The sequence below is a fragment of the Sarcophilus harrisii genome, chromosome 4, assembly GCF_902635505.1.
Source record: "Sarcophilus harrisii chromosome 4, mSarHar1.11, whole genome shotgun sequence".
Classification (NCBI taxonomy): Eukaryota; Metazoa; Chordata; class Mammalia; order Dasyuromorphia; family Dasyuridae; genus Sarcophilus; species Sarcophilus harrisii.
In genome coordinates, this window is record NC_045429.1 from 289766231 (window position 1) to 289838319 (window position 72089).

Sequence of the window (72089 nt, forward strand, 5' to 3'; positions counted from 1 at the left end):
ACTATGAATATAATACTTGAAGTGAATTGAAGCTTACTCCACTGTTAAATCAGATTGTGAGGTGATCACAAGGAAACTACTGAAAGTCAAGTTCTTCAATATTGAGTTTATGCAGCCTACTGGAAAGGCACTGACACCTAAACCAGTTTGAACAAAGTAATTTTGCTGGTAATCTCTCTCCTGTCCAAAAAAAAAAAAAAAAAAGTACATGTTCCCCTTTAGAGCAAAAAGGCTGTATTTGTTTACTACATCCAGGACAAAAAGACAAGCATGTACATGAATCCTTATGTAGGCTAGTTCTGATAAATAAATGTCTTTCTGGAGGGACCTGGAAAAATCTTGGCTGGGACTAAGATGTATTGTTACCTAAGCTCTGGAACAGCTTGCTTTCAATATGCTTATATACCTTCACTTGCCAGTCAGCCAGTCAGACAATAAACTTTTAGTAAGTGCTTACCTCATTGGAAACAAAGGTGTTCTTTTAGAAGGGAATTGATAGGAATACATATAGTACACAAAATGCTAGTAAGGGCTTATGTACAAGGTGTTACCACTGATGATACAGATGTGTGATAGTACATACACATTGTAACATTGATTAAAAAAATGCCTTAAAGAAAAATAGGATGGACAGAAAGAGGGAAGATGAAGGAGTTCAAAAGGAAAGGCAGGTCAAATAAGGGAATAGTAATAAGCAAAACTCCATTGTTATTAGGGGGATCAAAAGAAAGGTAAGAAAGTATAAAAACCTAGGATGGGGCATGTCAAAGAGAAGAGGGACAATAGACTTCAAACAGTCATTTCATTTATCCATCACAACTGTTAGGTAAACTCCCACTCCTTTACTACTACTCTTAAAAAGGGAATGGAAGAGAAGAAAACGTATAAGAGGAAATGATGAAAGGAAAAACATAATTAACAGTCATAACCCTGAAGGTGAATAGGATGAATTTTCAACCATAATACAAAAGATGATAACAGAATTGATTAGGAAAAAAGTATCTAACAAAATGTTTACAAGACCCATATGTGAAAATGTAAAAAATTTACATAGGATTAAAGTGAGGAACTAGAGCAAAACCTGTGGGGTTTCAAGTGAACTCAAAAAAGGAAAGGGGTGGAATCATGATCTCAGATAAAGCTATAATAAGCTTAGGCATAATAAAAAAACAAGCAGAGAAATTACAATATGGTTAGAGGCACTATAGAAAATGAATATCAGTAGTTAATACAGATGCATCAAATAATATGTTATCAAAATATTTGAGGGAAAAATTAATCATATTGAAGGGAGAAATAGTCAAATGATAATAGAAGAAGACTTCATTGTATCATTTTCAGAACCAGAGAAATATAACCAAAAAACTTAGGATATGTACAATTTTATAACCTTTTGGGCACAGTTTCAAATTGCTCTTCAGGATGGTTAAATCATTTCACAACAATGCATTAGTGTCCTGGTTTTCCCACATTCCCTTCAACATTTATCATTGCCTTTTCCTGATATCTTAGTTAATCTGAGAGGTGTGAGTTGTTTCCTCAAAGTTGTCTTAATTAGCTTTTTTCTAATAATAGTGATTTTAAATGTTTTTTTCATATGACTAGAAATGTTTGTCTCTTCATATCTTTATCATTTATCAATTGGGGAATGACTTGAATTTTTTTTTTTAATTCTAGTTTTTTATATACAAAACAAATGCATGGGTAATTTTTCAACATTGACCCTTGCAAATACTTGTTTTTCAACTTTTTCCCTCCTTTCCTCCACCCCCTCCTCTAGATAGCAGGTAGTTCCATAGATGTTAAATATGTTAAAGTATATGTTAAATACCATATATGTATACCTATTTATACAGTTTTCTTGCTGCACAAGAAAGATCTGATTTAGAAAGAAGGTAAAAATAACCTGAGAAGAAAAAATAAAAATGCAAGCAAATAATGACAGAAAGAGTGGAAATGTTATGTTATAGTCCATACTTATTTCCCAGTGTTCTTTCTCTGGGTATAGCTGGTTGTGTTCATTACAGATCAATTGGAACTGATTTGGATCATGTCATTGTTGAAGAGAGCCACATGACTTGAATTCTTATAAATTTGAGTCAATTCTCCATATATTTTAGAAATGAGGTCTTTATCAGACACACTGGCTGTAAAAATTGTTTTCCAGTTTTCTGTTTCCCTTTTAATCTTGGCTGCATTGGTTTTACTTTTATAAAACCTTTTTAATTTAATGTACTCTAAGTTGTCCATTTTTTCTTTCAAAATGTTCTCTAGTTTTTGGTCATAATTCCTCCCTTCTTTAAAGGTGATAGTTAAATTATTCCTTGCTCTTCTAATTTGTTTATGGTAACAAATTGGTATGGTATGGTTGTTATGCTTAAATTATATATCCATTTTGACCTTATTTTGTATAAGTAAGTTTATGCCAAGTTTCTGACATATTATTTTCCAATTTCCTAAGCAATTTTTGGTAAATACTGAGTTCTTTTCCCAGAAGCTGGAGTCTTTGGGTTTATTTAACACTAGATTACTAGATTACTAGTCACTGAATAGTCATTGACTTGTGTTTTGCATTTCTAACCTATACCACTGATCCACTACTCTATTTCTTAACCAGAACCAAATGGTTTTGATGACTGCTGCTTTATATTATAGTTTTAGATCTGTTATAGCTGGGCCACCTTCCTTTACAGTTTTTCATTAATTCCCTTGATATTCCTGATCTTTTGTTTTTCCAGATGAATTTTGTTATTCTTTTTTTTCCTAATTCTATTAAGTGGTTTTGTGGCATTTTGATTGGTGTGGCACTGAATAAATAGATTAATTTAGGTAGAATTGTCATGTTTATTATGTTAGCTCAGCCTACCTGTGAGCAATTGATATTTTCTCAATTGTTTAGATCTAACTTTGTGTGAAAAGTGTTTTGTAATTGTATTCATATAATTCCTGGCTTTCTCTTGGTAGGTATTTTATATTGTACAGACTGATTTTTCTTGTGCAATATGACAAATATGGAAATATATTTAAAAAGATGCTTGTGTCTTGGGTAGGGGTGGGAAAAATTTGAAACACAAAGTCTTACAAAAATGACTGTTGAAAACTATCTTTACATGTATTTGGAAAAATAAAATACTATTGAGAAAAGAAAAAGAAAAAAAAACAGGTACAAACCAGCATCTCTCATGATATATAATCCATGTTATAGACATAAAAAGTGACATCATAAGCAAATAAGAAGAACAAAGAAGATATTGCTTTTCAGATGTAAGACCAAGGGAAGAGTTCAAAACCAAACAAGGGACAGAGGATCACAGAAGTTCATCATTTTGATTATATAAAATTTAAAAGTTTTTGCACAAACAAAACCAATTCAGTTAAAATGAGAAGGAAAATAATTAACTGGGGACAATCTTTACGGCAAGTTTATCTGATCAAGATCTCATATTTGTATTATTGTTGCATAAAAAATGATGAGCAGGATACTATGAGAAAAACTTGGAAAGTCTTCCATGAGCTCAAGCAAAGGGAAATGTACTATGTACATAGTAATATACCAAAATTGTGATATGATCATCTGTGAATGACTTTGCTATTCTCAGCAATACAGTGATCCAAGACAACTCTGAAGTACTTAATGATGAAAAATGCTATCCATACTCAGAGAAAGAACTGATTGTGTCTGAATACAATCTAAAGCATACTTAAATTTTTTTTTCTTGAGGTTTTTTTTTTTTTTGTGGGGATGAGATCTGTGCAACATGACTTATGGAAATGTTTTACATAACTTTATATGGGCCTTCTCAATGGGGGAGAGAAGGCAGGGGAAGAATCTGGAACTCAAAAATTTTAAAACAAATGTAAAAAATTATTTTACATGTAACTGGGGAAAATAAAAATATTAAAAAATTTAAAAAAGATCTCATATTCAAGATATGTGGGGAACAATTCAAATTTAAAAGACCAAGAGCCTTTTCCCAATATATAAATGGTCAAGGGATACTAATATGAAGTTATAAAAGGAAGAAATCTAAAGCATCAAAAAATTATATGAAAAATGTTCTAATTTCTCAATATGGGGAGGGAGGAGATGGGAAGGGGAAAAGTAAACTTTTGATGATTGAAAAAAAAATTTAATACATGAAAAAATTATTTAAACTATTAACAACCAACAAGCATTTATTAAACATTTACTATGTATCAGACACTGCTAAGTGCAGGGGATAGAAAGAAAAGTAAATGATAATGCCAGCAGTCCAACAGGAGAGACAACATGAAATCAACTAGGTACAAAAAAGTTATATACAGAAAAAATTGGAGATAATCAATAAAGGGAAGGCATTAAAAATCAAAAAAGGTGGGGCCCTAGTAAGTAGGATTTTTACTGGGGTCTTGAGGGAAACCAGGAGGTAGAGTTAAGGAGGGAGAGCTTCTAGGGATGAGGGATAACCTAGGAGGTTATGATGGAGTAACTTTTTTTTTTCCTGTTAAATATGTGCAATCTTCTATATATATTTCCACAAATATCATGCTTCACAAGAAAAATCAGGTAAAAAGTGGAAAAATGAGAAAGAAAACAAAATGCAAGGAAACAACAACAAAAAGAGTGAAAATACTATACTGTGATCCACACTCAGTTCTCACAGTCCTCTCTCTGGATGTAGATGGCTCATTTCATCACAAGATCTTTGGAACTCGCCTGAATCGTCTCATTATTGAAGAGAGCCATGTCCATCAGAATTGATCATTATATAATCTTGCTGTTGACATATATAATGATCTCCTGATTCTGCTCATTTCACTTAGCATCAGTTCATTATGTCTCTTCAGGCCTCTTGAAATCATCCTGCTGATCATTTCTTATAGAACAATAATATTCTATAATATTCATATACCACAATTTATTCAGCCATTCTCCAACTGATGGGCATCCATTCAGTTTCCAGTTTCTTGCCACTACAAAAAGGCCTGCCACAAACATTTTTGTACATGTGCCCTTTCCTTTCTTTAAGATCTCTTTGGTATATAAGCCCACTAGAAAAACTTCTGGATCAAAGGATATGCACATTTTGATAGCCTTTGGACATTGTTCCAAATTGCTCTCCAGAATGGTCGAATCAGTTCACAACTCCACCGACAATGTATTAGTGTCCCATTTTTTTCCCACATCCCCTCCAACATTGGTCATTATTTTTTTCCTATCATTTTAGCCAATCTGAGAAATGTGTAGTTTTCCTCAGAGTTGTCTTAATTTGCATTTCTCTGATTAATAGTGATCTAGAGCATATTTTTATATGACTAGAAAGGGTTTTAATTTCTTCATCTGAAAATTGTTCATATTCTTTGACCATTTATCACTTGGAGAATGGCTTGAATTCTTACAAATTTGGGAAAATTCTCTATATATTTTAGAAAAGAGGCCTTTATCAGAACTCTTGAATATAAATTCTTCCCCACCCCAGTTTATTGCTTCCCTTCTAATCCTGTTTGCATTGGTTTTGTTTGCATAAAACCTTTTTAACTTAATATAATCAAAATTATCTATTTTGTATTCAGTAATGTACTCCAGTTCTTCTTTGGCCACAAATTCCTTCCTTCTTCACAGATCTGAAAGATAAGCTTTGATGGAGTACCTTTTTAAAGGTAGAGCACAGAATATGTGAGGGCAAATAATCTGTAACAATATAGAAAGATAGGAGGATATCAAGTTGTGAATGGCTTTGATTTACAAACAGAGAATTTTATATTTGATCCTGGAAGTTATAGGGAGGTATATCATATAATCTTGTTGCCATGAATAATGATCTCCTGGTTCTGCTCATTTCACTTAGCATCAGTTTATGTAAGTCTCTCCAGGCCTCTCTGAAATCATCCTGTTGATAATTTCTTATAGCACAATAATATTACATAACATTCATATACTATAACTTATTCAGCCATTCTCCAACTGATGGGCATCTGCTTGGTTTCCAGTTTCTTGCCACTACAAAAAGTATTGCCACAAACATTTTTGCACATGTGGGTCCCTTTCCTCCTTTAAGATTTCTGTTAAGACAAACTCAAGAACTATATGAACACAATTACAAAACACTTCTCACATAAATAAAGTCAGACTTAAACAATTGGAAAAATCTCAAATGCTCGTGGACAGGTCAAGCTAATATAATAAAAATCACAATTCCACCTAAGTTGGTTTACTTTTTCAGTACTATACCAATCAAACTATCAAAAATTATTTTATAGAACTAGAAAAAATAATAACAGGATTCATCTAGAAGAAGAAAATTATCAAGGCAGTTATTGAAAAAAATACAAAGGATAGCAGCTTAACAGTACCAAACGTAAAACTATATTATAAAGCAGCAGTCATCAAAACCATTTAGTACTGGCTCAGAAATAGAGTGGTGGATCAGTGGAATAGATTAGATACATAAGACACCATAATTAAGACCTATAGTAATCTTATATTGATGATTGATGAATCCCTAAACTCCAGCTTCAGGATAAGAACTCACTATTTGACAAAAATTGCTGGGAAAACTGAAAAATAATGTTAGAAATTCAGCATAGACCAGCATCTTCCATACCAAAAGAAGGTCAAAATGAGTACATGATTTGAACATAAAGGATGATACCATAAACAAATTAGAAGAGCAAGGGATAATTTAACTATCAGATCTTTGGAGAAGGGAGGAATTTATGACCAAAGAAGAACTAGAGAACATTATGAAAATAAAGTGGACAACTCTGATTACATTAAATTAAAAAGGGTTTGCACAAACAAAACCAACAGAAACAAAATTAAAAAGGAAGTTCAAAGCTGGAAAAATTTTTTTACAACCAGTGTGTCTGATAAAGATCTCATTTCTAAAATGTATAAAAAATGGTGTCAAATTTATAAGAATACAAGTTATTCCCCAAATGATAAATGGTCAAAGGATAGATGGTCAAACAGATAATTTTCAGATGATGAAATTAAAGCCAGCTATAGTCATATGAAAAAAATGTTCTAAATCATTATTGATTAGAGAAATATAAATTAAAACATCATAACATTTTTGTTTCTGTCACAGATTCTCTGAATTGAAGTGGTGTCTAGTTGGTAGACATTTCTCATCTTCTCCTTTAACTGAGAGATGTACCATGTGAGTAGTTGCATCACCTTTTCATTTGATGTACCAAAACACAAGTCAATAGGCAGATGTGGTTCTTGCCCAAACATGAACAATTCCTTTATGGAATTATATGCATATACTAGAAATGAGACATGTTGATTTCACTGAACATTTTGTTCTGATTTCAAAATTTGTAACATGTTCAAAAGTGTATGGTTAAAGTTTTCTGGCTATTTATGCCTCCTTGAGGTTGGTAGTCTTAGACTTCTTGATATCTTCTAAGGACAATATTTCCTTGAGGCGCTTGCTTTCAAAGTCTCTATCTTGTTCAGAGTGAATCCTGGCAGAAAGCCCATAAACTCAAAAATACCTATGGGATCTCTTTAGTTACAGTAGGTTTTTTTTTTTTTTTTTTTTTTTTTTTGGTTTCTCATGGAATATGTTTGTGCATACCTGTAAAATGATCACTCACCACTAAGATGTGACTCATAGTTTTACTATATCGTTCCAGGGATAGGAAATTAATACAGACACATTCCAAGGACTTACTGATACTTAAGTGCTCCTACATGCAGAATGAATTGATAATGTTTTCCTTTGTATATATGGCACAAGTTTGACACTCCTGGATAACATCTACAGGTGTATTTGGTCAATAAAACTAGTTTCCTAGGAGCTCTAAGGTCTTTTTTACCCTTATGTTTAAAGTCATCATATAAAGTTTTCATGACTATTTAGTGTTTTGTATTACATTTTGAGTAGCACCAACTGCTTCTTTATTTAACATATATGAATACAGTGTGAAACAACACTCCTTTGCACAACTCCAACGTCTGTACTGATTCAGGTAATATACCTTCTGCTGTCAGCTACCCTGATTTTTGATTTGTTTAATTCTTTGCTTTTGTTCTCATCTCCCAACATCTGCTGATAACTATAGCCAGGAGTATCAGTTCAGTGTCCCAAAATTTACTTGTACACAGCATGCTGATTGATGGAAATCCCTTCTCTCAGCTACCTCCATCTAGTTGTGGTCCAGTGCCTTGAGTGTCACAAATTGCTCTCATACTTTCTTCTATCATCACCACAACTCTAGTATTCTATGGCATTCTGGACAAAGCATCTACATTCACATTATGTGTGCTGAAATCAAAACTTGCCAGTACTGTTAGCTGCCTGTCGCAAACAGCATCCAGCTTGGCACTGATCAAGATAGTATATGTCAGCAGATTTTATCAGTCCATTCTTGGAGTTTTACTCCATATAGAAAGTTTTTAAACTTTTAAATAAGGGCATACTTCAAAGCCAAGAATTCAAGCTAATGGATGGGATATTGAGACCTAGTCAGAACTCTGCTGGTGAATGTAACCACTTTCTTGGCATAGGATAACTTCTAAACTTTTTGGGCCATCATTTGTGTGGAGGACAAAAAGTTTATATAAGATCTGCATAAACCAATACCAGTACATGGGTAAGAAAATTGATTAAGCCACTGAAGACTTTTTCACATTTTGTCTGTCTATTTATCTCCAAAAACTTTGTAGGTTTTTAAGACCATTTTGCTTTCTTGCCTTTTTGGTTCTGGGTTTCTTAATCACACATTCATGAGGAGAGGTTATTTAATGGTTTAACAATAACAAACTTCTTTTTTTAAAAGGCATTTTTATTTAAAGTTTTGAGCTCCAAATTCTCTTTCCTTTCATCTTCTCCTCCTTCCATAAAATGGCAAGCAATCAGATATAAGTTATACATGTGCAATCATGTAAAACATTTTCATGTTGGTAATTTTATATAAAAAGATTCAAATAAAAGAAAAAATGAAAGAAAAAAGTAAAAAAAAATTAGCATGCTTCAATATGTATTCAATTGATATCATTTCTTTCTTTGGAGGTAGATAATATGCTTCATCATTAGTCCTTTGGAATTATCTTAGATCATTGTATTGCTGAGAATAGCTAAGTCATTCATAGTTCTTCATCAGACAATATTGCTGTTACTATGTACAATGTTTTCCTGATTCTGTTCACTTCATTATGTATCAGTTATGTAAATCTTTCCAGATTTTTCTGAAATTTTATGAAATGCTTGTCATTTCTCACAGCACAACAATCTTCCATTCTAATTATATACAACAGCTTGTTTAGCCATTCGCCATTTGAAGGGCATCTCTTTGATTTCCAATTCTTAGCCACCATAACAAGTTGCTAGAAATATTTTTGTACAAGTAAGTCATTTCCTCCTTCCCTCCCTTTTTAAAGATCTCTTTGGATTATAGACTTAGTAGTGGTATTCGTAGACCAGTATGATCTAGAAACAGTATGCAGTGTTTTATACCTCTTTAGTTATCATTAGTTATAGCCCATAGGTCCAAATTGCTTTCCAGAATGGTTGGATCAGTACACAACTCTACCAACAATGAATTTGTGTCCCAGTTACTCACATTCCCTCCATCCTTTCCTTTTTTGGGTCATTGTGAGGTATACCTCAGAGTTGTTTTAATTTGCATTTCTTTGATCAGTAGTAATTTAAAGCATTTTTTTTTTCATATGACTATAGATATTTTTGATTTCTTTGATAACTGCCTGTTTATATCTTTTGACCATTTCTCAATTGGAGAATGACTTGAATTTTTATAAATCTGACTCAGTCCTCTATATATTTGAGAAATAAGAACTTGGTCAGATACTTGTTGCAAAAATTTCCCCCTAGTTTTCTTATGATTGTGGTTGCCTTGGTTTTAAGTAAAAACTTTTAAATTTCATATAATCAAAATGATTTATTTTATATTTCACAATGTATTCTATTTTCTTTGGTCCTGATTTCTTCCCTTATTCATAAATCTGATAAACTATTTCATGCTACCTTAATTTGTTTATGGTTATCACCTTTTATGTGTAAATCATATACTCATTTTTACCTTATCTTGGTCTGTACCTAATTTCTGCTATACTGCTTTCTAGTTTTTCTAGCAGTTTTTGTCAAATACTGAGTTTTTGTTTCAAAAGTTTAGATCTTTGGATTTATCATATACTAGATTAGATTACTATGGCCATTTACTATAATGTAATTTATACTTAATCTATTCTTCTAATCCTCCAGTCTAAAGTGCCCAGATGAGAGAAAATACAGGACAGTCAAAATAATGTAAATTTTAGCGTTTATTGCTAGCTAGCGAATGAATCCCACCAGAACAGGGGAGTCAGTGCTAAGTGCTTCAGAGACACATATTTATATGAAAATCCACAAAGAAATTCCTTTCCTAGACAGGCAGTAAGATAATATTTCTTTAAGTTTTATATTTGTTAACTTGTCAAGGTCTTAAGGCAGCATATTTGGAGGCTGTGTGTGCCTGCAACTGGAAACAGAAAATACCACCTGTGTTAGGAAGTGAAGAGTTGGCAACACAGTTCTGACTGCAGACAGAGCTGAAACCGAAATAATGTTCTCATGGTCTCAGGAGTGTACGATAGATGAGGGACAGCTTCCATTTCAAGTCTATTTCTTTTTTTAAACATTTTATCAAAACTTTTTATTTTCAAAACATATGCATAGATAATTTTTTTTTATCATTGACACTTGCAAAACCTTGCATTCCAAATTTTTCACTCTCTTCCCTTCACCTCCTCCCCTAGGTTGCAAGTAATCCAATATATGTTAAACATGTGCAATTCTTCTATACATATTTCTACAATTATTGTTCTGCAAAAGAAAAATCAGATAAAAAAGGAAAAGAGAAAGAAAACAAAATGGAAGCAAACAACAACAAATAGAGTGAAAATGCTATATTGTAATCCACACTCAGTTCCCACAGTGCTCTTTTCACCAGTCTATTTCAGGTAGACTTCCAAATATTTTATATTATCCATAGTTATTTTAAATGGAATTTCTCTTTTTATCTCTTGCTGCTGGACTTTGTTGATAATATGTGGAAATGCCAATGTTTAAACAGCCAATGATTTAAATAATTCTTTTTAAAAAATATGATAATCACCACAAAATCCCAGAAAAATTAAGTCTCTAAGATCTTATGGGCATAGCCACTTAAGAAATGCTTCTACCTTTTCTAGATCAGCGATCACACCTTGGTGGGAAGCAATATGGCCATAAACATATTTTGCTTTGTAAAGTTTTGTAAAAATTGGTATTTATCAATTGACAGTTTCAAACCAGCCAATTTAACACTTTCATCAGTCTTTCCTCATGTTTCTCCAATGTCTCTGAATGGTTGGGCATCAGAGAGCTAGATTCCGTGGGTTAACTTTTATTGACATCATACCTGCCACTCATGCAATGAGAACATATCTGACCTCTTGCCAAGTTTCAGTATCAACCAACCTATCCTTCTATTCTTGTGGTTCCAGGGAAAGTCCCCAAAGCCAAATACCTCATATCCAACTCAGAATTAAGGCTTTTATGATATTCACTGGAACCTCTTGCCTTTATCTTCTTGTGTTAAGCCTTTAAGGTAAGCCTTTGCACTTTGCATGAATAGTCAAAGTATGCTGCTGTTGGGTCACAAGGAGTTTAGTTGCAAAAGAGAGAAAAGATGTAATCGTTAGTAGAGATGGAAGGACGAGGAAAGGGATTTTTAGGATGGAGGCAGACATCAGCAGGTCTGTAGGTACCAAGGAAGCAGCTGGTAGATTGAAGATAAGTGGGAATGGGGGAATGGCAACAATCTGTTGGAGAAGATGGGATGGAATGGAATTATTTATACATGTTGAAGGATTTGCCTTGCTAAGGAGAAGAGACATTTCTTCATGTGAGGGAGGGGTGAAAGGAGACATTGACAAGAAGGCAACTGAGTGAGGTAAAATAAGGAGGAAAGGAGAAACAGATGTTCTCAGCAAATGGTATTAATTTTTTCTGTAAAACATGATGCAAGGTTCTCAGCCAAGAGAGGTGGGAGAGGAAGAGCGATGGGAGACTTGGAGGAGGGATGAAAAAGTCTGCAAGTATCTTTGTGGTGAATGGGATAGGGAATCATTTAAGGAAATGTAAAAAATTGCCTTCCCCTAGTGAGAGCCTAATTGAAGTTATGTAACATAAATATATAGTGGACTCAGTTGGCATGGATTTGTAATTTTCTCCAGCTTCGTTCAGTGGCATATGTGTAGGAACAAAAGCAGTGGATCACAGGAGTGATCCAAAGCTGCGGTTTGAGCAAAATTGGCTATAGGATGAGAGGAGACTCAAAGAGTTGAGGAGAGTATAGAGCTCAACTAGAGTTCAGAGATACTAGTTTAACACAAGATCAAAATGGAGAAAGCAAAGTAGGGGATGAAGGATTGAAGATTATGGAGAGGAAGAAGAACAAAATTTGGGATTTCAAAGCATAGGAAGAGATAGAATGACTATGGATTGTGATCAGATAAAGAAATTTCACACTAATGAGCAGGACCAGGAGATCATTATATACTTCAACAACAATACTAGATGATGACCAGTTCTGATGGATCAGGCCATCCTCAGCAACGAGATCAACCAAATCATTTCTAATGGAGCAGTAATGAACTGAACTAGCTATACCCAGAAAAAGAACTCTGGGAGATGACTAAAAACCATTACATTGAATTCCCAATCCCTATATTTAAGCACACCTGCATTTTTGATTTCCTTCACAAGCTAATTGTACAATAATTCAGAGTCTGATTCTTTTTGTACAGCAAAATAATGTTTTGGTCATGTATACTTATTGTGTATCTAAGTTATATTTTAATATATTTAACATCTACTGGTCATCCTGCCATTTAGGGGGAGGGGGTGGGGGGGGTAAGAGGTGAAAAATTGGAACAAGAGGTTTGGCAATTGTTAATGCTGTAAAGTTACCCATGTATATATCCTGTAAATAAAAGGCTATTAAATTTAAAAAAATAAAAAATTAAAAAAAAATTAAAAAAAAATGAAAAAATGAAAAAAAAAAAAAGAAATTTCACACTTCATGAACATGGAAATAGTGTATTTATCATTGATATCAACAATTAGAGAAAAGCAAATTAAATAATAGTAAGGTTCCATTTCATATCAATAATATTGGCAAAAATGACATCTTTTGGAGGGAGTTTTTTGAAAAGACAGAAAGCAATTTGTAGCTATTCCTCTAGCTAAAAAAATGAAAACTCTGGGAGTATCCATCTATTGGAGAATAGCTAAACAATGTCATAAGAAATGATTAAATGGATAATTTCATAGGAAACTGACTATACTTCTGTGATTTGATGTAGAGTGAAATGAGCAGAAGTAGACAATGATAATGTTATAAAGAAAAATACCTTTAGAGACTTTATTTAGAACTCTGGTTGATGAAATGACATACCATATTTCCAGAAGACCTATGATGAAGCAAGCTTCTCACTTCCTGCTTGATAGACATGATACAGACATGATAGACTTTGATTTATTTTTTCTTTTTTAATTAAAGCCTTTTATTTATAAAACATATATATGGGTAATTTTTCAATATTGACACTTGCAAAACCTTTTGTTCTAAATTTTCTTCTCCTTCCCCCCATACCCTCCCCTAGATGGCAGGTAATCCAATACAAGTTATGTATGTTAAAATATGTTAAATCTAATATATGTATACATATTTATACAGTTATCTTTCTGCACAAGAAAATTCGGATCAAGAAGGAAAAAAAAAACTGAGAAAGAAAATAAAATGCAAACAAACAAAAAGAAAGTAAAAATGCTATGTTGTGGTCCACACTCAGTTTCCACAGTCCTCTCTCTGGGTGTAGATGGCTCTCTTCATCACAAGATTATTGGAACTGATCTGAATCATCTCATTGTTGGAAAGAGCCACATCCACATGATAGACATTGAATTTAGAGTGAGATACATTTTTTGGACATGACCAATAAGAGAACTTGTTTTGCTTAATTATGCATATCTGTTATGATGTTTGAGAGGAAGCAGGAGGAAGAAAAACATGTTTGTTAAAAATGAGATAAAATAAATCTTAAAAGAAAAAAAAATTATGCAGGAGTCATGGCAATTGGGGAGGGCTTTAATTGCCCAACATGTAATTTTCTATTTCATCTTAAAAGTAATATGGAGGCCCTGAAACTGTCTATTCAAGAGAAATGGTTAGGTCTGTACTTTAATAGTATCACTCCATAAGTTGTGTGGATGATGGGTCCAGAGAGAAAAGAGCCTAGATTCAGGGAAGCCAATTAGGAGGCTATTGATGAACTAAGCAAGAGGTGATGATAAAGTGAATAACAGTAGTTGTGGTAAGTGAAGAGAGGGAAATGGATATGAGATATTGTGGAGTTAGGATTGAAAAAACTTGTGAGAGTGCAGTCAACTCTAGTTTACAACTAAATTGTAAATCCACTAGTTACCTCAAAAGAAATTAGGAGGGTTTAAGAGGAAAGAAAGATGATTTCAGCTTTAGATTTTTTATTTGAAATGCTTTTAGTTTATTTAGGTGGAAATGTTTAAAAGGTAGAGATGGAAGCCTGGGATTTAGAAGATAGATAGATGGGGTTTGAATATGTGGATTTTATAGTCATCTGTATAGAAAAGATAGTTGAATCCAAAACCAAGAGAGAATACAGAGAAAGAAGGACCAGGGAAGAGCTCTGATATATATCCATATATGAACAGTGAAACGTGAATATTGATCATATAAAGGAAACTGAGAAAGGAGGAAAGATCATCTAAAAGAAGGAACTGATCAACAGTGTGAAATACTGTGAGATCAAGAAGAATGAGGATTAAGAAATTAAATTTTGGGGTAGCTAGGTGGCACAGTGGATAGAGCCCTGAAGTCAGGAGGACCTGAGTTCAAATCTAGATCAAACACTTAACACTTCCTGTGTTAAGTGTGTTGTGGTGTGACCCTGAGCAAGTCACTTAATCCCAATTGCCTCAGCCAAAAAAAAAAAAAAAAAAAAAAAAAAAAAAAAAAAAAAAAAAAAAAAAAAAAAAAAAAAGAAAGAAAAAAAGAAAGAAAGAAAGAAGAAGAAGAAATTAAATTTCGAAAGACTGATCTTGGAGAGAGCATTTCCAGTTAAGTTCAGAAGTCAGATGATAAAAGGGTTGAAAAAAGAAGCTATAACAGCTTTTTTCTGGGATTGGATTCTTAACCTTTTGGGGATCATGGATCCCTTCTCAAAATAGTGTTTTTAAGTGCATAAAGTATATAGGACTACAATTATGTTGAAATATGGTTACCAAAATATTACCAAAAAAACCATACACCTGTCACCCCTACCCTTTTTTATAGGAGCTTTACTTTCAAGGAAAAGAAAAATATAGGGTTATATTTTGAGGAGATTGATGGGATCAAGTAAATGCTTCTTAAAGATAGGGGAGATTTGGACATGTTTATAGATAGGTATCAACCAGACCAGGATTCTCTGAATGGCCAGAGCTGTTCAGAGCCTAGAGAGCCAGGAGCCAAATAGAAGTTTAATTAATTTCAGAGTGAAGAAAACACTTGCCGGCAGAAATCCTCCTAAGTAGGACAGCTTAACATGCTGGGGCAAAGGCAGTGCTTTATATATGTAAAAAATCTACAAGTGCTGAACTGTGACATAATAATTCTTAGGTCTTTTGCAAGATCATGCATGGACAATGCAGACATTCATGGGTCCTATGAGACTCGTCTTCAAGATGATTATCTCACAGCAGGCTACAGAAACAGTTAGCCTGATGGGAAAAGGAGTGTTGTACCTAGTTTGGTTCACTTAGCAGGTACAAGAAACAGGAATTGTGAGCATTTCAAGAGGATTATTGAATGGCTCTCAGATCCCTGTGAAACAGGGGGAGTCAACAAATCTAAACATATTGATTAATATGAAAATCATAAACCCCTCAGTCTGGTCAAAGAAATACATTTTGCCAGATGGTGAGATTACCTGAAACACAAAAAATTGTTGTTATGCTAAACTCAGGGCACAACCTACTTGCTGATTTTTAACTCTGGGAAACGGTGTCTCCAAAATATTTTGACATAGGGAAGAAGCCAGTGGATAAAGAGAAATTGAATCTCTAAAGAAGAGAACCTTACCCTGCTAGGAGCTTTACATTTACTTTTGATTTATCCTTTTCCATCTCTTTCTATAACTTGACACTTCAATCATTCTCCCTTCCAACCTCATAATCTTGAGTTATCAGGTGTTAATACTTTCAGTTCTCATTGCCTACAAACATGTACAGGTCTCTCTTATCATTAAAAAACAACAAATAATCCTTCACTTGATCCTATCATTATTATTTTTCCACTATCTCCTTCCTTTCACAGAGTCCTAGAAAAATTTTTCTACATTTACTTTTCCCACTCCCTTTTTTCTTTACTTTTAAATCTGGATTTTGACCCTACTACTCAATTAAAATTCTCTTTCCAAGGTAATTATCAACACTGATAAAATCCCATGACTTTTTTTTAGTTCTTATCCTACTGACCCTTTCTACAATTTCTGACACTGTGTATCACAATACCCTCCAGAGTCTTACCCTTTCTATGACTCTCCTAGGGTTCCTACCTCTAATTGCTTCCTCTGTCTCCTCCTTTGCAAGATTATGATTGAAAAAAAGGCCCTGGGAAAGGTCCTGTCATTTTAGAATTTGCTATCAACAAATTGCATTTATCATTGATAGGAAGCACACTGAATATGAGGAAGATTTTAATCTTTGGGAATAGGAAAGGCATTTGATCCTGAAAGATCCTGAAAGAAGCTGAGGAAAGAGGAGTACAATTCCAGCCCTGGAATATTTGCAGGTTTCCGAAAGGAATAATATGAATCAAGGTTATGATCCAGATTATGGAAGACTTTAAATTTGCATTCTATACTAGAAACTATTGGCAGTCACTAGACTCAAGTCTCCATTCTGGGCCCTCTGAGTCTCTTTCTGTCTACACTTGATGATTGTTTTTTTTCTTAGAGGTTCAATGATCAAAATTTCTACACAGTTGATTTCCAAGACTATATGAGTGTATGTGTATATACATCTAAGTATTCATACACACATGCATTAGAGTAGCCCAAATCACTCAGATTTACATTCATTCTTGACAATTCTTCATTCTTACTGCTCCAGTCTCATATTCAACAAATTACTAAGTCCTGATATTTCTAATTCTACAATATTTCTCCTTTCTCCATTGAAATAATTTACCATTTGGTGTCCCCATTCCATTCCATTCTCCACACAGCTGTCATAATAATCTCGTCATTCTCTTGAATACAAACTTTCCAGTGACTCCTCAATGTCTCTAGAGTCAAGTGCAAGCTTCAGTCTTAACATTTGATATCCTCCATGACCTATCTGCTTTTTCCAAACAAATCATAATAATAATAGCTAGCTTTTATAGAGTGCTCAACTCATTTGAATTTCGCAACAACCTTGTGATGGGCACTATTTTTGTCTTCACTTTCTAGATAAGGAAACTGAGGCACAGAGGTTGAGTGGCTTGCCCAGTGTCTGACGTACGATTCAAGGTATTAATTGTATTAATTCCCTTTTTGATTGTCTCTTCTTCACATTCACTATTCCGTCCCTTGCCCTATTGCATTTATACACAGCGCACCTATCATGCCTGGAACTGGCTCCTCAACTCTAATTCCAGAAATTGGAAACTGGCCATTTTTTGAGAATTTTAGCGCTACAGTGATGCAAGTAGTTTAAGGGTGTAGTCAGGGCATCCTCTGGAGGTGAGATGCGGGAAAGGGCATCAGAGTATCAGGGAAAGGAAGCTGCGGAAGGGAGAGAGCGCCTGCTCTGATGTAGCTAGGAACTACAACTCCCAGAAAGCAGCAGGGTGACAGGAGAGAGAAAGGGTTAAGGTAGAAGGGAGACCTGGGAGATTTATGGGGATTGTAGTCCAGATATAGCTTCTATCCGTCTCACCGCCGGTTCAACTAAAGACCAATCCGGAAGCCGGAAGAAATCTCGCAAGAAAGAGGCAGCGTGCCTTTTACGAGCCCAAGCTGCTCTCCGAGAGCTGGCCGGCGGCAGATCGGCGTTAGATGCGCGCAGGGGCCGGAACCTATCCGCCTTGGCAGCCCTTGGAGAGGGAGGTGTCCCGCCCCCTGCCGGTCCCTCGCGTCCTCCTGCCCGCTCGGAGACCAGCGTGGTACAAAGGGGAAAAGCTCCCCCCTGGTCGCCGTTACTTGTGTGACCTTAGGCAAGTCACTTCCCTCAGCGGGATGCGCTTTTGATCTCCACTCCGGTCCTTTCGCTGTTGGCGGTGCATCTCTTCCCTTGCCTCGGACGTGTGTGTGTGTGTGTGTGTGTGGTGCTGTACGCGAACGTTTAAGCCACTGTCTGCTCCAGGGCCTCCTGAGCTCCCCCCCCCCCCGGCCCCCCGCCCCCCGCCCACTTTCCCGTGTTTTTGCTACATTTTCAGGGCCTAATAACCATAACCACGGAGCCAGCACTCACGTCTTCTTGCAGCGATGAGCCCTCCCATGCTGCCCCCGCGCCCGCGGAGCCCCCGACCCCTTCTGTGGAGCCGGGGGGAGAGAAAGGCCCCGGGACCCCCGCTCCTCCGGAACAAGATAGAGAAACCCTTGTGGAGGCGGTGGTCACTGGAGAGCCAGGGCAAGAGCTCGCCCACACGGAAAGCTTCCCCGAGGTAGAGGGAGCGGTCCCCGAATTTGCATCGGGGGAACCCATGGAGGAAGGCTTGGAGCCCGCCCCAGAATGTGAGGGATACTAGTAAGTGACTTGGACAGGTAACCAGAGGGCCACTCCTTTTGGGGAAGGCATTTAAAAGGCCTGTTTTTTGCCTCCCACCCCCATTTCCTTAAGTACCTAAGTAGCTGCCCCTAGCCCTCAGTCCTGCCTCTCTCCTCAACCCTCCAAAGCTCCCATTTCCCTCAGGGTCCCAAGCATCTAGTCTTCATCTCCCTTTCAGTTCCTGGAGCTACAATTTCTCTCAGCCACCTCGCCTTCTCAGCGACTCCTGGTCCGAGTTCAACTTTCAACATGAAAACTTCTTAAAAGGCTGTAAATGGTAATGGAGAGGAGAGGGAAGGAAGATTCTGGATGAATTCGATGGGGCGGGAGGATATTGGATGAGAAAGGAAAAGATTATGTTGGCAGGGAAATTTTGGATCTGGGCTAAGAGGGATAGTGTTCTTGGAATTAAGTTGAACTGGGTCTTTATTGCTCAGTTCTCTCCCAGAACCAGTGCCTGACATTTCCATCAGGGACTCGGGAGTTCCTATTTCCCCACTCACTCAACTACACTCAACTACTAGGCAGCCAGCCTAAATTTCCTCTGCCTCCAGGGCCCCAGATGGCTCCTGCATCTTGACCAACAGTGCGGACAACATCTTGAGGATTTATAATCTACCCCCAGAGCTGTATAATGAGGAGGAAGAGGTCAAGAATACAGAAATGGTAAGTACCTGCACTTTTCTGTCTGTTAATATTATAAAAGGTTACTCCATATTTCTTTTCTTTCTAGTTGCGAATAATAGGCTCTTCAAATGAATCTAAGCCACATTACATCCTTGCCCAGAAACATTCATCAGATGACCTGTTGCTTCTAGGATAAAATGCAAATGTAGAACTTTATTCTATCTGGCCATAATTTATCTTTACAGTCTTATTTCATATTATTCCTTTTCTTACTACCTTAGCTTCTGTCAAGATCTGCTCAGGTTCTCTAACTCTTTCCTGATCCAACTGTTAAACATCTTCCTCATATTATTATTTTGTATTATTTTCCTATGTCCCATGTCCTTTTCTCCAGAATAATTAAAACTTCTTGAGGATGAGAGAATTTTTTTTCTTTATATTCATCCAGTGTGTCAGAGTACCAGAATAATGACAACAAACAACAACAAACTGAGTCTTTTCTTCACAAGGACCATTTTCTTCTCTTAGGGGAAGTAAGACACACATAGGAAATATACATGCACAAATGTACATATAGGCACATATATATATATAAACTAAGGCTTCCATTGAAGGAGGTAGAATTTAAGCTGATCTTTGAAAGGACCAGGAATTTATTTCCATTGATATTACAACTGTCTTCCTAGTTACCCAAGGTTCAAAATTTCAGAATCATTAAGCTCCTCCCTTACTCCTAGTGTCTTTTCTAAGCAAAGATGCTTTATCTGGGTTTTTAAGAGTCTGTCCTTTTCTGGAACTGGAACTTGACTTTAGGTTGCCAGAACTAGCTAGCTGGTTTTTCTCTTTTGATTTGAGACCTGGGTCAGTCATGCTTTAGTCATAAAGTTAATCCTAGGTATTGAGTGATCACTTTTCTGAATCAGTGACTGGAGTCTGTTGCCATCTCAACTCTGTTTCTGATTCTCTAGAACTGATTTTCCATCTAATGTCTCTCTGGACAAATAATTCTACTGCTATGGCCTGTTGAGGTAAAGGAGAGAAAAAGTCCCTTCTCCTAAGAGGTAAACATTTAGGTTCTTCCTTGATTCCTGATTTCTGGTTTTGACTGCTGAACTCTTAAGCTACTGGTTGTCTCCTGGGTTTAACTATATAAAAACCCTAGGGGTATGGCCACTTTTTAGCTTAGTCAGTAGTTATCCCTTCTGATTTAGAGAGAGTTTCCTATTACATAGAGGAATTATTCCCACATCATTGTTTCCACATCTGCAAACTATATTAATTAAGCTAGAGAGAAGGGGAACAAATCTCCCTTCCTATCCACTTACATGCAATTAATTACCAATTATTATTGATTTTACTTTCCTCATATCTTTTTTTCTTTCTATTTTTATTCTGCTTCAGGCCTTGATCAACTATACCTTGAATTAATGTAATAGTCCCATCACTGTCTCCTTCTGTTCTTTTAATCAATTAATCTTTCACCTAGTTGCTAGCAATCTTGTGGGTGTGGGATTGTGATTGCAGTGCTTTTCAAGTGCACATGAGGACAACCATGTAAACTAACCTCCACTCCTTCTGCTATTGAATCCTCATCTTCAGAAGCAATTTAATAGATGTGCTGTGGTATATTTTCATTAAATAATCGAAATTACACAACTTTTCTTTAATTGGTTTAAAGAATAAAACCAGAGAAATCTCTTCTGCCATGGAATAATTTCCTGTATCTCAGTCTTGAACTGAGAACTTAGAAGCTTAGAAAAAATCATTAATAGCCATGTGATTTATTACCTATATCAAATAACTTAAAATTGCAGATAAGCATTCAGACACATCATTCCTTTCTTATTTCCTATAGCCTCCTCTTAAATGGTCCCATAGCCCTCTCTTGGATGGTCTTGTGGAAGATTTTTGAAAAAAGGGATTGAGATTTAAACTCTGAGTAGAAATTTCCTAAGTACTGTGCACTGGAAATAGGCCAGGGGTGGGAGTGGGAGGCAGAAAGAAGGGTGAAGAATCTAGTTTAGTTTAATTTGGTCTCATCTCAAGTCCACTCTTTCCAGGTGACCAGCTTCTTGCTTTCTAGTCTACGTGTTCATTCACCTGTGTACCACTCTTGTCTCTTTGCTTTCTATTTGGCATCCCAGAAGTTAGTCAGAAATTCTTTCCTTAAGCCATTACATCAATCTCTTCCCTCCAAATGATAGAATTCTACTGAATGGTTGCAAATAGATTGACCCATGGATTCTGTCATCTTGAGTATATCCTCCAACATGTTTGTGATCCTGTGTCTTGGTCACATATGCATATATCTTCAGGTAATCCTTGATTGGCTCCCCATTGTCTATAAGTTAAATACTGGTCTACTAGTCGAGTTACTACCTATATTTCCCCTATTATTTTATACTCCTGTCTTTAACAAATGTTTTGGACAGATTGCAGATTGAACTACTTGCAGTTTTCTTGTTTTCATCCTATCAATCTCTCATACTCATGAGTTCATGTGTGCCCTTATGCCTAGAGCCAGCCCTCCACATTCACCAAAAAAGGAGAAAATGAGAAAGGGTATTTTAGATATGTGTTTTTTTTTTTTTCTCTTCATCCAATATCAATTATAGTGATTTTCCTTCTCACAGTTCTTACAACTTTGTTTTGCTCTCTTCTTTGCTTTTATCATATTTAAGAAATTCCTTTTCTGTTTGAAGAAGGTAAGTTCCTATGGGACAAGAACCATATTGGTTTTCACCTTGAGAAATCCTCTAAGATGGAGGTGTCCAGTGCTCAAAACTTGGGTGTTCCATTCTTTCTTGCCCAGGTCCCAGTTCTGCGCATGGTGGAAGGTGACACTATTTATGATTACTGTTGGTATTCTCTGATGAATTCAGGCCAGCCAGACACCTGCTTGTAAGTATTGACATTTGATCATCTTTTATCTAATGGGAATAGACTCAATGTCTCTTGATATTTCAAGAGAATATCTTGGGGGAGTAGGGGAAAGGTGGAGTGCTGTCAGAGAAGCTGTGTAGAAGAGGAAGGTCCTTTCCATCATCTAAAGGGGAATTGAGAGGCCTAGTTTGTTTCCTCTATGTACTTTCTTTAATAATTGCTTCTCACTGTCTCTATTTTCTTAACAGTGTGGCCAGTAGCAGTCGTGAAAATCCTATCCATATTTGGGATGCCTTCACTGGGCAGCTCCGGGCTTCCTTTCGGGCTTATAACCACCTGGTATGAACATCTCTTTCTTTTCCTTCTGAGCTCTTTCCCTGCCCTTGGGGTTCTGAGTATTTGGCATTTCAGATTTCAGTGATCATTTCTTTCTTCTTTCTCTACTTCAGGATGAATTGACTGCTGCCCATTCTCTCTGCTTCTCTCCGGATGGCTCACAACTCTTCTGTGGCTTCAACAGAACTGTACGAATCTTCTGCACATCCCGACCTGGGAGACAGTTTGAAACAAGATCCACATTTGGTGAGAATCAAGACAGCTTAGCTGTCAGTGCCCAACCCCCTAATTCCCAACCCAAAGAGGATTTTCCCCAAATACTTTCTCCCAAAGCTCAGAGTTCCTTTTCCCATGGGAAATCTTGCTCTGTATCTAAGGAATAATGGAACTGAGGATTATGTACCAGGGTCCTTCAAGGAGAAATTGGGAAAAGCAGGATGGACAGACTTATTGATTAAGTTCCCTGTAAAATTTGTTGTCTTTTCTCAGTTGGGTCTTTACAAAGTCCTTTCCATTCACATCCTCCCTAATTGATTCTCTGTCCCTTTACAAATACACTGGCATCTCCCTCACTGTAGGATATCACTAGATACCATCACTGATAAATATCATACAAATCTCTTTCCCTTCTTAAATCTGTTCTCTTTTTCTAAACCCTCTGCTGCCTGGCTTCTGGTCTCATCAGTAATGTGATGAATGACATTAGGTAGCAGTAGGCACGATGCTGGGCCTAGAACCAGGAACATCTGTGTTTGCATCCTTCCCTACACTTAGCTGTCTGTCCCTAGGCAAGTCACTTAACCTCGGCCTCAGTTTCCTTATCTACTAATTGGGAATAATAGCACCTATTTCATAGGGCTGTAGTATCAAACTGTAGAACACAAGTACTTTGCAAAAGTTAGCAATAGTCTTTTAGCTGCCAAATCTAATGGCTTTTTCTTAATCCTCCAGATTCAAATGTAAACTCCTGTCCGGCATTTAAAGCTCTTCACAACCTGGACCCTTTCCAGTCTTCTCCCATATTTTTTCTCTACATTTTGCTCTATGGTCTAGAGATTTGCTTAGATGCTGTTCCTCGCCCATGATGCTCCATCTCCCACCTTTGTGCCTTTAAAGGTACTGGCTGTCTTCCCTGCCTGGAATGTTTTCCTCCCTTCTGCTTTCTGGAATCCCTGGCTTCTTTTAAAACCCATCCCTAGTGCTACTTTCTTCAGGAGGCTTTCCTCCTTCCCTCCTTTCTCTGCTATTGCTTTCCCCTTCAAGGCTGCCCTAATAGCCTACTTATGTCATATATATACACCTATTTAACACACACATATATGTATACACACACACACACACACACACATACATACACACACACACACACACACAGAATTATATCTCTTAGAATATAAGTACCTTGAGGACAGGGACTATTTCGCTTTGTAATTTATATTTCCAATGCCTGATTAACTTAATGCCTAGAAAATAGTGGGCACTTATTAATGATTCATAGATACTTGGGTTCTCTGAAGAGAAACTGGGGGTTGGGGAGAACCCTAGTTCTTGAATAATCTTAGAAGGAAGTTAGAGAATTTAAATGGTGGCCATGCCTTTGTCTTCATCTTACCTTCCTTCACTCTTTCCCACACTAGCCAAAAAACAAGGCCAGAGTGGGATCATTTCATGCATCGCATTCAGCCCAACCCAACCTCTCTATGCCTGTGGCTCCTATGGATGCTCTCTTGGTCTGTATTCCCAGGATGATGGCTCTGCTCTTGCTCTCTTTGCGGGGCATCATGGGGGCATCACCCACCTTTGCTTCCATCCTGATGGCAACCGTCTCTTCTCAGGGGCCCGAAAGGTGGGAGTTAGATGTGTGAGGGTAGGGTGGGTGGGCAATTGCATAGACATGAGTCAAATACCATTTTACTGGGAGGGAAAGTGATATTAGTTGCTTAGAGACTGATGGGGCTGGAGACCTGAGCTGTGAGGGAAGTAGGGTTTGGAAGTTTCAATTCACTGAATGGCTTAGCTTCACTCTCAGGATGCTGAGCTCCTGTGCTGGGATCTCCGGCAGCCAGGCCACCTACTTTTGTCCTTGAATCGAGAAGTTTCTACTAATCAGCGTATTTATTTTGATCTGGATCCGTGAGTAGCCATGTTTTTCTCCCTTTCCAAGCAACTGAAGAGCCCTTTTTCCCATCTCCGGAGGAAAATCAGTGTGGGTCCCCTTGGGAGGGTGCATCTGGGAGGAATCTAACCAGCTGGGTAATTTAAGACTTGTGAAGTCCAGTGTGATTTTAGCCTTTTCTTCAGGACAGGACAGTTCCTAGCAAGTGGCAGCACTGATGGAGTTGTGTCGGTATGGGACACCAATGGGGCTGGGGCAAACCAGCAGGAGCCTCTAATGAGTTTTCTACCTCAGAAGGACTGCACCAATGGCATTAGGTAGGAGACTTGGGTGTCTTGTAGCATTTGGGGGAATTTGGAGCAGTTATTAAATATTGAGTATCTACTACATGTCAGGCAGTGTGTAGAATGCTTTAAAAAAGCTTATAGTTTAATTGGAGATATAATACAAAAAAACTATGTATAAACAAATTATGTGCAGTTTAGATCGGAAATAATCCACAAAGAAAAGGCACTGTCATTTAGGTAGGGGGATTAAGAAAGACTTTACATGAAGATACATTTTTATCTGGAACTTGAAGCTAGGAGGCAGAGTTGAGAAGGGAGATCATTTCCAGGCATAAGTGATGGGGAAAATCCCAAAGTCAGGAGATAGACTGTAGCAAGGAGGCCAGTGTCACTGAGTCCCAGAGTATGCTTTGGAGGAGTAAGGTAAGAAGATTCGGGGGAACTTTGTATGATCCTCAAAGTGATAGGGAATGGGGAGAAGTAATGTGGTTATTTTGGTTATACCCGTGCTTTAGGAAGGTGATAGTCAAATGGGGAAAACCAACCAGCAGGCTGTCAGGGGAAAGGGGATTATATGAAAGAGATTACAGCAGTAAAATCCATAAGACATGACAAGTTTGATATGGGGGAAAAGAGAAAAATGGAGGATGTGAGAGGATACCTAGGCTATGAGCCTGGGTGCCCTTAACAGCAATAGAGAAACTGGGAAAGGAGGAAGGTTTGGGCAGCAACAGTGGTACTAGAAGAATGCTAGGCTGGGACACTAACCTCCTTCTCTCCTCCCTTTCCCCGATCTTAACAGCCTACACCCAAGCATGCCTCTGCTGGCCACATCCTCTGGCCAGCGTGTTTTCCCTGAGCCGACAAACAGTGAGGATGAAGAGGGGCAGGCAAACGGAGTTCCCCTGCTTTCACTGAGCCATGCCCACCCCGACTTTCGCCTGCAGCTGTGGTGGTGTGGGGGTGCTTCTGATACAGAAACCCCTGACTGTAAAGAAATGGGGAAGGAATGTGGTTCTGGGGAGGGAGAACATGGGCTTGTATAAAAGGTTTTCTGACATGGCAGACTGTGTACTGTATTCTTTTTGGGAGGAGGCTGTCTAGTTTTCCTCCGAGTCTCCTGCGGTCTATCACTTTATGTTTGGACCTGGGAGGGATGAGAGATGGAAACCAATCCATAGCAGAGCTCAGTGTGAGGTCACTGTTAAAGGTGGGTGGGGTTTTCAGTCATTGTTCCTATAGTTGCCAGGCAACCTGGTAAACTGAAGGGGGTGTGTCTAGGTTTTGCTCCCTAGCATTGTGTATGAGGTGGAGCCGCTGCTATGTAGCCCCACGGGGGTCTGTTGGAGTGTGACTGAATTGATGTGGCAGTCCCTGTGATTGTATATGTGATTGTCTTGAGATGGAGGAGGATGGCGTGTGTGTGTTTTGGGGTGTGAGAGTATATGAGACAAACATTCCCTCATTTATACCGAAGAATATTATTCTTTTAAGCACTAAGTTGAGCTTCCCTCCCAGTTTTTTTTTTTTTTAGGGGTAGGTGGGGGAAAGCAAATTGTTCCCCCTACCCCTCTTGGGATTCCTATCATATCTCACAGCTAAGAAAAAAGGGGTGTGGAAAAGTAAAGGTGAGACAAATAATGGAAGTAGGATTAATACTCACACAAAGCTTGTACAAAGTGCCATTATAATTCATTAATCGAGTAACTGGGTCCTGTCTCCTTGTTTTTCAGTAGTAGTACTGGCATTCACATTCTTCCACACACTGGGAAGGAAGAGGGTTGGAGAGATTTTCATTTCTCTGTGCCGGATTCTTCTCTTCTCCCCTCAACTTGTTTCCCTTTTCCATAAAGTCCTAAATTGAAGGCTCAAGCATTTCAGACTCTATGCTGCATTCATTATACTTTGGGATATTTCTTTCCCAGTATTTCCTAGTATAATGGGAGATGTTTGTCTAAAATGGATAATAAAATGGCCCTCCAGGCTGTCAACAGGCACAGTTCACCCTTTTCTTTTAGATCTGTTTTCATCTCCTGAAATCCTAATTCCAGCTTTCACTTTAGCTGATTGGATTTTTGACATAATTTTGGTACCATCTTTCTTCTCCAATAAATACAAGGCTCTTATATGTACAAATATAAATGTGTACAGACCTCTTTTAGGAAATGTCTTGAATTTCTTCAGTTTACATATATATGGAAAGGAAAAGAAAGTTTTTTTTTTTCTCATCACCTCTCTGCTTCTCAGTCTTTACACTCTAGCCACACAGATGATAACTGAGACTTCTATTGTAATTTTATATCATTTGCTCCTTACAACAACTCTGGGAGGTAGGTAGAGCTACACAATCCTATTTTATAGGTGAGGAAAAAGTAAAGTCAAATGACTTTAGATCATAGACAAAGATCTATGATTTCTAAGACGTTAGATCATAGACCTAGATCTCATAGCTAGGACATGCTTTTGTAACCTGGAGGGCGAAATGTTCCACAGGAGAATTAGAACTCACGTCTCCTGGTCCAGCCCTTGTTTTCCCCCATTACAGTGGATTTTCCTCTCCAGAAGGCAATGAAATGCTATGTTTTTTCCCTATCCCAAATTAATTTCCTTTTGCTACTTTCTTTACCTTCTCATTAACCTTCCCAACTGGGAAGGACCTGGGGGAAGGTCCTTCCTTTATGAGTCTCAGATTTTCTCTTTTCCTCCATTTCACCGTCTAAATGATAACAAAAGCAACCCCCCCCCCAAAAAAAAAAAATATGGATTGATTACACACTAATGAAGCTATGTGAAGTGGGGAGTAGTGGGGAGTGGAGAGGATGCTGCAAGACCGAAGGTTCTTGGGGGTAGGAAGGGCTGATAAGCAGCCAGGTTCTTTTAAAACCAGCAGGAGGAAGCTGCAAAGTCCAGGTGGCTGAGGGTGAGTGGAAATGGACAGAGACAGAAGGAAAAAGAAAGTCGACTTAGAGAGACAAAGAGACAAGAAAGAGCTGGGCGGGGTTGAAGCCAGCTCTGGTGGGAGGTGTGGGTGTTGTGGGAGGGAGTGGGCTGTGGGATTCTACCTCCTCTAACTCCAGATCCAGTTTTTCCCTTCATCCCTCCTTCTCTCCGCCTCTCCTTTAACTCCCCCCTCCGGAGCTCTGGACTCTAGTCTCCTCCCCTAGCTTGCTGCCCTCAGTCCCCAGCTAGGCTAGGGCTCCAGCTCCATTCCAGCTTTGACTCTCCCTGCCTTAGGCACCCCCATGCCTTCCCTGCCTGCCCCCCAACTCCCTCAGCCTCCCCCAGCCCCTCACTAGGCCTCCTAAAAATCCTGGGGTGCTGAAGTGTGGGCAGGGGTGTCTGTGTGTGTGTGTGTATGTGTGTGTGTATGTGTTAGTCTATGTGTGTGTAGAATTTGCAGGCGGATTGGGGGGCCCCTGGAATCTCGTGGGGTTGAGCATTGTAAGGAAGAGGTTTAGAGAAGAGTAGGGTAGGCAACTTGGGGGGAAATTGGAGCTGGGGCAAGCGATCAAAGGGGAAACCGAGAAGCTTGAGTAGTATAGGTCAGAGACTGGAAGGAGGGGGTGTTGTGAGACCCCTGTGGGGTGACCCAGGCTGTGTGTGGCTTTGGGGGAAGTTGGTGCCTCCACCCCCCCAGGCCTTGGCAGGGGGGGTAATGGGGGCCCTCCATCCTGGGCTGGGGGGCATGAGAGTCGGGGGGCTGCTGCTGGGCCTCTTGGGGCTGGTGTCGGGGCTTAGCCTGGAGCCTGTCTACTGGAACTCTGCGAATAAGAGGTGAGCTGGGGGGGCGGGATTTGGGGGGATAGGTAGCTACCACCAGCACTGCCATACCAGCGAAGTCATTGAGAGGATTATGGACATCTGGGTGAAGAGATGTTGGGGTAGATAGAGCACAGAGTTCTGTGGTCCTCAATGCAATAGAAAGATGTCATTTGAAAGCTGAGCAACCAGATGTTTTGAGTCCCACACAAGAGATGTAGGTGTAGGTGGGAGAGAGAAGCAGTGGAATAACCAAAGTTTAGAAGACCCCATAGAGAACAGGGACATAAAGTTCAGGGGGGGAGGAGAGATGCACTGGGTTTAGGCAGGTACAAGTTGGGGTGTCTGGATTTGTGACTGACTTGTTTGAGAGGGCTGGGTTGGGCTTGAGGGTATTTGGTCCATTCATTTGTCAGATGTAATCAAAGTAATATTTGGAGCCTCAGGATAGGGTACCTTGATTCTGTAGGGAGCATGGTTGGATAAAATGTAGAGTGTAGAAAAAGCTTATCCTAGTGGGTCAAGCTCCATCAATTATCCTATATTGCCTTTTTCCTTGTGGCTCTGTTCTCTCTTCCTGGCCTCCCCGCTTTATATCCCGTTTCATGATGGGAAGCCTTACCCCATCCCAAGGTCTTCCTCTTAGCCTATTTGGGTAGGTTTAGCCATACCCTATTGGATCTGTGACATCCTACTGACTCACTTTGTTTTTTATCAAGAAAAGGGTGGTCTAAAGGTCAGAGGGCACCTCAAGCAAAACAGGGCAGGTCATTCATCCCTTTGCCTCAATTCAGGACCAAGAATTGTTTTGAAAACCACTTCTTTCCCCAGGTGCCAAGTCAGTCTTCTTCACTGTATTCCTTCCTCATGGACTTACTATAGAACTCTATTCTCAATAGACTCCTTTGGGTATAATTTCAGTGCTTTACTGCTCAACTCTATTCCATCCATCACTGGAGCTAAATGGGGGGGGGGGGGCAGCTAGGATCTTCCCAATTTAGCAAGCTAGGAACTCCTCCAGGTCTACTCCTATTCCTTCTTCCAGTGTATAGAAGAGACTGAGCCACATAGTTAACTTCATAGACTACTGCAAGTAGTTATCCTCTTTTCCTAACTTACACACCAGCTATAGTATATAGCAGGTAGTATATAGATCAGACTTGCAGGGCTTGTTCACAGAGTCAGTCTTGTGGATCTCCTCCCTTGGGAATTACCACACAGGTTGTGAACTCCTGAGTTGGAGAGGGAGTTGGCCGGTTGAGAGAAGGCAGAGGAAAGCATAAAATCTCCATGACCCAGGAAAGATCAGTATTTAACATCCTGCCACTATCATTGATGCAGAGAGAATATAGATGGGAATAAATGGTTTGGTTTATGATGGCAGTAGGATCTAGCGCACATGAGGGCAGGATTGAAATGAGTCATGAATCTTATTCTAGGGCCAGTATTATTTCCCCCAGCAGGGAGGTGGCTGCTTTATTTTTCTCAACAACATTAAAGTCTGAGATGAGAACGGGACAGAGACTAAGGAAAGAATTTAGGCATTCTAGTCTCCACCTCTGGTTCTCATTAGGGTCCAAGTCTCTAACCCCAAACTGGTCCCATCTTCAGTGCTTTTTTTTTTCCTTCTGATCACATTGCCATGGCAACCATTATGATATCATTGGGCTGGCATTGATGGGAAGAAATGTTCCCCTTCCATCCCCATCTTTCTTTATGCCCTGATGCTGATGGACGTACCTTGAGAATTAGTGAAGTCACCTTGGAAGGCAATGATGTCACTGTGATTGCCTTATGGTATTAGGGGTTAGGGTGGATATTGTGACCTCACGCTTGGTTGCCATGGACTATAATGATTAAGTCACCAGTGAGGGGTGGGCCCCATGACTCCAGAGAGGCCAGCTCCTTGGCAACTGGCATCCTGTTACCATGACAACAAGCCAGGTGATGGAGCTTGGATGGCAGAGTGTATATAGTTTGGCGAGGGGGAATGTATTGAATAAAATACATCTGGACATATCAAGAGATAATGAATCCCATTCCTGTTTCCCCAGCTTTGTCCCTGTTCCCTTTAGGGGTCAATATATTCGATCCATTAGTATACAGTTTTTGACTTAGCAGTTAGGAAGCAGGAACTGACACCTGGAGAATCTAGATGACTGGATTCTTGAGGGAATTGGAGCTGAGAATTCAGCCCCTGGGCCCTCTTTTTTTCTGCTTAGGTTCCAGGCAGAGGGTGGCTATGTGCTCTACCCTCAGATTGGGGACCGATTGGATCTACTATGCCCTCGGGCCCGCCCCCCTGGCCCACACTCATCCCCAGATTATGAGTTCTACAAACTGTACCTGGTTGAAGGAGCCCAGGGCCGACGCTGTGAGGCCCCTCCATCCCCTAACCTGCTCTTGACCTGTGACCGGCCTGATGTTGATCTTCGATTCACCATCAAGTTTCAGGAGTACAGTCCCAACTTATGGGGACATGAATTCCGTTCACACCATGACTACTACATCATTGGTACTGAGGTTGGGGAAATGTCAGGGAGGAACTAAATGGAAGAAGAGGGAAAGTGAGAGAGAGTTCTAAGAAGGGAATGGGTTATTAAGAAGGGAAAAATGGATGCAGCTAGGTTCTGAGGCAAGATACAAATGTATCTTTTTATTTAATACTTATTGTCAAATGGAAGAGGTTAAGATAGAATGGGTTTGATTGGCTGATTCAAGATCCAAGCTCTTGGGTAACAACCTTTTATTTGTTTTCTCTTACAGCCACATCAGATGGAACCCGAGAGGGTCTGGAGAGTCTTCAGGGTGGGGTCTGCCTGACCAGGGGGATGAGGGTACTTCTCCGTGTGGGACAGAGTGAGTAAGAGGGGAGTTGGGGTGAGTTGGGGAAGTACGGGAGGTCCTGAGACATTTGGATTTCCAGGAGAATCAGAAAGTTGCTGGAGAACTGCTAAGTAGAATAGGGATTTGGATGCTCTGATTTCTTTTTGGCTTCTTCTCCAGGTCCCCGAGGAGGGACAGCTCCTCGAAAACCTGTCTCTCAAATGCCAATAGAGAAGGACCGAGGTGCAGCACACCGCCTGGATCCCAGCAAAGAGAATATGGCAGGTATGACTCCAAATGTCCAGTCACCGACTTTTTCTCCCCAAAAGTCTATACTGTTTTTACTCTCCCTTTCTCACTCTCTACAGAGATAGGGGAAAGAGCTAAAAGAGGGGAGGGGAGGGATTGAAGGTAGGAGGGGGAAGGAAGCTAAATGAGGAAGAGGCTTAATTAGGGCTAATTAGCCAAGTCATAGCTTTAATTAGCACTGTCAGACAAGGGGGGAGGGCTTGTGGCAAAGAACTAAGGGGTTGGACACCTGGGTTCTGAGTGGAAGCAAAGCGGGAGGGAAGCATGAGATTGAAAAATTAAGATGCCTTGGTCTCAGAGGGGATTGAAGACTGGCAGGGAAGTCTCTTTTGGAAGTCCTTATGCTTGTGTGGCCAGGTATCTTAGTTACTTCTTCAGTACCTCCTATTCCTCTTTTCTCTCAGGTGACCCCTCCAGTAATACAACTTCCAGGGGTACAGAGGGCCCTCTTCCTCCTCCTAGCATACCAGCAGTGGCTGGGGCAGCTGGGGGACTGGCCCTGCTCCTCTTGGGTGTGGCAGGGGCAGGGGGTGCCATGTGTTGGCGAAGACGACGAGCCAAGCCTTCAGAGAGCCGACATCCTGGGCCAGGCTCTCTTGGGAGGGGAGGATCTGTGGGACTTGGAGGGGGGGGAACAGGAGGAATGGGTCACCGCGATACTGAGCCAGGGGAGTTGGGGATCCCTCTGAGGGGCAGTGGAACTACAGATCCCCCTTTCTGTCCTCACTACGAGAAGGTGAGTGGTGACTATGGACATCCTGTGTACATTGTGCAAGATGGGCCACCTCAGAGCCCTCCAAACATCTACTATAAGGTGTGACGGTCCCCACACATGCTTACAACACCTGGGTTTCTCAGAGACATCCCAGGGATGCCCTGAAGTCTCAATCATGGTTTGAGGGAATTTCTTCTTCCCTAGTACTTTCTCTTTGAACCCTGATCTGCTGCCCCTTCATTCTTCTCACTGTCTCCCCAAGTTTCCAGGACCCCTTAAAAGACCCTCCCATCTATTTTCTGCTCTGGGTCTCCCCCCACAAACCACTGCCTATCCTTCAGCTTGTGGTCCTGCCTTCTGTTTGACTACAGTGAAGATAGAGGTAGAGACAGTATCCTTCTCTGCGTTGGTATCATTACTGTTGGTGCTTGTCTCACCCTCTTGGTGGGGGCAGAATCTCAAATTTGGCTGGCATTGGATGTCTTTGTCTCCTCTATGTTGCATAGTTTATTTTCCTATTCTCGCTCTTCTTCTTTGTATTTCTTTGTGTCTGTCTTTGCTATCTTTCTCACCTACCCCTTTCTCGTATATCCCATTCTTTCTCTCCTTTCAGCTTCTCATTCTTTTCTCCCATCTCTGGTGGGGAGGTTGGGGAGATCTTATTGATTTTGTTCCTCCTCCATCCTTTAACCTCTCAAACTAAGAGCTTCCCTACAGCTCTCTAAGGATTTGGGGCCTTAGGGAGAATGACCCAGTCTCCAGTCCAGCTTAAGGATGGACAGCAGAGTCTCCCCCTTCCCCCAATGCCCACTCTTCTTCTCTACTTCCTTCAGCCATTTAGGACCACTGGGCAAATTGGTGACAAAGTGATCCATTTTGCCTAAGAAGTGGCCAGGGCTAGGTGGGGAATGACTGTTGCCAGGGTGAGAAGAAAAACTGTCCTGGAAGAGGATCCACAAAGCCTGGCGCTACATTGAATGGGCCTCTGCTGGAACAGACCAAAAAGGGACCTGCCTTGATGGGCATTGACAAGGCCTGAACAGAAATGTTCCCTGAATTGGCAGGAAGCAATGCACTTGGAATAGGAAGTGCCTTCAATCAGGATGAGAAGGGACACTTCCAGTGCAGGAAGTGTGGCTAGAACTGGAAGTGACACAAGCTGGGTGGGTAGGAGGTAGACAGTGTTTCCTCTTGAAGTGAGGTGTAATAGAACCTCCTGATTCAGGAGGAAGTTGGAGTTGACTAATGGGAGAAAGGGGGAAGTGGACTGGGAATGGGATTTCAGTGAAGGTTGGCAGTGAGGGTGGTCCCCTTGACCTGAACTTTATCTATCCATTTTGTACATGGCAACTAAAATGATGCTTGTCTGCTACCACAGACGAGTTTCAGCTTGTTCTCATTCCTCCTCCAAATTACCAACCAACAGGACTGCCCTGACAAGCAAAATGTGCCCTTCCCTGCTCCATGCCAATATGTCTGCTTGGGCTAATGGAACCCTCCATTTTCCTACCCAGTCCTTTCCTAACCAAGACAGCTTCTTCTTTAACAACAGAAATGGTGGCCTCCCAACTGGTTCAGCCCACAGCAGCTTTTAGCACCTGCAGATGCTGTTATAGTTAACGGCCTAGGCCTCATCCTGTTCTTCAGTACAACCATCTCAATTGGATGCTGCCTCAGTTTCTTCTCAGCTCACTTTCAGGGTGGACCTTGGCTCACAAAATGGGGACTCTATAATCATGATGACTTTCCTAGTCACCAGCCAAGATGGCTGCCCTGGCCATTGGAGACCAAGTCACCTCTCTGGTTCTGCAGCTCCCAGTTCCTTCCTGGTTGTTTTTTTTACGTCCCTTCCCCCAGGGAACAGGAAGTTGACATTGCCATGGAAGAGGCAACAGGGTATGGCTGTCACCTCAATAGTTTTACTGTAAAAGGAAAATTGAACAACAAAAATTTTTTAAAAAGAATAAAAAAATACAAAAGAGAAGAGAAGGCTGGAGGATGAATGGATTGGGGCTTATAGAGGAGGAGTTGGTGGTCAGAATGGCTTCTAAACTTGGTCTGGGATGAAGAATTGAAAGGGAAATGAAAAAGGAAAAAGGGTTTGGAAAAATGAATTGTGGTGTACCTGAGGAGCATGACCATGCTGTGTTAGAATGATATGATATGAATAGAATCTACTTTTCCCCATCTAAAGGTGGGGAAAAGGTCTGAGCTGCTAGGAGCCACTATTTGCAACATCTTAAAATGATTTAGAAAACCTATATGTTGCCATGAATATGAAAAATTTTCAAGTCATTGGAAAATGTAAAATGAAAGGCACACTCCAAAAAAAGGAATGTGAAATCAACAGAAATAGCAACGATAAGAATGTAGGGTATATATTCAATTTTGTCCCTCTCGAATGACCTCCAGGATCCATTTAGGTGTCTCCTATTGGAGAGATTTGGTCCAAACTCTGTTCTTTTACTAATAAAGAAGTGTGTATGTATGTATGTGAGTGAGTGTGTGTGTGTGTGAATGTGTGTGTGTGTGTGTGTGTGTGTGTGTGTGTGTGTGTGTGTATATAAAAGAGGGAGGGAGGGAGAAATTGTGAATTTACCATGGAAGATAAAGGGCTTTCTAAAGGCATGGGATAGAATGGGATGACCTCTGGAGGAACTGACCAATTGTGTATACCACTTGAGCCCAGGGGACTGGTTTTCCAGTTTTTGGCTTTTCTACCCCCCCCTACTCCAAGCCTTGATTCTTCTAAGAGCACCAGGCATCTAGCCTCTAAAATTCTGGCTTTATTCTCCTGTACAATAGCAGCCATTAGGCTGCTAATAGCATCACTAAAGCAGACTGGCAGGGGTCATGACCTCTACCTTCTTCATCCCTCCCATGATTCTAAGTTCCCTCCCTATCTCCCATCTGCCTGGATATTATTCTCCCCGCGCGTCGCCCCCCCCCCCCCCTACCCCTCCGCCATCCCCTGCAGCCTCCTGTACAATGAATGTACCTCATCCTGATCTCCAGCACCTGGGTCAAGAAAGGGTTTGAAGTCAGGGATATGATTCTGTATACCCAAGGGCCTGAGGGACAAGTGGTGCCTGGAGGGAATGGGGTGGGTCAGATACCTAAGTTTGCTTCTTGAATTAACTTTGAACCAAAGCATCCTATCCTCTAAGCCCTTTGCCAACCCTGTGGCTCCCCCCAGCCTCCATCCTGACTTTAGCAGCTTGGAGACAAGGATTCTGAGGGGATGGACCCTGACTCATGGGGGTGTGTGTTACCATAGCAACATCCCCTTCTTTATACAATGGGAAGCCTCCTACTCTGATGGAGCCTACAGCCCCAGCCCCAATCGCTGGCTATCAGCCTCAGGAACTTGGCAACTGTCACTACGGCAACCTGGAGCCCAGCAACAGGGCCTTCATGGAAAGGAGGGGTCTGGGACAGGGGCTGGGCTGTTTGAGGAGGCCTAGCCTGACAAGAAGAAAGCAAGATAAAGAAAGTGATAAAGAGAGGTGAGGGAAAGATGGGATAAATATACATCAAAGACACCACTCCAATAAGAAATCGAAAGCAAAAACACCTGGGGACAGAGGCATAGCCATAATGGCACCTTCCCCCCTTCTTGCCCCTCCCAAAATATCCACACACATATGTGTGTTTGTATGTGTATACATGTGCACACACAGACTTGCAGTCTTAGGTGGGACTCTGACATCCTATAACACAGACACATTAACACAAATGTGCACACGCCCCTTGTTTTTCCCACTTGGATACAAAGACACCACTCAGATGGTATACAAGCAAACACGTACCCACGTGATACAAATCCCTGAGTTTTATAGGGAAGGATACATGTCCTTAGGTAACACCCAAAAAGTCAGCAACACATAACAAAGAATATAGAACCACAGGAATTCACAAATGCAAATTGCTAGATCAGCCCCTTGGAGTTCTCTTGGGGGGGGAAGGATGGTTTTTTGGCTTCAGGAGCAGACCACACGGTAGCAAGACATTTTGGGTGATAACTTATTGACACAATAAGCATTCTTTACAAACAACTTTTCCTGTCTCAGTAGCACTTTTCTGTACAAAATAGTTAAGTAAAATCATTTAATACATATAGTGATTGCATTGGCAAGATATTAATTGTGACTTTTGTGATTTGTAGAAAGGATGTGTGCTTCAATGTTACTAATTTGGAATCAGATTATCCATTTTATTTGAATTTTGTTGCCTTATAGAAGCACATTAGATAGACTATGTCAGACTTTAGGTCAGGAAGACTTGGGTTCAAATTTTTACTTTTGTCTCCCTTTTAGTTTTGTTTTCATTTGAATTGTTGTAATTTGGGTAATATTGGGGTTTTCTTGGTTCTATTCTCTCCACTTGTATCAATTCATTCAAATCTTTCCCTGTTTCTCTGAATTCATTATATTCATCATTCTCTATGGCACAATAACATTCCATTACAATAATATACCATAATTTGTTCAACTATCCTCCCATCTTTGGACATATGTGTAATGGGCCAGAACTCTGGAGAAATATACTTGAGGCAAGGATTCTTATAACAAGGTGTTAACTGAATGGAATTGATAATACAATAGTTATCTACTTTAACATGGTGATTAATAGTTCTCTAGTTCAGTATGATTGATTTAATGGTTTCCTAATGATATAATGATTGGCTTATATTCAGTATGATGAATGGATTTAATTTTAATAGAGTATTTAAGAGGTCAGAATCAGACCTAAAGGAGGGATCGAACAGACTCAGAGAAGACAGAGGACTGGAGGCTGGAACTCAAGCTCTCGAACTCAGAGAGACATTCCATCTTCATCAACCTCGTGGTAACTGGTCTGTCCTCCTGCTTCCCCCACTGAGACCAAGCCCTGTCTGAAGGGCCTCCAGAAAGCTAGCAGAGCCCCAGGCAAGGAGACAGACTGTGAAGGAAACAATAAAGACTTCTGGACTTCATCTCTGGCTATTCTCGTTTGTAGTGATTACTCTGCTGAAACAAAGACTGGTCCAAAGAGTCCAGAAAGCTAACCAGAATATTATACATATAATTCCTCTTTCCCTGTCCCCCCAGCCCCTCTACCCTCCAAATTACAAATAGGGTTGGTAGGAACATTTTTGGCACATAAACAACTTTTCTCTTATGGACCTCCTTGAAAGTGTAAATTCAGTAATGGTATTGCTGAATTATTTGGGGTGAACAATTTAGTAGCATTTCTTATGTAATTCCAAATTGTTTTCTAGAATGAATATATCAGTCCATAACTTCATCAGCAATGAATTAGTATGCATGTCTTTTTACAATCCCTCCAACATTGACTTTTTCCATTTTTTCCTATCCTTGTCAATCTTATGGATGAAGTGATACCTCAGAATAGTTTAAATTTGCATTTTTTAAACTATTAGTGATTTTGAAGACTTTCTCATGTCATTATTGATGTTGGCATTTCTTCTTAAAACTGTTTATGTCCTTTTGATTACTTATCTATTAGAGAATAGCTTTTATAGATTATAGATTTCATTTAATTCCCTCTAGATTTTGAATGCTTGATTTTCATCAGAGATTCTATAAAACATTTTTGCATTTAATAAACTCAATGGCCTTTTCTTAGTACTTATCTTTTTTGATATCTCTGCAGCATTTGACCCTCTTCCAGGATGCTCTCATTCCTTGCTGTTTATGCCACTGTTCAAAGTACATACTGGTTTTCTTCCTGAAAGAGAAAGGTAAATAGGCTTGAGGAATGACTCTCTACTGTCCAGGTTATCAGGAACAATGAAATGTTCTTTAATGGTAAGGAAGACAAGCCTGGTAAAAACCAAGAAAAAAAGGATCTGAAGAGGCAGTGAAAAATGTCAGAACGTTGGAAAACCAATGAATGTCATACAAATATAACAATAGACTAATGATAGACTGAGGAAGGCTAAAACTGGTTTCTCCCGCTAAAGGGCACCAGCTTGGGTACTATATAAGGGCTACATTCAGTCCTGAGAGAGTCTAACTTCTAAATAAATAGGTTAAATTCTTTTTCCTGCATTGTCAATCTCTTTATGACCCTAGCCCAGAACAATGGGGTAAAAAATCATTTAAAACATAGGATTGATTCATATCCAGTAGGTTCAAGATCCTCAGAAAGGAGTAGAAAGGTACTCGGTGTATAATGTATATCAGATATAGGACAGCTATTTATTTTCTCCACTTAAAAATGCTTAAAGTACAAAAGATTCATAAGTACATATTCCTAAAGAATAGGTACTCCCATTGTCTTCATCTTAAAACCTTTGACATCATCTTCTATGATTTTGCTTTTCCCTAGTTCCTAACAAAGAAGTAACTTTTCTTGCCATGGCCAACTTCTCTACATGGACACCTGTTTCCATTGTTTCCCATCTTCTACAGCATATTGCTTCCTCAATCATCCTTGTTCTCTTTAGACTCTTCTACCTCTATATATTGGTTCCTTTCCTACCCTCTTAAAATAAGGCCAAGTATCTTTATAGTTTTTTTCTTTTTTTTTAGTGAAAATCAGAAGACAGAAACTTTTAGTAAGTGCTACTACTTTTTCAAATAGTGGTCTTATATCTCTCCTTTCTTTCTCAGTCAAATTCCTTGACACTATTTGCTCTCACTACCTTTACTTCTCCTTTCTTTCCTCAGCTCTTTGCAATCTGGCTTCTAATATCATCACCCAACTGAAATGGCACCACTAAAGTTGACCACTATTTTTCTTTTAAAAATTTTTTTTATTACTTTTCAACATTTACTTTTACAAGATTTTGATTTCTATTTTCCCTCCCTCCCTTCCCCCCACCCCAAGATAGCAAGCAATCTGATATAGGTTATACATATACAAGCATATTAAACATATTTCCACATTAGTCATGTTGTGAAAAAAGAATCAGAACAAAAGGGAAAATCCACAAGAAAGAAAAAAAAAACAAAAAGGTAAAAATAGCGTGCTTCAATCTGCATTCAGACTCCATAGTTTTCTGGAGATAGATAACATTTTCTGTTAGAGATTTTCCTTCTGAGAATTGCCATGTATGCCATGTCAGCTGGTAGGGTGGGACCAGGAGGTAAAAAGGGGATTGGCCTCTGAAGCAAGAGGTTGTGTCTTAACAGGTGTTAGATCTTTTCTTAGGACACAGCACTAACTCCAGGTGTCTCCCTTCTGGGGATCCACCTACGCAGTGCTGAATGGGCTAGGTACAGTATAATCCCAGAGGAGAATAGATATAAATGGCCAGCTTTGCCATAGGCAGAAAAGGATGTGGAGAGAAGTAGAGAGAGGCAGAGATGGAGAGAGATTCAGAGAAGCAGAATCATACATATACTTGCTCTTGCTTCCTGCTGACCCCTGCTGAGATTATCAATAAAGAAAGGCTGTTTGGCACTTTAACATCTGTCTCTCTCCATGTCTATCATGGGAAGATTCGTATGTATGGGCCTGGCAATCAGTAGCCTCAGAGTGGGAGGTTACAATTTTCCATCATGAGTCTTCTGAAATTGTCTCAGCTCATTGAATGGATGAGAAGAGAAAAGTCTATCAAAATTGATCATTCTCACAATATTACTGTTACTATTACAAAATTCTGGCTCCATTCACTTCACAATATCAGTTCATGTAAAGTCTTTCCAGGTTTTTTCTGAAATCCTCCTGCTCATCATTTCTTATAGAACAATAGTGTTCCATTACCATTCATATACCATAATTTGTTCAACCATTCAGGCATCCTCTTGATTTAAAATTCTTTGCCACCACAAATGTTGCTATAAATATATAAATATTTTTGGACAAGGACTACTATCTCTTAGTTGCCATATTTAATAGTCTTTTCTTAGTTCTCAACTTCCATAATCTCTCTGCTGCATTCGATACTGTTGATATGACCTTTTCCCATCTGAAAGCACTACTTTCTTCTGTTTCCTGCTGCCAAATGAATTTTTCCTTAAAGGCAGATCTGACTATGAATTCTCCAATTCAAATAAATTTCAATGACTCCCAGTAAATGGCACCTAGAATAAAATAGAAACTGCTGTTTAATTTATAAAGCTCCATATAATTTGACCCCAGCCTTTCTTTAAAGTCTCATTAGAAATCATTACCCCTTTTCTATCACTAGGCAATATGGCCACTCTGGCCTTCTCTCTGTTCCTCACATACAATACTGAATTTTCAAGTCTTTGCATTGGCTATCCCACATGCCTGGAATGTATTCCCTCTTTACCCCTGGCTACTAATAATAGCTATCATGCTTTAAGTTTTGCAAAGTACTTTACATACATTATTTCATTTCATCTTTTTACCAAGAGAAGAGACTGAGGCAATTGTTAAGTAATTTGCCTAGAATCACACAGCTATCACATATGTAAGATCCCTTACATATCCTTTTGTACAAGATCCCTTTTGATCTCAGGATTTCCTGACTACTAGCTAATGCTTTAACCCCTCTCTTTCTTTAAGGAGTTTAAACACTATTTTCATGAATCATTGCCTAATTCCACCTCCCTCCTTCCCTCCCTCCCAAGTGCTAGTGCACTCCTTCCAAAACCACCTTGATTTTAACTGTTAAATTAATTTGTATTTACTCACTTTATATTTATGTTTACTCTATGTATTTTTATTGATTTTAATTTTACTTTTTAATCTATGTATTTGTTGTTTGGAAGCTAGATGGCATAGTGGATAGAGATGGGTCTGTAGTCACGGAGATCTGAATTCAAATGTGATCTCATTCACTTATTAGTTGTGTGATCTTGGGCAATTCATTTAATCTTTGTTCACTCTAATTCACTAGAGAAGAAAATGACAAACCATACCAGTATCTTTGCAAGAAAACCTCATAGACAGTATTGGCAAGCTGTGGTCCATTGAGTCACAAAGATTGTAGTTTTGTTATGCCATAGTTCCCTTCTAATTGTCCTACCTCAGTTTCCCTTAATTGTTCTGCTTCAATCCCCCTGTTTGCAACACTACCCTTCCCTCCTAATCATTAGAACTGATATAATTTAGGGCTGGCTATGTTAAGATTATAAACTGTAAATGTTTAGTCCAGATAAGGAGAAAGACCTTCTGTCTTACACATCATGACCCCAGACCTTCCCTACTTATCAGAATGTCTGGTGTCTTCCCCCATTCTGTCATTGTACTTCTTGATTCCAACTTATCAGAATTTATGGTCCTATTCCCCACACTGTCAGAACCAGATTGATGGTCCATTCCAGCTCTCAGTGCTTGGATTCTGTCCCTTCCTGGATCTACCCTGTGAGCTTAAGATATATATATATATATATATATATATATATATATATTTCATGGGAACCTCACATTGGCTGCTGGATGCTTGGAGACAAAAGTCTCATTCAGCCCTGGGAGCCACAGCATAATCTCTCCCTCTCAAATAAAATATTAAAAACTCTCTAATTTCTATCTTGCCTCAGTTTCTCCAGCATTATAGTTTGCCATTTCCTTCTCCAGGTTAGATCTTGGGCTCATCTCCAAGAGGTATCACAGTTGCTAAAGCAGGCGGCTTCTGCATTCAGCTAGTATTGACCAAGGGGACCAGGAGCTTTCAAACCATTGAGACAGCCATTTGCCAAATTTCTCTCTCAAGCTTGCTCAAATCTTCAATCCAGGAAAGAAGAATAAGGCAGAAAAAGTAGCCAGGGACCTGAGGTCCAGGCTCAGATTTACTTAAGCACCTGCCATGTATAAACAAATAAAATAAAGTAAGAGGGTCTGGGTGAGAGGAAGAGGAGGAGGAAGTGATGTGGGTCTAGTGGTAGAGAACTGATGTGTGAGAATTGATGTGAAAATCCCCTCTGGTCTCAGTGCAAGTCCAACTTGAAAGAATTCATGAACCTGAAATCTGTGACAAAAAAGAAGTTCCACTGTTTGCTAAGAGGGAATTCCCTTAGCAGGCAAATTTTTAATGAAGAGATTTGCAAAGAGTATGTGAACAGCAACCTATTTTATGAGCAAATCTTGGAGGGGGGGGGGGGGGGGGAAACAAGGGGGGAGGGCTGGGAGGCCAATTTGAGCTGATTATCAGACCAAGATCTTTTCAGAATCTGGAATTTCCTGAAGAGAATCTGGCTACCCCAGAAAGATCAATGGAGGGTGCTTTGACCAAGATTTCTGATTGAATGACACCACTTAACTTGTCTGGGAAGATATGCTTTCCCAGAGGGCCTGAGACTCCGAATCTCCCTTCTTTTACAGATTAAAGGGGACTCAGTTTCAGAGTTCAACTCAATTGCTTCTCCCCAACAGTTAAGGGGCACCATCAGAAGGACTAGTAGGAAGAAGAAAAGAAGTAGTAGGAGGCATTTCTTTTCTTTTTTGCTAACAGGAAAAAAAGTTCTGTCATATGTTCTGGACCCAAAGAGATCCTAAAGAAGGGAAAGGGACCTGTATGTGCCAAAATGTTTGTGGCAGCCCTGTTTGTAGTGGCTAGAAACTGGAAACTGAATGGATGTCCATCAGTTGGTTGGGTTGGGTAAATTATGGAATATTATTGTTCTGTAAGAAACGACCAGCAGGATGAATACAGAGAGGATTGGTGAGACTTACATGAGCTGATGCTAAGTGAAATGAGCAGAACCAGAAGATCATATGTTCTGGAGAAAGGAAAATGAGAGCAAGAGTAGAAGTTGTGTGTCCCTCAAAGCAGTTTTCCCTGGCTCAGTGACCTGCCCCTGTTTTCAAGTCATATCATTAGTAAGTAGCAGAATCAGAATTTGATCTTAAGGCAGGTCCTCGACTTCAAAGACCCTTCTCTTTGTACTGTACTCTGCTGCCTCCAAAAACACATTTGAGGTTTGTCCTGAAGAGGAACCTGTTTGTTCTCCAAGGAAAGATTATGTGGATTTTTAGGCACTTTTGGGTGCCCAGAGATCATCTAATAAGGACCCAAATGATGAGGTTCAGATCCCCTCAATTCTTGGTCAGTCAGGGAACCAAATGATGAGGTTAGGCATAGGGCAGAGAGTTGTGGGGACCCCTTCTGGTCAGAACAGGTCCTTCGTAAAAGAATTTACGAACCCAAAAAGTTAGACTGGCAAAAAGAAGTTTATTGTTGGAACTGAGAAGTCAGCCTCTGCTAGGAAGACTGACTTCCTCAGTGGCAAGGTCCCTGCAGAGAGAGATAAAGAGGGGTATAGAGAAATCCTGGCAAAAGGATAAAGAGGGGAGAGGGGTGTTAACACTGAGAAGAGGGAGTGTCTTCACAGCGGGCAGGGGGTCCTCACAGGTGGCTGTGCCAAGGAGAGAGAAAGGTTCCTGCTTTGGGCTTCTGCTAGGTCCTGTTAGGGAAATAGGTGAGAGAGATAAAGAGGGGTTAACGCTGAAAAGAGAATGTCTTCTCAGTGGGGCAGGAAGTCCTTGCAGGCAGCTATGCCAAGGAGACCCCTTGGCCTGGCATGATTTCTGCTTTTGGCCCTCTGAAAAGGAATGAGCCCCAAAGTTGCTCTTTTAAAAGAGATTTGATAACTGTGTGGACATGTATACATATATTGTATTTAATTTATACTTTAAAAAAATTTATACTTTAACATATTTTACATGCCATCTGGAGGAAGGGGTGGGGGAATGAGGGGAAAAATTGGAACAAAAGGTTTTGCAGTTGTCAGTGCTGAAAAATTACCCATGCATATATCTTGTAAATAAAATGCTATAATAAAAAAAAAGAGAGAGAGATTTGAGATTGAAGTTTCAATTGAATGAGATTACTGCCCCCAGGCCTAGATTTCCAGTACAATGGGACCATTTACTGGGAGAGGTCCTGAGCCAATCTTCAGCTCAATAGAGACTGATAGAAATCTAGATCTCCAGCTAAATGAGATTACTTAAGTTTGAGCTAAGTAGGAGTGGTCCTGGACTCAACTAGTGCCACCAAGATAACAGAATGAAACCACTTTATTTTGATTGCCTGAGGCAGAACTCTCCCAGGAGAGTTTAAAGGACAGTTTCTCAAGCTTTCCCCACAGTCAGAGGACAGCTTCAGGGTTGCCCCCATCACAAGGAAAAGAGAAGGATGGTGGTGGTTGGTGACTTCCTATTTGTTGCTCTAATAGCAATATTGTGTTTATGAAATATGTCCAAAATTTGACAGAGAATTTCCAACAACTGGTAAAATGGATGCCTCTTATCCACTTTGGGTGATACACAAGGAATGATCCTGCCAGAAGGAATGTAGAAAGAATTGTTAAAGATTATGAAGTCTTGAGCAAAACCACATGAAAACAAACAAAATCTTTAGACCTTAAGGTCCCAGAGGGTGTTTTCTTCACTTTGCTATTTTTTTTTTTTCAGTTGTTTTAGCTGTGTTTGGCCCCATTTGGCGTTTTCTTGGCAAAGATACTGGAGTGGTTGGCCATTTCCTTTTCCAGCTCATTTTACAGATGTGAAAACGGAGGCAAACAGAGTTAAATGAATTTCCCAGGGTCACATATCTAGTAAGTGAATGAGGGCAGATTTGAACTCAGGTCTTCTTGACTCCGGCCATATTCACCATATCACCTTTTGTCATTGCCTCCCATCACATGTACCACAACATATTTAGGAGAGAAAAACAGATTTAGGAAGTGAATAACTTGTTAAGAAGACTGTGTCACAGAATGGGATTTGGGATTTGGATTTTTGGGTCATGGCTTTGCATATGGGAACGACTTTGGTCCCCGCTTTGGTCTGGGAATAGGGGATATCGAAGCAGGGCAATAAAATATTTGCTTATAGTTTTACAAATCTAATCAAAAGGGATATTCAAGTTAACAAACATTTATTAAGCATCTACTTACGCTAGGCATTGTACTAATAACTAAAGACAGAAGAAAGGTAAAAATAGTTCCTGCCCCAAAGAAGTAAATAATCTAATGGGGGAGAGAAAATATACAACAAGGTACAAACAAGTAATACACAGGATAAATTGGAGATTATCTTAGAGGAAAGATACAAAGATGGAGGAGGATGGGAAGGTGGGATGTGAAGGAAGACAGAGAAGTCAGGAGGTAGAGATGAGGGAGGAGAGAGCTGTACTATTGGAGACCAGACAGTAAATAAATAATACAGTCAGGAAATGGAGTATCTTGTGGAAGATACTACAAAAAAACCAATGATTATAGAATGATGTACTAGAGGGCCCAGTTATAAAGGGCTTTAAAAGCCAAAAAATGATTTTATATTTGATTCTGGAGGTGTCCTAAGAGAAAGAGAAAGTTGCTTATGTATTTACACCAAGATAGTTATGCTAGAGAATAGTTACAATACAGGAAGAATAGCATCTGCAACACCCAAAAGATTATAGAAATGTCCAAGAAAGATAGAAGCAATAAAAAACCATGGCTTCAGACATCTTTAAACAAATACATAAAGTACATGCAATGAGATGAACTAGAGAACCTATCAAATGTAAGGAGATAAATTTGATCTCATAGGTCAAATCACTGAGATTTGGTGCGATAATCTCATAATTAGATTACATCCTTATTTAAAAGGATCAGAATGGAAAATGGAGCAGGGATGGGGACATGTTATTATCACATGTTTAAGAAAATAAATACTCATTGTGAAATGATCCAACCATTCTGGAGAGCAATTTGGAACTATGCCCAAGAGCTATAAAACAGTGCGTAACTTTTTTTTTTTTAATAGTATATTTTAAATTTAATGTTGTAGTTTTTTTTTTTAATTTAATAGCCTTTTATTTACAGGTTATATGTATGGGTAACTTTACAGCATTAACAATTGCCAAACCTCTTGTTCCAATTTTTCACCTCTTACCCCTCACCCCCTCCCCCAGATGGCAGGATGACCAGTAGATGTTAAATATATTAAAATATAAATTAGATACATAATAAGTATACATGACCAAAACGTTATTTTGCTGTACAAAAAGAATCAGACTCTGAAATATTGTACAATTAGCTTGTGAAGGAAATCAAAAATGCAGGTGGGCATAAATATAGGGATTGGGAATTCAATGTAATGGTTTTTAGTCATCTCCCAGAGTTCTTTCTCTGGGCATAGCTGGTTCAGTTCATTACTGCTCCATTGGAAATGATTTGGTTGATCTCATTAGTGCGTAACTTTTGATCCAGCAGTAACACTACTGGATATGTATCCATATAATAAAAGAAGGAAAAGGACCCACATGTGCAAAAACATATATTTTTTTAAAATGTAAATTTAATTATTTATTTTCAACACATATTGCTTTGTGAATCATGTTAGAAGAGTAAAATGAGAGCAAAAGGGAAAAACCATGGGAGAGATAAAAAAACATAAAAAGAAGTGAACAAAGCATGTGTTGATTTACATTCAGTCTCCTTAGTTCTTTTTCTGAATGTAGATGGCATTTTCTGTCCAAAGTTTATTGGGATTGCTTTGAATCACTGCTGAGAAGAACCAACTCTTTTTTTTCTCTTCTCTTAAGTATTTATTGTCCTTGACTTCTTTTTCAGCATTGGGCACTGATAACTTTCCTCCCATTTTGTACACTTTCTCCAAGTATTTGATCACTCCTCTACAATTATTATTATTATTTTTTTAATTTAATAGCCTTTTATTTACAGGATATATGCATGGGTAACTTTACAGCGTTAACAATTGCCAAACCTCTTGTTCCAATTTTTCACCTCTTACCCCCCCCCACCCCCTCCCCCAGATGAACCAACTCTTTCATAGTTGATCATCACATATTCTTGCTGTTATTGTGTACAATGAGTTCCTGATTCTTCTTGTTTCACTCAGCATCAGTTCAGATAAATCTTTCCAGGCCTTTCTAAAATTAGCTTGTTCATCATTTTTTTATAGAACAATAATATTCCATTACCTTCATATACCATAACTTGTTCAACCATACCCCAATTGATGGACATCAACTCATTTTCCAATTCTTTGCTACAACAAAAAATGCTGCTACAAACATTTGTGCAAAAATATTTGTAGCAGCTCTTTTTGTAGTGGCAAGGAATTGGAATAGATGAATGGTATGTGAATGTAATGGAATGCTATTGTTCTATAAAAAATGATGAACAGGCTGATTTCAGAAAAACCTGGAAAGTCTTACATGAACTAATGTTGAGTAAAGTGATCAAAAACCAAGAGAACATTGTACACAGTAAAAATAAGATTATGTGATGATCAACTGTGTTGGACTTGGCTCTTTTCAAAAATGTGGTAATTACTATACTGTTACTATTTAATATTGTATTAGAAATGCTAGCTATGGCAATAAGAGCTGAGAAAGATATTAAAGGAATAAGAATAGGCAATGAGGAAACCAAATTATCACTCTTTGCTGATGAGATGATGGTATACTTAGAGAACCCCAGAGATTCTACTAAAAAGTTATTAGAAATAATCCACAATTTTAGCAAAGTTGCTGGTTATAAAATAAACCAACATAAGTCATCAGCATTCTTATATGTCACTAACAAAATCCAACAGTCAGAGTTACAAAGAGAAATACCATTTAAAGTAACTACTGATAGTATAAAATATTTAGGAATCTATCTGCCAAGGGAAAATCAGAAACTTTATGAGCAAAACTACAAAACACTTTCCACACAAATTAAGTCTGATCTAACTAACTGGAAAAATATTAAATGCTCTTTGGATTAGGAGGAAATATAATAAAGATGACAATACTACCTAAACTAATCTATTTATTTAGCCTATACCAATCAGACTTCCCAAAAACTATTTTGATGACATAGAAAAAAATAACAAAGTTCATATGGAAAACAAAAGGTCAAGAATTTCAAGGAATTAATGAAAAAAAATCAAATGAAGGTGGTCAGCTGTATTAGGTCTAAAATTATATTATAAAGCAGCGGTTACTAAAACTATCTGGTATTCTAAGAAATAGACTAGTTGATCAATGGAATAGATTAGGTCTAAAGGACAAAACAGACAATAACTTTAATTATCTAGTTTGACAAACCCAAAGACCCAGTTTTTGGGATAAGAATGATTATTTGACAAAATTGCTGGGAAAATTGGAAATGAGTATGAGAAACTAGGCATTGACCCACACTTTAACACCGACACCAAGATAAGGTCAAATGGGTTCATGATCTAGGCATAAAGAATGAGATCATAAATAAATTGAAGAGCATAGGATAGTTTAATTTCAGACCTGTGGAAGAGGAAGGAATTATGACCAAAGAAGAACTAGAGATCACTATTGACTAAAAATTGAAAAATTTGATTATATCAAATTGAAAAGTTTTGTACAAACAAAACTAATGCAGGCAAGATTAGAAGGGAAACAATAAACTGGGAAAGCATTTTTACAGTCAAAGGTTCTGATAAAGGACTCATTTCCAAAATATATATAGAATTGACTCTAATTTATAAGAAATCAAGCCATTCTCCAATTGATAAATGGTCAAAGGATATGAACAGACAATTTTTAGATGATGAAATTAAAACTATTACTACTCATATGAAAGAGTGTTCCAAATCACTATTGATCAGAGAAATGCAAATTAAGACAACTCTGAGATACCACTACACACCTGTCAGATTGGCCAGAATGACAGGAAAAGATAATGCAGAATGTTGGAGGGGATGAGGGAAAACAGGAACACTGATACATTGTTGGTGGAATTGTGAATACATCCAGCCATTCTGGAGAGCAATTTGGAACTATGCCCAAAGTTTAAACTGTGCATACCTTTGATCCAGAGTGTTCTATTGGGCTTATACCCCAAAGAGATACTAAAAAGGGAAAGGGACCTGTAAAAGCAAAATGTTTGTGGCAGCCCTTTTTGTAGTGGCCAGAAGCTGGAAAATGAATGTATGCCCATCAATTGGAGAATGGTTGAGTAAATTGTGGTATATGAATGTTATGGAATATTATTGTTCTGTAAGAAATGACCAGCAGGATGAATACAGAGAGGATTGGTGAGACTTACATGAACTGATGCTGAGCGAAATGAGCAGACCAGGAAATCATTATATACCCCAACAACGATACTGTATGAGGATGTATTCTGATGGAAGTGGATTTCTTCAACAAAGACAAGATCTAACTTAGTTTCAATTGATCAAGGATGGACAGAAGCAGCTACACCCAAAGAAATAACACTAGGAAATGAATGTAAACTGCTTGCATTTTTGTTCTTCTTCCCAGGTTATTTATACCTTCTAAATCCAATTCTTCCTGAGCAACAAGAAAACTGTTTGGTTCTGAACACATATATTGTATCCAAGATCTACTGTAACCTATCTAACATGTATAGGACTGCTTTCCATCTTGGGGAGAGGGTGGAGGGAGGGAGGGGAAAAATCGGAACAGAAGTGAGTGCAAGGGATGGGTTCTGTCAATAAAAAGTTATTTAATTAAAAAAAATATGGTAATTTAACATAATTCTAATAGACTTGTATTGCAAAATGCCATCCACATCCAGAGAGAAAGAACTATGGAGACAATATGTATCAAAGCATAGTATTTTCACCTTTTTTGTTGTTGTTTGCTTGTTTTTTTCCTTGTGGTTTTTCCTCCTTTAGTCTGATTTTTCTTGCACAGCATGATGAATATGGAAATATGTTTAGAAGAATTGCACATGTTTAACCTATATCAGATTGCTTGCTGTCTTGAGGAGAGGGGGGAGGGAAGGGAAGGAGAAAAATTTAGAACACAAAGTTTTACAAAGGTGAATGTTGAAAACTATCTTTGTATGTATTTGGAAAAATAAAACACTATTTAAAAAAAGAAATGTATGAGATATAGAAGTAAAATACATCAATAAAATGTATTTTTAAAATTAAAAGCATGCTTAAAAAAAGAAAAGGAAAGAAAGCAAATATACTCACATGAGGAAAGAAAAGAACCAAAGAGGTGAACAATAGTAGTTTTTGCCAGAGTATTTGGGTAAAAATGGAAGCAGAAATGGAAGTGATATTGTAGTTGACATGTACCATGTATTTGTTCTATGTATATACTTGGACAGAAAGAGGAAATAGATGAGAAATTCAGCAAATGAATTGCAAGGCTGGGATAGAGGCATTATTTCATAGAAATGGAGGCATTTCAATTATCTTAACATCTCTAGAGTTCTCTCTACCAAAACCAGAATGGGCAATCATTTCTTGATACCTTAGGACAAATTTCATCCTTCAAAAGGAATAATAGCAAGGCATAGTAGATAGAGGACCAGTCATCCTTGGGGCAGGAAGATGTAAATTTAAGTCCTGTTTCTGACAACTTATGGTTTGTATGCCAAGGGGCAAATCACTTAAACTCTTAGTACTCCAAGCAGCTCTGTAAGAGTTTAAGTAATGGAAAGTCAACAATCTATGGTGGATAGAATGACCACTCTAGGAATTCTCCAAAATGATGATAGCACAGGTCTGGATTAACCTCCCCCGAAAAAAGATCAAGAAACTAGCATATATACACACATTCCACATTGAAATTGATCCAGCACAATTATAAATCTTGATTACAGAAGATAATGAAGCTACCTACTTTCCTTCCAGAGAAATGATATCTTTAAAATGATAAATGAGACATATTTTTGGACATGGTTCATGTAAATGGATATTTTGTTTTACTGTGCATATTTGTTATGTTTCTTTTTTTAATTGTTCACGTGGAGGTGAGAGAAGTGAGAATTTTTGCAAATGTGAAAAAAAATTAAATTTTAAAATAATATGTAGGGGTAGTTAGGTGGTACAGTGGGTAGAACATCTGAGTTCAAATCTAGGCTTAGACACTCGACAATTATTAGCTATGACTCTGGGCAAGTCATTTAAGCTCAATTACTTAAAAAAAAAACCCCCACAAAAACCCTGTCCCCCCCTCCCCCAACACATCAAAGAACTGAGAAATTGCAAGCTCAGAACGGGGAGACCACTCATTCAATATTTTGTGAATTTGCTTTATCAACTTGATCATTAAAAAGTATTAGATACACTGAAAGCAGGAGTTAGTATCTGGAAAATAAACTTCATTCCCCTTCCTCTGAAGGAAGAGTTGATCAGAGAGTAGAGATTTTAATGAGCAAAGGGGTCCTGCTGTCAAGGAGATTGAAGGGAGTAATTAAATTAGAAAAAGACAATTCATCTTTCAGGAAAGCAGAAGGTTGATTCCCCAGAGTGGAGATAGAAAATATCACCTTTTAGAGAGACCTAATGTAGACTTATGAGTATAGGGAGATCTCATAGGCCTATTGTAGTGATTATCTCAGAGATACACTTTTCTCCCTCTGGGGAAGTACCTTGGGAAGCTTGGATGATTGCTGTGACTAACTCATTCCAAAAGTAGCAGGGCTCTCACCTAGAGAAGAGAAATACATTGATGGAAAGCATATAGACTGGTGCAGGGCCAGAAAGCCCAGGCAGCCTGACTTCATATGGTAAGAATGTGTACAAAGCTTAGAGAGTCAATTAAGTGATGGTGAGACTCCACAGGATATATACATCACTTTCATCCATTCTCCTATTCAGTGTGAAGGAGAAAAGCCAACTGAGTTCATGATTTGGATGGATGCCAGACTTTCGAGACTGATATGCTGAGAGGCAGCAACACCTGAATATGAGAGTATGTTCAGACTACAGCAAGTGAGAAGTGTGTGTACAGCTTGGAAATGCTTTGGCTTCTGCTCTTTTTGAGACACAACAAGCACCAACACATTTTTCTCAATTCGTGAGCATAGTATGTAAGTTACATGACTGTTGTACAACTGCAAAGAGAGACTGCCACCAAGAAGACTCAATTTTGATTAATTCTGGAACTGGTGAGGTGGACTGGAACAAATCATTTCTTGTTTCCTCCCTCACTAGATTTTTCTCACTGGGGAATAAGCATAGGAAAAGTGAAAACAAAATTATTTCTTTTTGCAAATGTGATGTTGTTCTTAGAGAACTTTAGAAAGTCAAAACATTAAATGAAATCATTAACAACCAGCAAAATTTCAGAATTAAGATAAATCTACATAAACTAGCAAGATCCAGGAAAAAGAATTAGAATGAGATAATCCATTCAAAATAACCACAGAAGCTATAAAATACTTAGGAATGAATTTACCAAGATTCATCCAGAGACTATATGAATCTAACTATAAAATATTTTTTGCAGACAAACCTATATAATAAGAGAAACATTAATTGTTCATAGGTAGGTTGAACTAATATAATAAAAATGATACTACCCAAATTAATTTACTTGAACAGTATATTCAAAAGAATACTTTATAGAGTTAGAAAGGGTAATAATGAAAAAAAAAGGGAAGGAAAGAAATCTATTGGTATTAGATCACAAACTGTACTACAATTTGGTACTTGTTTTTTAAAAAGAGAAATAGATCAGTGGAACAAATTAATTAAACAATATACATAAGCAAATAAATACAGTAGTATAATGTTTAGAAATCCAAAGACCAGTCTAATAGAAATTAAATTTAGAACAATACTTACTCCTTATACCAAGATAAACTTCAAATGGATATATGATTTAAATATAAGAAGTCACATCATATCAATTGTGATGGACCTGGCCATCTTCAGCAATGAGATGAACCAAATAAGTTCCAATGGAGCAGTAATGAACTGAACCAGCTACACCCAGCAAAAGAACCCTGGGAGATGACTAAGAACCATTACATTGAATTCCCAGTCCCTATATTTTTGCCTGCCTGCATTTTGGATTTCCTTCACAGGCTAATTGTACAATATTTCAGAGTCTGATTCTTTTTGTTCAGCAAAATAACTGTTTGGTCATGTATATTTATTGTGTATCTAATTTATACGCTAATATATTTAACATCTACTGGTCATCCTGCCATCTAGGGGAGGAGGTGGGGGGAAGAAGGGGAAAAATTGAAACAAAAGGTTTGGCAATTTTAAAATTACTCATACATATAACTTGTAAATAAAAAGCTATTAAAAAAAAAAGAAGTCACATCATAAACAAATTAGAGGAGCAAGGAAGGAACCACTTTTCTGATATCTGGAAATGGAAGAGTTCATGACTAAACAAATGATTGAAAAAAATTGAACAATTTTAATGTAAAATTATAAAGTGTTTGCATAAACAAATCGAATATAGTAAAAATTACAAGGGAAATAGGGAACAGGGGAAAAATCTTTGTCAGAAATTTCTCTAATAATGGTCTCATTTCATATATATGTATCATATATACATACACATATGCACACATATTTACAGGGATGTTGCTGGTAAATGTTTAACAAGTGACTCTGAAAAGACATATACTTTAAGTCTGAGCTAGTACTCACTTAAATCCAACTCACTTGTATATTATGGCATCCTCCCTGATGTCATGATCTTCTTCAAGAATGAAAGACAAACAACAGCAATAGCATGATATATACATGTATACACACATACATATATATATTTTGAATCAATTGTATATCTATTTACTTACGTAGATCTGATTCAAATTTATAAGACTAAAAGCCTTTCCCCAAAAGAGATCTCAAAGGATGTGAAATTTCTTCCAAGGGAGAAATCCAAGTTGACCATATAAAAAAATGTTCTAAATAATTAATAATAAAAAAAATGCAAATTAAAGCAACTTTGAGGTTCTACCTTGAACTTATTAGACTGATATAGAACACAAAAGAGGAAAATGATTTCTAAATATTGGAAACCTTATTGGAAAACAGGTATGCTAGAGTACTGATGGAGGAGATATGAATTGCTCCAGCCATTTCTGGAAACAATTTGGAACTCTACCTAAAAAATTCTCAAATTGTGTATACCCTTTGACTCAGCTATGGTAGTATCTTGCCTGTACTTCCAAACAAATTAAAGAAAAAAGGAATTTTTAAAATCCTATTTTTTAAAAAATAGGATTTTTAAAAATATGGTTTCTTTTTATACTATTCTAAAATGAGAAACTAAGGCAGAGATTGTCCTCTTATTGGGGAAAGGTTAAACAAATTGTGATATATGAATAATTATTGTATTACAATAAAATGAAGAAACAGTCATTTCCAAAGGAAATATTATAATATTTATATTATATTATAGTAATTATTATAGTAATATATCAGACTTCTCTGACTGAATTGATGGAAAGTAAACAGATTTAGGAGAAATAGTTGACAACTATTAAGCATCTATTATGGCTGTCAGATAATTGACAATAGCATTTATAGAGAAAAACTGCTTTGAAAGGCTTTAGATATCTGAGCAATACAATAATAAAATACAAATCCAAAAGATTGATTATAAAATAATACTTGTGTCCAGAGAGAGAGGTGATGAACATAAAATTCAGAGACAAATGTTTTTCAGATATGATTAATGTATGAATTTGGTTCTCTTTGTATTTCTTTTTGTTATTGTTCAGTCATATTTGGTCATGTCTAATTCTTTGTGACCCCATTTGGGGTTTTCTTGACAAAGGTCCTAAAGTAGTTTATAATTTCCTTTTCCGGCTCAATTTTACAGATGAGGAAACTGAAGCAAACAAGATAAAATGACTTTCCTAGGGTCATACAACTAGTAAATGTCTAGGGTCATATTTAAACTCAAGTTCTTAAACTCAAACTTCTCAAGTAAGTATGCCATTTTCTTGCTTAATAAATTCCAGTGGTTTTCTATTACCTGTAGGATCAAATACAAAATCCTATTTATTGTTCAAAGCTCTCGATCACTTAGCACTCCTACTCCTCTTATGTATCTGGTATTCTTCCATCTAGGGACACTAGTCTCCTTACTGTTCCATGACAAGACAACTCCATTTCTCCAAAAACAGTATTTTCTTTGTCATCTGTGTCTGGACTGTTCTCTCTCCTCACATTGGTCTAATGACTTCTTTCAAGTCACATCTAAAATCTCATCTTCTACTGGAAGCCTTTATCAACTTCTCTTAATTTCTAGTGCCTTTCCTATGTTAATTGTTTTCCATTTAACCACTATGTAGCTTGCTTGTACATATTTGCTCACTTGCTATTTCCCCCTTTAAATTGTAAACTTTTAGAGGGCAGAGACTGTCTTTTGCATCTCTTGCCCTTAGCACAGGGCTTGGCACATAATAGATGCTTAATATTTATGGTGGCAGCATACTAGTGATGTAAATTCCACGTTTCTTACATTAGATTCAAAATTGATATTTATATGGGATTTTGTAATACAGCAACTATTACTATAAGGAATTAGCAAATGTAAATTTATTTTGTTATCTTTTAAAAATTTTTTTTATTATAGCTTTTTATTTACAAAATATACACATGGGTAATTTTTCAGCATTGATCCTTGCAAAACTTTCTGTTCCAACTTTTCCCCTCCTTCCTCCCACCCCCTCCCCTAGATCTCAGGTAGACCAATACATGTTAAATATGTTAAAGTATATGTTAAACACAATATATGTATACATATTCATACAGTTATTTTGCTACACAAGAAAAATCGGATTTAGAAATAAGGTAAAAATAACCTGAGAAGGAAATAAAAAATTCAAGTGGAGTGGAAATGCTATATTGTGATTCACACTTATTTCCCACAGTTCTTTCGCTGGGATCTCTTCATTATTGAACAAATGGAACTGATTTAGTTCATCTCATTGTTGAAGAGAGTCATGTCCATCAGAATTGAACCTCATATTGTATTGTTGTTGAAGCATATGATGATCTCCTGGTTCTTCTCATCTCACTCGGCATCAGTTCATTCTGTCTCTCCAGGCCTTTGTGAAATCATCCTGCTAGTCATTTTTTACAGAAAAATAATATTCCATTACATTCATATACCACAACTTATTCAGCCACTCTCCAATTGATGGGCATCCATTCAATTTCCAGTTTCTAGCTGCTACAAAAAGGGCTGCCACAAACATTTTTGCACATACAGGACCCTTTCCCTTCCTTAAGATCTCTTTGAGATATAAGCCCAGTAATAACACTGCTGGGTCAAAGGGTATGCACAGTTTGATAACTTTTTGAGCATAGTTCCAAATTGCTCTCCAGAATGGTTGAATGCATTCATAATTCCACCAACAATGTATCAGTGTCCCAGTTTTCCCACATCCCCTCCAACATTCAGTATTATCTTTTCCTGTCATCCTAGCCAATCTGAGACGTATATAGTGGTATCTCAGAGTTGTCTTAATTTGCATTTCTCTGATTAATAATGATTTGAAGCATCTTTCCATATGGCTAGAAATAGTTTCAATTTCTTCATCAGAAAATTGTCTGTTCATATCCTTTGACCATTTATCAATTGGAGAATGGCTTGATTTCTTATAAATTAGAATCAATTCTCTATATATTTTGAGGCCTTTATCAGAACCTTTGACTATAAAAATGTTTTCCCAGTTTATTGCTCCCCTTCTAATTTTATCTGCATTAGTTTTGTTTGTAACTTTTTTTTGATATACTTTTAAATTTGATATAATCAAAAATTTCTATTTTGTGATCAGTAATGATCTCTAGTTCTTCGGTCACAAATTCCTTCATCTTCTACAGGTCTGGGAGGTTGGGAGGTAAATTATCCTATGTTCTTCTAATTTATTTATAATCTCATTCTTTATGCCTAGATCATGAACCCATTTTGACCTTATATGGTGTTAAGTGTGAGTCAATGCCTAGTTTCTGCCATACTAATTTCCAATTTTCCCAGAAGTTTTTGTGAAACAGTGAATTCTTATCCCAAAAGCTGGGGTTTTGGGGTTTGTCAAACACTAGATTATTATAGTTATTGACTGTTTTGTCCTGTGAACCTAACCTATTTCACTGATCAACTAGTCTATTTCTTAGCCAATACCAAATGGTTTTGGTGACTGCTGCTTTATAATATAGTTTTAGATCTGGTACAACTAGGCCCCCTTCATTTGATTTTTTTTTTTTATTCGTTCCCTTGAAAGTCTTAACCTTTTGTTCTTCCAGATGAATTTTGTTATTTTTTCTAGGCCATTAAAATAGTTTTTTGGGAGTCTGATTGGTGTATAGCACTAAATAAATAGATTAGTTTAGGTAGTATTGTCATCTTTATTATATTCGCTCGGCCTAGCCAAGAACACTTAATATTTTTCCAATTATTTAAATCTGACTTTATTTGTGTGGAAAGTGTTTTTTGATTTGGTCATATAATTTCTGACTTTCCCTTGGCAGATAGATTCCCAAATATTTTATATTTTAAATGGAATTTCTCTTTGTATCTCTAGCTGTTGGATTTTGTTAGTGACATATAAGAATGATGATGATTTATGTGGATTTATTTTTTATCCTGCGACTTTGCTAAAGTTGTGGATTATTTCTAATAGCTTTTTAGTAGAATCTCTGGGGTTCTTTAAGTATACATCATATCATCTGCAAAAAGTGATAATTTGGTTTCCTCATTACCTCCTCTAATTCCTTTAATCTCTTTCTCAACTCTTACTGCCTAGGCTAGCATTTCTAATACAATATTGAATAGTAATGGTGATAGTGGGCAACCTTGTTTCACTCCTGATCTTATTGGGAATGGTTCCAGTCTATCCCCATTACATATGATGCTTACTGACTATTTTAAATATAGCTACTGACTATTTTAAGGAAAAGTCCATTTATTTAAGTGCTTTTAGTGCAAATGTAAAATTTGCAAAATTACATCAATGATACTAACTTGTGAGGAAGCATACAGCAGAAAAAAAATTGACTGTACAATTACAACATAATTTTTTGGGGGCCAATTTCTAAAACTAGGTATGGAAAGTTTAAAGTTCTGTGTAGTATTTCTCTCAAAGCCCCTGCAAATATGCTTTTAGTCCCAGGCAAGCATCTACATGTTACATGTTTAACTCCTTTTTTCCCCCTGAGGCAATTGGAGTTAAGTGACTTGCCCAGGGTCACACAGTTAGGAAATGTTAAGTGTCTGAGGTCAGATTTGAACTCAGGTTCTCCTGACTTCAGGGCTGGTGAGCATGTTTTATTCTTAAGGCCAGGTGTGTTACATTTCCCCTCTTTGCCTTCTCTAGTACCTGAGGAATTTAGGATTGTCTCTTCTTGTCATTGACTTCAGCCCTACAGATTGTTTCCTCTCCTCCTTCACAATTCCACCCAGCCATTTTGAGGGCCCTGTGAGTAGTGTCCCAGTTTCATGAACCATGTAATGTAGGATTAACTTTGACAAAGATATATTTACTTCAAAAACCAAACATACAAGCATACAAACATTTCCTTCTGCCCAACAGCTGAGGGACATAATCCTCTCCATGTCAATTTAGTTTCTGGACTCTGAGTTTAGTTCAGTTCCAGCCAAACTTTAGTACCATCAAGATCAATTCCAAAGGCCCTTGGGCTACTGTTCCCACACCTTATGCCTCAGGTATCTCTAGTAGGCTGGCTGCAATACTAGGTCTGGATTTTTGGAAACCTGGATCCTCACTGTGATCCCATTCACAGCAGCAATTCCATTTTGAATCTACAACCGAGGACTGAAACTTCAGGTTAGAATTTATCTAGGCTACTGTGACCTAAGGAGGGGTGGGGATCAGGGATCACACATGGTGCCTCTTGCTATGACTGAAGATGACCTTCACCTAAAAATTCATGACAAACCCAGACTATGCTCAGTCATTAGATGTAAAGATAAAGATCTTTCCAGTTACTTGGCCAAAGTGAGGGAAAATCTGCTTCGAAACATAGGATGATTGGCGAACACCACCAAATATCTACATAAGGATGATGTCAGTTTAGGTGATCTGGGCATGTGCCAACTTCCATAACATAAATTTTTATTATCATCATCATTATTAAGCATCCACTAAGTGCCAGGAATTAGGTCCTGGGATACAAAGACAAAAACAACCCCCTGTCCTTCAAAGAGGAGATCACATAAAAATATATATAAAATAAATATAAATTAAATTTGGGAGTTGAGGGGAAGTGGAAAATAAGGAGTAGGAAAGTTTTCCTATAGTAAATAGCATTTGTGCTAGGATTTTTAGGAAAATAGGGGTCCTAAGCAAGGAGGGAAATCATTCTAGGTAGGAACAGGACAATACCTATAATAACCTGTGTGGACAAAGATGGAAATACAATTAGATAGATTTAAAATTTGTTCAATGACTAGACCCAGAGTAGCTAATAATATATAACCAGCCTGTAGCCTAGGACCAAGGATTCTAAACTCACAAGGATTAGATTTGATTCTTGTGCATTATCTCTTTTTGGTATTCACCCCTGACTCCAAAGTTCTAGGGAAGTTTGAATAAAGCTTAGATATAACCAGTGTCTAGATTTCCCCACAACTGTGTAGAAGGAGCAGTATCTGTTACTAATGTAATTGAGATCCATGGCAGCAAGACCTAGGAAATTCTTGCCAATTCATAGGGTAGATTTTCCTTTAAAAGGTAATGGAGGGGCAACTAGGTGGTGTAGTGGATAAAGCACCAGCCCTGAAGTTAGGAAGACGAGTTCAAATTGAACCTCAGGCACTTAACACTGCCTAGCTATGTGACCCTAGGCAAGTCACTTAATCCCAATTGGCTCAGGAAAAAAAAAAGTCAATGGAGTCATACTGGTCACCTAAAACAGAAGTTTCAAACACTTAATCTATAAATGCTGTCCAAAATAGATTAAAATATAATTGAAAAATATTTGAAAAAATAACAAAAACACAGTAATACAGAATTTTAATATATGTGGCCTTTCTATATTTTCATCTGCATTTGACACTACTGGCCTAAGGTATGAAAGCTCCTCAAGCCTAGTTCATGAATATTCTTGCTGAATATCATTTCCATAAATAAACTTTTTGTTGTTGTTGTTGTTGCTGCTGCTGTTGTTAAATGTTAAATCTGTATTAGATTTGGCTCTTAATATTTGGTATATCCACAAGATGGATTCAAATGTTTCATGGATAACTTCATGGTTGAGGTGAAGGAAAAATTATGAGGAGGGGAAAGTCATAGGTAAACTCAGTTATAAGCTACATGGGTTGAAACCTTGAAGAAGGCAAATAAAATGTTTTAAAAATTAAAATAAATTTTTTTCAATTAACAAAAATCTATTTTCTTTTCCTCTACTCTCTTTTCTTCCCCCCACTAAAATGGAAAAGAAAAATCTTTGTAACATGGAAAAAGTTAAGTAAAATAAATTTCTACATTGGTCATATTCAAATAAGTTTCAATCTGCATCCTAAATCCCATCATCTCTAACAACATATTTCACCACTGGAATTGTGATTGAGCAAGTTCTGGGTCTTTCAAAGTTGTTTATCTTTACAGTTATTATTATTGTATAAAATTACCCTCCTGGTTCTGTTTATTTTGCTTGAGCAAATAAAATATTCATCTTGTACACTTTTTCTGTGCATCCTATAAAGGGCATACTTCTTTCAGAATTTGATAGGCCAATGTAAAAAAAAAAAAAAATGAAATGTTTGTGAAGTAACAAGAACTCTAGTTGAAGGATCTTTTGCAATCTTGATGTTTAAAAAGCACCTTAACTTGACTTAGGAAAACCTAAAATTATTTTTCACCTTCCCTTCAATCACTAAACTAATAAAAAATACAAAAATACAGAAAAGATTTGCATCCAACCTCATGGACAATCAAGAAAACTCTCCTAATCTTCCCCATTGGAAAATAACTTAGGGATATTAGTGAGTCCTCCTTGAATTGCTGGAAAGCAAGCTCTGGAGGCAGAGATCCTAAGTTCAAAGCCTAAGTTGTGGACAAATGACTTAACTTCTCTGGGTAGTTTTCTCATCTGCAAAAAATTAGGCTGAGCAAGATGATTTCTAAGGTTTCTTCCAACTATACATTTATGATACTGTGATCCAATTTAACAGTACTATTGAGAAACTAGGTCAAGGTTCTTCACTTTTGTACCAATCTCTTTAGTATTGGGAAGGGCAAAGTCTTCAGGTTGCTACTTTCCATCCTAGCTCGAAAGCCTTGTTGTCCCTCAATTCACATGGTTCCCTGATATATTGGCCTTTTTTTTTTTTTTTTTTTTTAAATCAGTTTTTGGTGCGTTCCTCCAATAGATGTTTTGTTTCTTTGATTTATTCTCTCATTGAAGCGCTCTCTTCAGAAGCCATGTGATCCAGTGGCCTATAGGCCTCTCCCCATCTGGCTCTATTGCCACTTCAATATCTCCATCTGGTTAGGGACTGTATGGATGCACAACCTCTCTCCAGATTCTCAAATAACCCAGTGCCTCTGTCTCCTCTCTTCCCCATATGGCCAAAACTAGCCAGGGGATTACTTGGTGAGGGAAGGAGAAATATTTACCTGCATATTGTAGTTCTCTCAGCAATTAAGAAAATTGAAGTTCCTGAAAATTACTAAAGGTACTAACTTTTCCCAAATGGAGTACATCTACATCAGCATTAGCATCAGCAAGTATAGGCAAACAATGTGTTACATATTTGATGGTCATTCCTTGAACACTGAATGTCAGCCGGATCACTAGCAAGTCTGGGTATCTCTGGGATCACTTATTATTACTTTTGAAGAATAGCTCCCCTCATCCTTGACTTCAGTGGTCAGTAATTTTAATGTGAGCCTTTAAATGGCTTCAATAGTGAATTGAATTGAGCCCCCAAAGATCAAATTCAGTAGAGGATGTCTTGAGAGGTTTGAATCTAGAGTAGAAAGGCCGCCTTCATGCAGGTATTTTCCTCAGTTGCAGGCGTTTCTGACAATCTATCCAATTTTCCAATGGTACAAACAAACTTGAGATTTTGGCTTATAACCTAACTGTATGTACTGGTCTAGGCTGGAAACTGTCTACCTGCCTCCAGTCAGTGCTTTTTTCCTATGCCTTGGTTTCTCAATCTTTCCATGCTGCTATTTTTTTTTGGCTAGGGAGTTTGACCATCTTCCCCATGAGCAACAAGTGATAATCATTTTTATAAAACCATTACCATCCTCTAGGACTATTTTGTAAAATAAACCCTCTCTTATTTATCTAAACCTGATTTTTCCCCCATTAATACTTTAACCTATTCCTTTCCCTCTACAGATGACCTTATCTTTCTTTTCTGGGAGGAAACCTGGCACAGTGGAAAGAATGTGGAACCTTAAGTTAATCAAACAACAAGCATGTCTAGTATGTGCCAGGTAATATGCTAGGCAGTGGTACAAAGACAATTAATAAAACAATTCCCTACTTACCAGGAACTCTTTTCCCCATAAGTGTAATAGGAAACTGAAAGCCACTCACCTGAGTTATCATGAAGCTTAGAGTCCATGGTAAATGCAGGGAGAACTGGATAATAAGCCCAGTCATTACAAGCATGTAGAATGTTTATGTGAATTTTGGAGCTTGCACTGATATTGTTTAACTATTTCCATTTCTGCTAACCATGTGGTGAATAGAATCCTCTTTGAATATGGACCTCAGTTCTTTGTTTTTTTGTTTTAGGTAAAGATATCTATAATCTGGTGAATTTTGAGAGATCAGGAGACTGAAGCATCTGAGAAGTCTGTCCCAGCTAATCCAACTTTGGAATTCAGGAGGAGACCTCAAAACTAGCATTTAATACATCACTGCAATGATGTCACATTAAAGAATGAAATTGTTGGGACTAATGCTGTGTAGAAACTGTGGTAAATCTAAATCCACCTTCTTCAGAGACCAAAGCGATATAAGAAGTCTACCACTGAGGTAGTGATATAAGAAGTCTACCACTGAGGTATTTGTGGGAAAATTTGTAAATATTCCATTGTAAAAGCTAATTAATGTTGAGTGGCTAAATGGAACTAGTGTGCTAATTACTGACAGCTAGCAGTGGGGGAAACATACCAGATTGAGGGCTTGAGTTAATTAAATTAGAGAAAAATCACCTTAATCTTTTAGGAGTCACCCTAGTATTTGGCTTCCCTCTGAGAAAGAGAGTTAGGAGTAGTCACTAAAAATATAAAGAAAGTAAATGCCAACAAATACAAAATAGTTAAATATAAGGTTACTTGAGATGGAAGGTATTAGCAATTAAGGGGATCTGAAAAGATTTTAGGTGGAAAGTGCTAGTAAAATTGTGTCTTGAAGGAAAAAGATATTATATGGAGTAGAAATGAGAAGGGAGTGCATTCCAAGCCTGGGGGAAGGCCAGTGTAAAAGTTGCAGAGTTTGGGAGGTGGAGTATCATACAATGAGATTGGAAAGATAGAATGAGGCAGTCTGGGAAGGACATTAAAAGCTAAAGAGAGATTTTTAAATTTTATTTTAGAGGCAATACAAAGCCAGAGAAATTTATTGAGTAGGAGAATTACATGGTCAGATCTGTACTTATGGAAAACTATTTTGGCAACTGTGAGGAGGATGGACTCAAAAGGAAAGAATCTTGAGGAAGGGAAACCAATTAGGGGGTTATTGAAGATCTCTAAGTAACAGATGATTAGGATCTGAACTAAGGTGGTAGCTGTTTGGGTAGAGAGTAGGGGATGGATGTAAGAAATATTATGGACAGTGAAATGGCAAGATTTGGCAAAGTTTTAGACATGTCATGTCTTAGATGAGTCAGAAAGACCTAATTAATGTTCCATCTTAGACACTTAACCTGGGAACCCTGGGAAGTTATGTAGCTTCTATGTGCTGCAGTTTCCTCCTATATATTTCTTATGTCGTTGCAATAGGTAACATTTCTAGCATTGTTAAATAGTTAAATAGTGATGATGAGCATGATTCCTTTATTCCAGATGTTATTGGAAAGATCTCTAAATTTTCTCCATTACATAAAATGCTGTTATTTTTGTTAAGTTGTTCAGTCTTCACTCTTGCATTTGACTCTTTGTTAACCCATGGTCCACAGCAAGCCAGGATCTTCTATCATCTGTCTGTCCAAATTCATGTTCATTGTTTTTATACTACCTATATTCATCTCATGTCTTCTTTTCCTGCTTTCAATCTTTCCCAACACCAAGGTCTTTTCCAATGAGTCCCATCTTCTCATTATGTGGCCAAAGTACTTAAGCTTCAGTTTCATTATTTGATCTCCCAGGAAATATGAATTAATTTTCTTTCTATGTTGACTAATTTGATCTTTCTGTCCAAGTGACTCTCAAAAATCTTTTCCAGCACCACAATTCAAAAGCATCAATTTTGCTTTCCTTATTAGTCCAATTTTCACAGTCACACATTGCTACTGGAAAAATTATAGCATTGACTATACAAACAACTTTGTTCACCTTTTTAGTATATATTATCCAAATTTGCTTTAGGTTTCCTTCCAAGAAACAAGTGTCTTCTAGTTTCATGGCTATAGTCACCATCTGTAGTGGGTTTTGAGCCCAAAAATATAAAATCTGACTTTACTTCCATTTCATTTTTCTTTCTCTCCAGAAAATGATGGGACCAGATGCCAAGATTTTTTTGAGGGTAAGCTCAAAGCCAGTTTTTACAACTCTTCTTTTTCACCCTTATCAACAGGCTTCTTAATTTCTCTTCACTTTCTACTATGAAAGTGGTATCATCTGCATATTAATTCTAGCTTCTGATTCATTTTGCCTGGCATTTTGCAAGATTCTCTGCATAGAAGTTAAAGAAATATGGCTGTCATACTCCTTTCATGTTTGGTTCTAATTGTTGCTTTTTAGCCTTACTACAGGTCCCTAAGGAGACAGTAAGATGATCTGGTACTCCTATCTCTTTAAAGACTTGTCACATTTTCTTGTGATCCACACAGTCAAAAGCCTCATCAGACAGTCATTTTGCTTTCTTGCTTTTCTTTTTCTTTGGAATGTTTTTGTTTCTATCTGTATTCTATTGGCAGATCTAATCCCTTAAATAATGCAGTCAATGAAGTAGAAGTAGATGTTTTTCTGGAACTTTCTTTCTCCTTTGGCAATTTGGTCTCCAGTTCTTCTGCCTCTTTGAAAATCAGATTGCTTTTCTGATAATTCTTGAATCACATATTACTGAATCTTAGAATTGCTGGCATATGGAATTAGGGCAATTGTTTGGTAATTTGAACATTTCTTGGTATGCTCCTTCTTTTGGATTGGGACATAAACTGATCTTTTCCAATCCACTGTATACTGTTGTATTTTCCAAATTTCCTGGCATATGGAACACAGCACTTTAATAGCATCATCTTTTAGGATTTTAAATAGCTCAGTTGGAATCCCATCACTTCTACTAACCTTTTTGCTAGCAATGTTTTCTAATGTTTTCACTTGACTTTATTCTCCAGATCAGTGATGATATTAAGATCTTTTTATTTATTTTTTTTTTTTGGCATTTCTTTTTAATCTCTTCTGCTTATGTTAAAACATTCCCATTTTTGTCTTTTTTTCATGCCAATTTTTCCATGAAAATTTCCAAGCTTTAATTTTCTTGAAGAGATCAGTTTCCCATTCTATTGTTTTCTTCTACTTTGCATTGTTCATTTAAGACAATCTGGAATTCTGAATTTCTTTCTTTCCTCAGCTTTTTGAAAAGACTCTCTAGACAGCCATTTTGCTTTCTTGCTTTTCTTTGGAATATTGTTTTGTTTCTGCCTCTTATACAAATTGCAAATCTTTGATTATAGTTCTTCAGGCACTCTGTCTAGCAGATCTAATCCCTTAAATCAATTTGTTACTTCCTCTTCATATTCATGAGATGTTATTTAGCTCATCCTCTATAGTATGAGAGTTTCCCCTATTTTCTTCAATTTAGGTCTGAATTTTGCAATAAGAAGCTCATGATCTGAGCCACAAGCTTATTTTATGTGACTGTATAGAACTCCACCTTTGGCTGCAATGTATATAATCAATGTGATTTCTATAGTGATCATCTGATGATATCCCTGTGCACTATTGCCTTTTGGGTTGTTGAAAAAGAATGTTATAATCAACAAGTTATTTTGACAAAACTCTATTCATCTCTGCCCTGCTTCATTTTGTATTCCAAGTCAAACTTGCCTGTTATTCTAATTATCTTTTGATTTCCTACTTTACCATTTTGTATTACTTTGATGTTTACTTTTTGATGATTACTTGGATTTGAACAAATATCATTAAGTCATCTTTGAAATTATACTGCAGTATTGCTTTTTTCACTCTTAATTGACTACAAGGGCTACTCTATTTCTTCTAAGGAATTTTTGCCCACACTAGTATATATAATAATCATCTGAATTAAACTCACCTGTTCCTGTCTGTTTAAGTTCACTGTCACCCAAGAACTCAATATTTAATAGTTTCATCTTTTGTTTGACCACATCCAGCTTACTTTGATTCTATAGTTAATATTTTATACTAAGACTTTCCTTTAGTTGCCAGATACACCAACAGCTGAGCTTCCTTTCTGCTTTGGTCCAGATGCTTCATTAATACTAGAATTACTTGTAGTGATCCTTCATTCTTACCCAGTAGCAGATTGGCTGCCTGCTGACCCAACAGGTTCATCTTCCTGTGAACAATAACTATTTACTATATTAAGGAAATGTCCATTTATTCCTATGATTTCTAAAGGGTTTTTTTTTCTTAATAGAAACAAGTGTTATATTTTGGTACAAGCACCTATTTTCAGCATCTATTCATATAATCATATAGTTTTTATTATTTATATTATTAACATAGGAAATTTAATATATATGTATACAGTCTTGTTTATGTTGAACCAATTCTTCATTACTCACCTAAATTCAATTTATCATAGTATAATCTTTCTAACATGTTATTATAACTTACTAGGTTCTTTGACTTACCAGTTCTTTAGAATTATGTTTAGCTTCCAATTACTTTTAAATATTTTTCTTGAAAGATCCTTTAATTTTATTGCATTGTGATGAATAAATAATGTGCTTAGTTAGCATTTCTGATTTTCTACATTTTTAGTGAGGTCTCCATGGCTTAACACATGGCCAGTTTTTGCAAAAGTGTCATGTGCATCTAAGTAGTGTGCAATTTGTTTTCTATTATAATTTTATTACTGCAAATGTCTACCATATCTAACTTTTCTAAAGTTTTATTTAGGATCTTCTTTCTTGTTTATCTACTACATAGATTTATCTAAGTCTGAAACTTAAGATTCCTCATTTCTAGTGGATTAATTTTTCCTTTAACTATTTAGATGCTATATTATTATGTAGGCATAATTATGCATTGATATTGATTCATTATGTATATTTTCTATTCATTATCTGTAACAATGTAATGTAATTTCTTTTTTATTTTAAAAATTTTTCTCTGTTTATTATAGTCTTTTCTGAAATGATCACTGTCCCTGTTTTTGCTTTTTAGTTCAGCAGAAGTATAATACATTTTGTTCTAATCCATCATTTAAACAGCATATAAATCATTATGTTCCAAATGTATTTCTTGTAAACAATATATTGTGAGTTTCTGATTTCTGATCCATTCTTTTATCTTTTTCCCTTCTATGAGTGAGTTCATCTCATTCACATTCATAGTTGTGAGTATTGTTTATTTCCTTCTATTCTGTCCTCATACTCTCTCTATTCCCATCTTTTTCACAAATAAAAATCAAATGATAGAAGAGTGGGAATTTGCCTGATAACTTTCGCTCTTGTAAACAAAATGGGCCTGTTTCTTTTCTATTGAAGCTTATCTCTTCTCCTTTTAAAGTCATTGGGGGACATCTCAAGTTTTTCCTCATTTTTCCTTTTTTAAAAAATTCTCCCTTCATCCCTTTCTTCAACATTCAAGATTGTTTTACTTGTAACTATTCATTTACTTATCCTGTCCTCCCTTTTAAATCTCTTTTTATAAAGATCCTTTGTTCCTGTCCCCTTCTATTTTTCTTTTGAGTTTAATTTATTTCTGTATTGAAATGGAAGGGAAAAAGGAGGGAATAAGGGTTGTAAACTAGTGAGGTCAATTCCAAAGGACTCTGGAGTGCATAGCACTCCAGATAAAGAGCTGATGGAGTCAGTGTGTGTCATGAAGATCAATCAGGGAGTGTTGGTATTTCCTCATCAGCTTCAGATGTAGCTGCTTCTGCTTTTCCCTCTGCTCAAACTGCTGTAGCTTGTCTAGAACAGGATCTATTTAGGAGGGGAATAAGAATTTCTTAAGCCAGGCACTGTGCAGAATGCTTTTTATAAACATTGTCTCGTTGGATCTTCACAACAACCCTGCAAGGTAGGTGTTATTATTATCACCATTTTATAGTTGAGGAAACTGAGGCAAACAAAATAGTGATTTGCCCAGAGCTACAAAGTTAATATGTGCCTGACGTCAGCTTTAAACTTTGGTCTTAATTCCTGGTCCAGCACTCTATCCACTGTGCTACCAAAAGCTTTTGTGAATTCTTAGACTGGATGGGGGATTCAGAGTTTAAGCTATGATAAAAGTGTTGTCTGGGGAATCTGCGATCCTTTGTGTCCTAGCAGGTCAACATTTTCCTATAATCCTCTGTCAACTAAGTCCTTGAAGTTCTGGTCTCATATCTTTTTCCAGAGATCTCTTAAAGGTACTAGTACAAATTGCTTCTTTCAGACCTTTTGTTTCTGGTTCCTGGAATACATATGTCCTACATATGTCCACAGGTTTTGACAGGCTTTGCAATGATGGAATCAATTTTTCATGATCTATTAAAATAATCTCTTAATTTTCTAATAACTAACTCTTCAGATATGGCAAGGTGTCAAGTGCTATTTTCTCAGGGTTAGCACCCTAGAATTCACTCCCTGCTAAGATACTACTTGACAGAGGCTTGGTGAGACTGGTCCTTGTCAATTGACAGCTTTAGGTCATTAGGCTTTAGTAGACCCAAAGTCTTTTATAGTTTCTCCCTTCTTACTCTTCAGATATCTCTGAAAATTCCATGAACTCATTCAGATAAAATAAAATCTATAAGTAGTTCATGTCACCCAATAGCTTTAAAAATGTTTTATTGCTGCCTTTTGTCTTTCTATCTCCTCCTCTAGAAAGAACTCTCCCTTATGACAAAGAAAAATGATTAAACAAAATCTACTCCAGAAACATTGCCTAATTGATGTCTATAATATTCTATCCTAATATCTCTCCCATCTCTCCTGCAAAGACAGAGGTTTTATTTCCTAATGACAGGGACCTGAAAGTCATGGAATTGCCACTCATATTGTAGACTCCAAGCACTTGGAACAGTGCCTGATACCTACTGATTGACTTCCAATAGACAGATGAAGACTGACTCCTCCTGATCTTCCTTTGTGATGGGGATCTGATAGTACTTGTTGCATAGATCCAACACAGAAAACTGATCACCAAACCGACCATTCAGAACTTCCTTGCACTCATGGCATAGGATACTTACTGAGTCATATTAGTTTTCTCATTCATTAGTTTTTAATTTTCTCTGTCTTCTTCATTATGGGTGAAGTGTGTGGACCGTGGGAACATGATGCTACCTTTGATTTATACCTCTTTTCAGAGAGTTCCCTGATTTCTTCATGGCTGAGAAAATTTTTTGGGAAAATGTTAGGGGTCCTCTCAAGGAAGCAAACTCAGCCCAACTTTTCTGCTCAATTTCTTCTTCAGATAATCCTTTGGTACTCTATTGAAACTCCAGGGTGTACAAAGAACTAACAACTCCAGAGATAAACACTTGTTTTGCCTCTGGAGTTGTTAGTTCTTTGTACACCCTGGAGTTTCCATTAGCATTGTATTCTATTAAGCTTCTTCTCAGGAAGAAAGAAAAGTCATATATACTGATTCCAGATCATCGTACTAGACCAGAACTATGAATAGGATCTGGTTGTAATCAATGCTGACACACTGTTAAGTTTGGCTGGGTTTGGCTATACTTGAGTCATGGTATCTACCATTTTGCTAATATCTATATCTTCAAAGATTCAGGCTGGCTATTGCTATTTCCTAAAGAAATACTCTGTTGCCTAGGAACAGGTCTACTGCAAGACTCAAATGAAATAATGGATATAAAATATTTTGCAACCTTAAGGTGCTATGTGAATGCTGATTTATTATTATTGTTAATATAATCATATAGTCACCAGTTCTCTGGTGATGACTTCATTCCCTGAACTTTCTCCTATACTCCTCCTGAACTCAAAAAAATGTTTATAAAGCAATACAGGAGTGTGCTGAGAAATGTTTACCAAGCCAGCTCTCTAAGGAAAAATATATGAACATACATTTTTAAATTTAATGTATACTTTCTTAAGTGTAGAAATCAACAAAATAATAAATCAAATTCAGATTTTTAGAAGATGTCTATCATATAAATAGTCATATTCAAAATTTAACAAATTTAAATTTAACAATAGGAGCTCAGGTTCAGTCTATCATTGAAGAGTTCTCTTATAGAAAGAATGTGTCAATTTGAGTTCTTTGATTCATTGGTGAGTACCAATACTCAATTTCATCCTCATCAGAATCATCATCTGTTGGACAATAGGTGGTCAAGCTCTTCTTTTTAGAGGCTGAAGAGTTGTCTATCCATCATTATTATCCACTGGTTCATCAAGGATTCTGATTAATTCTCCATTAGGTAATAGATGTTTTTGTTATATTGCCTTTGTAAGATCCTGATCATGCTTTGTAGATACTTTGTAAATTGCTCAAATATTCCAAAATTTGATAAAGTGAATTTTTCATTGATTTATCTTGTGTGTTCTTTTCACACCAAGATTTCTTAGCAGAATTCTATCACTTTTATAGGGGTCTTCACAGTGGGCCCTGACACTGTCCAACTGCCTATTACTTTCAGGGTCTTTCTGAACAGAGGCCATAGTTAACCAATAAGGCTCCTTTCATCTATTTCTTATCTGAGATATACTATATATGATTTTTTCCACTTTGCCTATATTCTTAAATCCTAAAGCACAACCCAATCAACAAATATAGCTTTCTTTCAAATATTAGCAATCACAAAATAAAATCTGAGTCATCATTAATGGTAGCAAATATGCATGCATTGAAAATGATATGTTCTGATTCCGCTGAGATTTGCATTCTGACTTCTAATTTTCATGTTGAGAAGAGTGCAGTTGAAATATTTAGATTGTGACTCTACCTGGGATGGCAAGATGTGGTTTTAGATTACTTGATTCCTGCCATGGTCAACCATTGACTTTCAAAGTCACTACCTTGGTCAGAGTGATTTGTGGCTGGGGAGTAATATGCCAAGGAGTATTTTTCTTATAACATCTTATAAAATAAAGTAGTTTTCTAGTTTATAGTTATTAGGTAAGTATTTCTGTGCATAACAAGTGAAATGGCTAATTACTACTAGACGTGATGAGAAGTATTTTTTATATAAAGCCTTATTGTAGTAGCTTTCTGGTTCTTAATTGGGGATGCCTACATATAAGAAATTAAATGATTAACCACCACATAGTTTTCTTCTAGAGATAAGAAGTCATATACCCAGGCTCCACTGGTTTGTTAGTGCTTATCTACTCCAAATAGGTGGCATAAATGGGCAGCATTTTCCTTTATATACAATGAGCAGGATGTACGCATTTCTCATACACATCTGCTGTCATTTGGGAAAGCTAATGTATTCATCACTAGGCTAAAAAGTTCTCTTTTGACTCAGATGCCAAGAGTTAGGAT

The 72089-nt window shown here is 37.6% G+C and overlaps 2 protein-coding genes across 2 annotated transcripts; both read left to right on the forward strand.

Moving 5' to 3' along the window:
• Positions 1 to 15688: 15688 nt before the first annotated feature.
• Positions 15689 to 26117, forward strand: WRAP53 (WD repeat containing antisense to TP53). Its single transcript, XM_012548694.1, has 12 exons — positions 15689 to 15764; positions 17990 to 18198; positions 18472 to 18782; positions 18982 to 19080; positions 19358 to 19469; positions 22243 to 22331; positions 22562 to 22652; positions 22763 to 22895; positions 24287 to 24495; positions 24679 to 24782; positions 24951 to 25082; positions 25855 to 26117. Exons 1-12 carry the CDS (start codon positions 15689 to 15691, stop codon positions 26096 to 26098), a joined length of 1809 nt encoding a protein of 602 aa, XP_012404148.1. The 3' UTR covers positions 26099 to 26117.
• Positions 26118 to 28218: 2101 nt separating this feature from the next.
• EFNB3 (ephrin B3) lies at positions 28219 to 34930 on the forward strand. The gene is made up of 5 exons (XM_003768737.2): positions 28219 to 28826; positions 31034 to 31326; positions 31578 to 31670; positions 31818 to 31922; positions 32351 to 34930. Exons 1-5 carry the CDS (start codon positions 28708 to 28710, stop codon positions 32764 to 32766), a joined length of 1026 nt encoding a protein of 341 aa, XP_003768785.1. The 5' UTR covers positions 28219 to 28707; the 3' UTR covers positions 32767 to 34930.
• Positions 34931 to 72089: the final 37159 nt, after the last annotated feature.

Excerpts from the sequence above, each read along its gene's own strand:
- WRAP53 (XM_012548694.1), top strand. The coding sequence starts at position 15,689 with ATGGACAATGCAGACATTCATGGGTCCTATGAGACTCGTCTTCAAGAT. Across the intron at positions 19,470-22,242 it reads AGGTCAAGAATACAGAAATG|GTCCCAGTTCTGCGCATGGT; the intron begins GTAAGTACCTGC and ends TTTCTTGCCCAG. Across the intron at positions 25,083-25,854 it reads GACTGCACCAATGGCATTAG|CCTACACCCAAGCATGCCTC; the intron begins GTAGGAGACTTG and ends CGATCTTAACAG.
- EFNB3 (XM_003768737.2), top strand. The coding sequence starts at position 28,708 with ATGGGGGCCCTCCATCCTGGGCTGGGGGGCATGAGAGTCGGGGGGCTG. Across the intron at positions 31,671-31,817 it reads ACTTCTCCGTGTGGGACAGA|GTCCCCGAGGAGGGACAGCT; the intron begins GTGAGTAAGAGG and ends CTTCTTCTCCAG. Across the intron at positions 31,923-32,350 it reads CAGCAAAGAGAATATGGCAG|GTGACCCCTCCAGTAATACA; the intron begins GTATGACTCCAA and ends CTTTTCTCTCAG.